Source organism: Chiloscyllium plagiosum, unplaced genomic scaffold, assembly GCF_037043375.1.
Source record: "Chiloscyllium plagiosum isolate Xiang-an unplaced genomic scaffold, Cpla_swu_hap1 HiC_scaffold_35, whole genome shotgun sequence".
NCBI classification, from domain to species: Eukaryota; Metazoa; Chordata; class Chondrichthyes; order Orectolobiformes; family Hemiscylliidae; genus Chiloscyllium; species Chiloscyllium plagiosum.
The window spans coordinates 58,568,535-58,624,084 of record NW_028270173.1 but is presented as its reverse complement, the minus strand read 5'-3'; the positions used below and the strand labels follow the sequence as shown (position 1 = coordinate 58,624,084).

The following is a 55,550-nucleotide window of genomic DNA, read 5'->3' as shown; positions in this document are numbered from 1 at the left end:
GTCTGGCCTCGTCCATAACAGTCTGGGGGTTCTGTGCGGGATTTTAAACAGCGAGTGGTAGGTGCTAGTGTCTTTATTTCGGGTGTTGGTTTAGTTAGGTAGACAAACCTTGGGATAGGAATGGCTCTATCAGTCGCCAAGAGTTTTCTGGATGTGGATGTGATGACTGGAAGTTTTGCAAAAAGTGAATAAGTCCAAGTTGCAAGAATTAGCAGAGAAACTGGAATTGGAATGGCCTACTTCTGTGAGGAAAGGAGAGATAATTACAGCAGTAGCTTAGCATTTAAACTTGTTAGAGAAACCATCAGCATCTATACAGATGGCAAGAATGCAATTGCAAACGAAGCAGCTGGACTTAGAGGTGAGAGGTAAGGAAAGGGCAGCAGAAATGAAACAGTTTGAGTTACCATTAGAAGCAGAAAAGAGGGGAAAAGAGAGAGCAGCAAAAGAGAAGGAAAAAGAGAGAGTAAAGGAAGAAAAAGAGAGCTTTTGAACTTCAAAAACTGACACTTAAAAAAGGTAGACTTAGTGAGGAAGAGTGTGAGGGTGAGCAAGCCCCTGGTAGTCAGAAGTCTCGTGAGAAACTGGTGAAGTATGTTCAAGCATTGCCTAAATTTGATGAAAAGGATGTGGAAGCCTTTTTCATCTCATTTGAAAAGGTGACTAAACAAATGCAGTGGCAATGGTGGGTTTTGTTGATCCAAATGAACATTCCAGATAGGGCTAGTGAGGTATTCGGGGAGTAGAGAGGAGGTGAAAAAAGCTATTTTAAGTGCATATGAGCTTGTACCAGAAGCAAACAGACCACGTTTCAGGGATCTAAGGAGGAACCCTGGTCAAACCTACATTGAGTTTGAAAGGATCAAACAAAGTAATTTTGATAGATGGATAAGAGCTTTGAAAATCGAGCAAACCTATGATGCCCTGAGAAAGGTAACTATTTCAGAGGAATTCAAAAATTCACTGTCTGAAGTAGTGCATGTGGAAGAGCAGAGAGTTAAAACATCATGGTTAACAACTGAATTGGCTGATGATTTTGAGCTGGTCCATAAAACACGGTTTGGCTTCCAGAATCAATTTCAGTCCATGAGGGATAGAAACTGGGGCAAAGAGAAATCCTCATGTGTAAAGGGAAAGGTAGATCTCAGTGAAGATCATGAGGATAACTTACCATAGGGTAAAAGGGGGACAAAGAAATTAAAAAGTTCCAGTGTTTTCATTGTAATAAAGTGGGCCACACAAAATCACAGTGTTGATAGGCTAGGAGAAAGCCAGTTGTAGAAAAACCAGACAAACCTGGAAGTTTTGTTAGACTAGTAACAAAAAACACAAGGGAAGTTAGACAACCGCGTCAGAGTGTACAAGATAATCAGAGGTTGGTTAAGGAGGAAGTGCCAGATCTGCTGAAAAAAATATACATGCAAGGGTAAGGTTTATTCACATAGGCCAGGAGTAATAGGTAAGGAAGTTACAGTATTAAGGGACACAGGATCCTCTCAGTCTGTAATGCTGAAGGATGAGGAGATATGCACTCCTGAGAGACTATTGCCAGAGAAGGTACCAGTAACAGGAATTCATGCTGAGATAACAAGTGCTCAGTTATGTAAAGTAAGGCTAGAGAGTCCAGAGAAGAGTGGAGAATTTGTGGTAGGAATACTGGACAGACTCTGAGCTCCAGGAATACAATTTGTCCTTGCAAATGATATAGCTGATTCACCAGTAGGCGTGCTGCCTACTGTAGTTGAAAAGCCAGTGGAGACGCAGGCAACTGAAGAAATGAAGGACCTTTATCCAGGAATTTTCCCTGATTGTGTGATCATAAGATCACAGAGGCACAAGCTGAAGCAGGAGATATCAAAAGACACATATAAGGAAGCTGACGTAGCGTTATCCAAAACTTTATTTGATCAGATAATGGAGCAGAGAAGGAGTAAATAGCTAAATATACAAGCATCTTTAGCTCTACTAAGCTGATTGAATTACAGCAGAAAGGTGAGGAGTTAAAACAGTGAAATCAAAAGCCATTTACAAAGGAAGAAAGTGAATGCATTCCTGCATGGTATTACTTAATAAATGATGTCTTAATGAGGAATTAGAGATCATCACACATTCAAGCAGATGAGAAATGGGCAGAAATTAATCAAATTGTTTTGCCAGTAGGGTATAGAAAGGACATGCTGTGAGTGGCACATGAACTACTTTGAGGTCATTTCGGGGTGAGGAAAACACAGTCAAAAATACAAAGACATTTTTACTGGCCTGGACTACACAAAGATGTAGTTGAATTTTGCCAGATGTGTCATACATATCAGCTAATTGGAAACCCACAGACAGTAATAAAACCTACACCTTTAATACCCATTCCTGCATTTGAGGAACCTTTCACAAGTGTCTTGATTGATTACCTCAAACAAAAAGTGTGAACAAGTATTTCTTAACAATTAATGGATGTATCAACTAGATTCCCAGAGGCAATCCCATTACGCAACATCACAGCTAAAAGGTTTTGGAAGAATTACTTAAATTCTTTACTAGATATGGACTGCTAATAGAGATCTAGTCAGATCAAGGATCAAACTTCACATCCAAACTATTCAAGGAGGTCATGGATGACCTGGGAATAAAGCAATTCAAATCTACTTTATAACATCCGGAATCTCAGGGAGCGCTAGAGAGCTGACATGAAACACTAAAGACCATGTTAAGGGCTTACGCTCAAAATTATCCAGATGATTGGGATAAGGGAGTTCTGTTTGTACTTTTTGCAATCAGAGATGCACTGAATGAATCAAGCAAATTCAGTCCATTCAAATTAACTTTTGGGCATGAAGTAAGAGGACCGTTAAAATTGATTAAGGAGAAATTAACAAGCCAGGATTCAGAGACCACCAATTTGGACATGTGTCAAATTTTAGAGAACGATAAAGTTAAGCTGGAGAATTGGCTAGACAGCTATTAAAAGTACCACAGCATACAATGAAACAAGAAGCGGATAAGAAGTCACAAATTCGCAATTTTGCAATTGGGGATAAGGTATTGGTGTTACATACAGTAACAGGTGAGCCTTTAAAAGCAAGGTTTAGTGGACCATATCAAATTGAGAGAAAATTGTGTGAGGTGAACTGCCTGATAAGGACTCCAGACAGAATGTGTCATGTGAATATGCTCAAAAGGTGTTTTGATAGGGAAGGAAAGCAAGAGGAGAAGGTGTTCATGAGTACAGTAAAGAAGGAAGAACCAAGTTCAGAGGATTCTGAATTGGACATTCCTCAAATCAAATTGGACAATGAGGAAATTGTCAAAAATTGGGATAAATTATAAGTCACCTTCCACAAGAAAATCAAAATGACCTGAAAGAGTTATTACTATCACATGGGGAGATATGCGGAAATAAACTGGGAAGTACTAACTTAATTGTGCATGATGTAGATATAGGAGATGCCGTTCCGATTAAGCAACATCCTCACAGGCATAACCCTCTCAAGTTGGCCCAGGTTCAGAAGGCAATAGAGCGTATGCCCCAAGATGGCATAATTAAAGTGAGTTACAGTGACTGCAGTTCACCCATAGTCTTGGTGCCAACGCCAGATGGTACCCAATGGTTATGTGTGGACTATTGCAAAGTCAACGCTGTTACGAAGACTGATGCATAAAATTCCATAGTTGGAGGACTGTGTTGAAAAAGTGGGATAAGCAACTTACATTTCTAAGTTGGACTTGCTCAGAGGTTACTGGCAAGTACCTCTGTCAGAGAGAGCAAAGGCCATTTCGGCTTTCATAATGCCAAATGGACTATATCAGTTCAAAGCCATGCCATTTATTATAAAAAGCGCTCCAGCCACATTTCAGAGACTGGCTAATAAGGTCATTGCCAGGTCACTGTGTGTATATTGATGACCTGGTGATTTTTAGTCACTCATGGAAGGAATATTTACAGCATTTATCAGCCTTGTTCAATCGACTTCAGAAGACAGGCTCGGTGGTAAAACTAGCTAAAAGTGAATTTTCCAAAGCTCAAGTCACCCTCCTGTCCCTATTGGTCATGGACAAATGGCCCCACGACTTGCAAAAATGAAAGTAATTGATGCCAGTGATGTGGGTGTCAGTGTGGTGCTCCTGCAGGAGGATGAAGAGGGAATAGAAAGATCCATCAGGTATTTTTTCAGGAGGTTAAATGTTCATCAATGGAAATATTCAACGGTGGAGAAAGAGACTTTAAACTTGGTGTTGGCCTTACAACATTTCAGTGATTATATTATCAGCAATGCATCTGGGACAATTGTTCACACTGATCACAACCCATTGACATTTGTGGAAAAATTTCAGGACAGAAATGCCAGACTGTTTAGATGAAGCTTGTTGTTGCAGCCATTCTATTTGACAATTGTGCATGTGGCAGGTCGCAAAATCGTGATTGCCAATGTGTTATCAAGACTCGAATGAGATACGGGGGCATTTGGTGGCGGGTGTACTGCGGCCTGAATTTGCATGTGGTTGTGCATGTTTGCATGTTTATCCTTAGTATAGTGTATATCTGTGTTTAGACTACTAACTGGATTTTGAAAGGTTAAAAATGAAGCCATCTGTGGTATTGATGGTTTATTTTTTCAGTGGTTGTGTGTGTGTGTATGTGTGGGGGGGGGGGGGGGGGGAGAAGGTGTCACAAAGCTAGTCCCTTTTTTTACTAAAAGTGGTTACTTGGCTCAAGGAGACTCTGTCCTTGATTTTTTCAGAGGGGCAATAAACTGGGTCGGGCTCCGATCAATCTGGTTTGGTACAGAAATGAAAAGGATTTTGAGCAGCCTTTTGTTTATATGTAAACAGATGAGACTTCAGGCCAAAATGGTCATGTTTAAGAAGTGACCTGTATAATGAAAGGAGAGTGGTTAGCTCTTTAGCTGGGCTGAGCAGTTTTAGTTCAGTCTTGAACTAGGAAGTTCAACAGGGAACTGTGTGGAAATTCTCTCTTTTTTCTGCCATTCAACTTCAACCTGTAAGCATGTGTTCCATTTATACTGGTTTTTAAAGGGAGTTTGCTTATTGGGATTGATGTGTATACTTGGAACAGCATAAGTCAGTCTAGTTGGATAGGTTGAGTGCTGTAGAGGCTCTTTATTCTGTTCTTTGTGTTTCATTGTGTAATTTTGTGAATAAATTTTTGTCTTTTTTAAAATCTAGTAGTCAACCCAGCTGTCTTGCCTGGGTAATTTTCACTGTACACTGACCGAAACAAATTGCAAAGTTATGGTCTGGGGCTGCCTGCTTAAAATGTTTTGAGTGGTCTGGCCTTGTCCATAACACGGTGTATCAGGAGTAAAACCTGAGGAACAACCCACTCTTCCCAGGAAAGTTATGTTGGTTTTAATCAGGATTTTGAGCTTGTTTTCAAATTCCTTCATGGTGTCACTTCTCCCCATCAATGTAATCTCTCCTACCCCTCAGTATTGCTCGGGAATGTCAGCCTGATTGTCTGTGCTCAAATTTTGGAGTGGGACTTGAACCCACAACATTCTGACTCAGAGAACAAGGTTGTGGCTTTGAGTCCAATTTCAGGGATGGATTATTCCATAAATGTGGATTAAAATTGTCAGACCCAAATTGACAGGGCTTTTCATTATGAGGTCTGGTGTGCAGAGTCTGGGGACATGCCCACTGTATGAACCCTCTTGTAAAAAATGGCCACCTATACAGCAATTTTCAGTTTGTGCAAGTGCATCTTGAAAGAAATTAAATTTGTCTTCTGACCATGTTACTACTGAAAATAAAAACACACTCTAGTTGATACAAACAACGCAATGCATTGAAATTGCTTCAACTCATCCTTAATATCATTAAATATTACATTCTTTCACCTTATGTTAACACCTCACGTGTACAAAACGTCTTACATCAATGAACATTTTTACTCTGTAAAAAGTTGGAGTTATTCATCAATTGGCAGCCCACTGTGAAAATGATCATTTTCTAAATCAGTAATGCAGCAGAAATCCTATAATGGTTTTATATCACCAAGCACTCTGGAATTGAGAGCAGTATTTTTCTTTAACTGCATGTATTTTATACAGTTTCTTGACAATACCAATGAGTTGAATTGCAATACTTTACATAGAAGCATGACTTTTCACAATTCCTTATGTCCACCAAGAATCATAGAATGCCTACAGCGTGGAAACAGGCCCTTCATCCCAACAATCCACACTCCTCCAAAGTGTATCTTGCCCCGTACCCTATTAATCTACATTTACCCCTGACTAATGCACCTAACCTACATATTCCTGAACATTATAGACAATTTAGCAATGGCCAATTCACCTAACCTGTACATCTTTGCACATCGAGGTGTCAGAGGATCAGATCCAAAGAAACACTTTACCTCTTCAAAAGTGGTCAAATATTAGCCAGGGACTCCCAAACCACATGAATGAATTTTAAAAATCCAAGTACTCATGCACATACGAGAAAAGTACTCAGCAGACAAATGTATTCTCATTTATAAATATACATTTTGAGACTTCTAGATAATTCTACACTGGTTGACGTGCATACCTGTTGACAATTGTTAACAGGTCTTGACAAGATGAACAGTTTCACGAGGTCTGTGCACCATTTATGCAAATCTCAATTATCAAGTTTCTCAAAAGTGGCCCCCTTGCAAAATATGCCCTGACCTTCACCCCCAAGGTGACCTGGGATCATATCCACAAAAGAACCTCAGCAGTGTAAGTGGGTTCCCTCAACAACAATGCTCTCAGGACAGAACTGCTCTCACCTGGTCCAATCTCCACTCCAAGTTCCAAATGCTAGTGATGCCAAAGTTCCCTTTAAATGGATTTCAGTAATCTCGCACCCAGACATCGATCCCACCAAAATCCCAGGTTTCGGAGGGAGACTTGTGATTCTTGACCTTTTCTGGCACTTTCTTCATGGCAAAGATACTTTATGTACTTGCAAAATTCAAGACCTATTTCTTCCACCATTCCCTGTGGGACAAGTTCCACTTTCTGATCATTCTCTTGGTGAAAATGTTTCTCCTTAATTGTTCTTTGAATTTATTACAAACTTGTTTTAATCATGGCCCTTTGGGCTCTTTACCTGGACCATCTCTGACACCTCCCTCCCCTTCCTGGATCTCTCCATCTCCATCAGTGACGACCGACTTGGCACTGACATTTTCTACAAACCCACCGACTCCCACAGCTACCTGGATTACACCTCTTCCCACCCTACCTCTTGCAAAAATGCCATCCCGTATTCCCAATTCCTCCGCCTCCGCCGTGTCTGCTCCCAGGAGGAGCAGTTCCACCATAGAACACACCAGATGGCCTCCTTCTTTAGAGACCGCAATTTCCCTTCCCACTTGGTTAAAGATGCCCTCCAACGCATCTCGTCCAATCCCGCACCTCCGCCCTCAGACCCAACCCCTCCAACCGCAACAAGGACAGAACGCCCCTGGTGCTCACCTTCCACCCTACCAACCTTCGCATAAACCAAATCATCCGCCGATATTTCCGCCACCTCCAAACAGACCCCACCACCAGGGATATATTTCCCTCCCCACCCCTCTCCGCCTTCCGCAAAGACTGTTCCCTCCGTGACTACCTGGTCAGGTCCACGCCCCCCTATGACCCACCCTCCCATCCTGGCACTTTCCCCTGCCACGCAGGAACTGTAAAACCTCCGCCCACACCTCCTCCCTCACCTCCATCCAAGGCCCTAAAGGAGCCTTCCACATCCATCAAAGTTTTACCTGCAAATCCACTAATATCATTTATTGTATCCGTTGCTCCCGATGCAGTCTCCTCTACATTGGGGAGACTGGGCGCCTCCTAGCGGAGCGCTTTAGGGAACATCTCCGAGACACCCGCACCAATCAACCAAACCGCCCCGTGGCCCAACAATTCAACTCCCCCTCCCACTCTGCCGAGGATATGGAGATGCTGGGCCTCCTCCACTGCCGCTCCCTCACCACCAGACGCATGGAAGAAGAACGCCTCATCTTCCGCCTCGGAACACTTCAACCCCAGGGCATCAATGTGGACTTCAACAGCTTCCACATTTCCCCTTCCCCCACCTCATCCTAGTTTCTAACCTCCAGCAACACTGTCCCCTTAACTTGTCCGGACTTGTCCGACCTGCCCAGCTCCTTTTCCACCTATCCACTCCACCCTCTCCTCCCTGACCTATCACCTTCATCTCCTCCCCCACTGACCTATTGTACTCTATGCTACTCTATCCCCACCCCCACCCTCCTCTAGCTTATCTCTCCACGCTTCAGGCTCTCTGCCTTTATTCCTGATGAAGGGCTTTTGCCCGAAACGTCGATTTTGCCTGTCCTCGGATGCTGCCTGAATTGCTGTGCTCTTCCAGCACCACTGATCCAGAAAGACTTTGATTGTGTCAGTGCTCAGCCTTCTCTTTTCTGGGGAACAGTGTTGGACTATTCAGTCACTCTGACAGATACAATTAGTTCTCAATCTCATCCTGATTAATGTTTGCATCTTCTCCAATTCCTTAATGTCACTATTCAACCAGAACTGAACTGAGGGAGAGAAATTAATTGCTATGGAGCGGCGGACCTCCAATTTGTTTAAGTTGGACAAAGGACTGAATGAAGGAGAGGAGTTTCAGCATCAGGGAAGAAGATACGTTCGAATCTGGGAAACCTCAAACTTTTATATTTTTACTTCAAAGCTTTGACAAAACAGTCTAACACTAGCCACAGTGAATAAATGTAGAATGTACTCAGAGATTATCTATTTGACCATGGCGATGAGGTGAAGAAGCGGGAGAAAGGGAATGTAGAGCAATATTGGACACTGAATGTGGGGAATGGCTGAGGGAGGCCATTGGGTCGGGGTGGAGTGGGACGTGGTCGGGGCGGGGCGTGGTCGGGTTGGGGTGGGGTCTGGCGTGGTCGGGGTGGTGAGAGGCTGAAATCCTGGTTACTGCCACCAGGGGCGTACCTCCAATTCCAGCACCGCCCACGCGACAGCCACTCGGGATCGCGGGCTCTCAGATTTGAATTTCCGAACGCTGGGCGCCAACCGTCGACGCGCGGATAAGAACTACAATTCCCGTCAGGCATCGCGGGTCCTTCTCACTGACTCCATTCTGCCGCCCCTTCCCGTGCAGGCGCGTAGCCCATATGCAGCATGGGTAATGTAGTTCGGAGCGGGATTGTGAGCGGTTTGGATGAATTGAGCTGAGTCCCTGTGGGGGGTTTAAACAACCTCAGTGAAGGGGGAGTTTTCTGTACTTGGGGCTGTAATTCAGTCATGTTTGAGAAGATGGCCTGTCCCTCCCTCCGTCAAACTCAGGAAGGCACTGCCAGAGAAAATCTCTCCAACATTTTCTCAGCAATTGTGAGTTTTTGCTGCAATGTCCGAGATATTTGTGAAGATGTTGGGTTTTCACAATATTTTCGGTCAGACCTGATAACTGTTGATATCTGATCTTCTATTGGAGATATAACCGTCTCAAGATAAACCATTTTAACACTAATTACAGGAATATTTTTGTGAGGAAGGAGTTGAAATGTTGGATTATTTTGTGTAAAACCCACTCCAGTGGTCACTGTGATGTGGAAGTTGTGGACACAGCTTTTATAGAGACATAGTGTCCAATGGCTATTGTTGTCCCACCAGATAAATTACATCCCCATGTTAGTGGCTCAATAGAAACCAACAATATGTTGATGAGGCTTTATGGTTAATGTGTCATTTTGACTTCTCAGTAATTTCCATAGCAAGGTGGGGTTTGAAGCTGAATCCTGGTTGGTTTGGTCTCCAGATACAGAGCATGGCAGGAAGGAGTGCACCACAATCCTGGATTTTACATCTTGGATTTGCGGAGAGTATAGTCAACTAGGAGAAAGTGAGAACTGCAGGTGCTGTAGATCAGAGTTGGACTATAGATGCTGGGTCCATGCCCCCCCACCAACCACTCTCTTCTCCAGGCACTTTCCCCTGTGGTGCAAAGAGGTGCAAAACCTTCCAACTTGGCACCATCCTCTTGACCTGTCGATCTTCCTTCCCAGCTACCCGCTCCACCCACCTCTCCAACCTATCACCTTCACCCCCACCTTCATCCTATCACATTCCCAGCTACCTTGCCCCCAGCCCCACCCCCCTCCCATTTACCTCTCAGTTCCTTTGGGCCACAACCTCATTCCTGATGAAGAGCTTATGCTCGAAATGTTGATTCTCCTGCTCCTCAGATGTTGCCTGACCGGCTGTGCTTTTCCAGCACCACTCTTCAACTTTGTGGAGGGTATACAAACTCTTACACAGCTCATGGAGAACTATTGTATATTATTCAGATTCTGGTACTTTCAATATTGGTAATTAGTTTGTTTTCCTTTGTTTTTAGGTCAACTTTTCAGAATCAAGAAACATTTTCACATTTGGAGTTCATTGGATAGTGAGTCTATTGTTAACCAAATCTAAATATTTCCAAATATGAACATAACATTTGCTGATCTTTACTGATCTGAAATCCCAACTTATGGGATTGTCCATCAGAAACCTTGGCACAAAGATGTTTTCAATTATATAGATCACCTCAATGATTCCCTCTGCATCTCTTGTGGATCACCTCAAGCCACTCTGAGAACTCATCCTGGCCACTCCTATTCTCACTCAAAAGGTTAACCATGTGATCATCACAAATTCCCACTATTTCCTTTTCCTCTGATTCTCTCTCTTAAACATTTCTCCTTCTCTTTCAGAGTGATTATTTACTCTGAGCTGATTTCCTGAATGTACACACTTTGGTCAAGTCAGTAATTTCTTTCACCCTCTGCCACGTGCACGAGAATGTGTTCTGACTCTCGTCACACGAGCATGTCCCGGAATCCCTGATTATTCAAGCAGAGCATTGTGATCAAGTAATCAATCAGGACACTGAAAGGTGAACCAATCAGAGCAGTGAAAAGATGTCCAATGTCAAATTGATTTAGGGAATGAAATGTGGTCAATATTTATTACAAAATCAATCACTGATTCAGAGAACACTGAGGGGGAAAGGAAACTGTCAAATCCTTCTTATTTTGTTTGAATAGTTTAGGTCATGCCTGACAAATCTGTAAAAATTCTTTGAGGAAATAATAAGCAGGTTAGACCAAGGAGAGCCAATGGATGTTATCTGCCTGGACTTCAAGAAGGCATTTGACAAAGTACTGCACAGGAGGCTACAGAGTAAGATAAGGGCCCTTTGTCTCAGAGGCAAGGTGTTAGCATAGATAGAAGGTTGGCTGTCTGGCAGAAAATAGAGAGTGGGGATAAAGGGTCCTTCTCAGGATAGCAAGCTTGTGACAAGTGGTGTTCCATAAGGTTCAGTGTTGAGACCACAATTTTTCACTTTATACATTTACAATCTAGATGAAGGAACTGAGGTCATTCTGGCTAAGTTTGCAGACAATACAAAGATAGGTAGAGAGATAGATAGCATTGAGGAAGCAGGGAGGCTGCAGAAGGATTTGGTCAAGCTCGGAGAGTGGACAAACAAGTGGCAGGTGGAGTACAATGTGGAAAAGTGAGGTCATGCACTTTGGTAGGAAGAATAGAGGCATGGACTATTTTCTAAATGGGGAGAAATTTCAGAAGTCTGTAGTGCAAAGTAACTTGGGAGTTCTAGACCAGGATTCTCTCTAGATGAACTTGTAGGTTGCGTCATGAGTTAGGAAAGCAAATGCAATGTGGCATTGATTTTGAGAGGACTTGAATGCAAGAGCAGGGATGTACTTCTCGGTGGGGGGGAGCGGGGAATCTAATTGAAACATACACAATACTGAGTAGCCAGAGTAGATGTTGAGAAAATGTTTACATTGGTAGGAGAGACTAGGACCCGAGGGCAAAGCCTTAAACTAAAGGGAAGACCTTTTAGAATGGAGATAAGGAGAAATGTCTTCAACCAGAGAATGATGAACCTATGGAATTCATAGCCAGAGAAGGCTGTGGAGACCAGGTTACTGAGTATATTTAAGACTGAGATAGTTAGGTTCTTGAGTATTAATGGGAGAAAGTGGGAGAATGAGGTTGAGAAACTTAACAGCCATGATTGAATGGTAGAGCAGATTTGATGGCCTGAATGGCCTGATTTCTGCTCCTGTGTCTTATGGTTTTATATTCCAGAGCAGGAGAAAGTGAGGACTGCACATGCTGTATATCAGAGTTGAGAGTGAAGTGCTGGAAAAGCACAACAAGCCAGGCAGCATCTGAAGAGCATGAGAATTGATGTCTCAGGCATAAGCCCTTCACCAGGAATGAGGCTTGTGGGCCAGGGGGCTGAGAAATGAATAGGAGGGGGTGTGGCTTGGGGGAAGGTAGTTGGGAATGTGATAGGTAGATGAAGGTGGTGGTGGGGGGGGGAAGGATGATAGGTCAAAGAGGAGGGTGGAGCAGATAGGTGGAAAGGAAGAAGGACAGGTGCAGAGTTGGAGGCTTGGGGCTGGGATAAGGTGGGAGGGAGGGGAAATTCTCACCTTCATCTACCTATACATTCCCAGCTCCCTTCCCCCAAGCCCCATCCCCTTCCCATTTGTCTCCCAGCCCTCCCTAGCTCACAAGCCTCATTCCTGATGAAGGGCTTATGCCCGAAACATTGCTTCTCCTGCTCCTCAGATGCTGCCTGACGTGCTGTGCTTTTCCAGCACCACACTCTCAACTATAATCCAGAGCATTCATTTTAAGAGCCCTCAGAAGACATTATAAACCCATTGGACACTGTATAAAAGATTTCTTGCATATGAATCTGCACAGGAGCTTTGTAACTGGAAATCAGCTTGTGAATTAATTTGTTTGATATAATCTTAATTTGTCTGAAGTAGAAATTGCTGTTAAATTTGTTCAGATCTTTGAGCACTTCATTCCCAAATGTACCTCTTTTCTTTATTCAACAAGATAAAAGTTTTCCACCTGAGAGCCCATAAATAGATCAACGGAGTAAAGACCATGATCCTTGACCTCGAGGGGTACCACAACGATGACGAAAAGTTGTTCAGTAAGGCATTTTGTTTTATTTTGTAGTCAAATCCTGTTGCATTTGGGAACCTCTGTGAATCCAGCAGTTCAGGTGTTTTTCACCCTGATTTGGCTATAATAATACATGGACTGTAAAGTCATCACTACAGTCCCAACTGGATATATTACATGGCTGTTCATAAAGTGGTCGCAGTTGCAATTATTTTATTATGTGGAACTTGCAGAGTTTAACAATTGAACGTTTGTGGATTTCCTGTTCATTCCCACTTAATAAATGATGTATAGTAGTTACTTACAGATACTATAACTAACAATACAAATGCTCGCTGGAATTTCTGTTGTTTATAATGATCTTAGGAGCTGTATTCAGGACAGTTTATAACTCATCGTGCAGGCGTTGAATGGGCATGGATTTGCAAGAATTACATCTCTGAGTTGAAAAAATAGTGATTGATATTAATATAAACAGCCAGTACAATCTGGTTGAAAACTGTATCAGTTTATCAAGGCATGTTGAAGGTAAAAATCACACAACACCAATTACGGTCCAACAGGTTTATTTGACGAAGGAGCAGCGCTCTGAAAGCTTGTACCTTCAAATAAACTTATTGGACTATAATTGGATGTTGTGTGATTTTTAACTTAATCCATCCCAGTCCAACCGTCACAGCAAAGCAGTTCTTAGGACAAAAAGGTGTGAGCAGTGATTTGCAGCTTCCGTGATTCTGTGTCATTTAATTTAGAGCAAATACCTACTGTCACCTGATGTGGTAATTACCTCCAATGATTCAATTATCCTTTGTAGCATAAGAAACTAAATGTGAATAACATAGTATTGTAGGATCCAAGCACATTTATTAAAGCTCACATCCAAAAGGACGCGGATGCTTTGGACAGGGTACAGAAAGGTTTTCCAGGATGGGGGATTTTAGCGATGACGAAAGGTTGGCTAAACTTGGTTTGTCTTCACTGGAATGCAGGAGGTTGAGGGGCGACCTAATAGAAGTTTGTAAGATTGTGAATGTCATGGATAGAGCGGAAAGTATGTGGCTTTTTCCTAGGATGGAGCAGCCACTTACAAAGAGATACAGGTTTAAGATGCGAGGGGGAGAAGTTTAAAAGAGATGTGCGAGGGAGGTTTTTCATGCAAAGGATGCGAGTGCCAGAGGAGGTGGTGGAACCAGACAAAGTACAGCATTCAAGAAGCACCTGGATGAATGCATGAATAGGAAGGGGAAAGATGGATTCAGATCCTGTAAGTGAAGACAATTTAAGTATGGAAGGGCAAAATGTGGTGTTGCAGGCTTGGAGAACCGAAGGACCTGTTCCTGTGCTCTATTGTTCTTTGTTCTCACGAATATGTAAAAAAATACATTCACAGTACATCAGTTTCTGGACTAAAGTTAAATTGTTAAGTTATACTGAGTAGCATGATTCTGTTAATGTGTTAAGCTTCAAGTGATCACCAGAAAGAGGCTTCCGTGACTTTGAAATCCCAGAACTGATTTATTTGATCTGATTTATTTATTGTCACATGTATTTTGTTACAAAAGGTCATAAAATACAGTGAAACATGTTATGTGTGGTGTCGTGACTCTCCAGGCACCATCTTAAAACACAGGAAGAAGAAAACAAAAGCATGAAGGCAGAAAAATGAAATGCTTGAATGAAAGTCACCACTTATCGGTGCCATCTTGCCTCCACAGACACCCTCACCACTATGAGTCTTAAATGGACCTTGCCAATGCAAATGCCATTGATGCATACAGGTACTGCACTGGCCCAAACTCAACTCCATGGGCGCTATGAATCCACTTCGAGCTCAGCTACCGCTGATGCCGCCAGGTCTTGTATTCACCTCTGCCACAACTGCCATGAATTGTTGCTAGAACTTTGACAACACAGACGTCACTGGGAACCCAAACGTGCCTCTGATGCTGTCACCAGGGATCCGCACTGCTGGGCCTGCTCGTGTCTGCGCTACAGGGTTCATTCGTCACCGCCGATGTCATTCCTGCAACCTAGCTCTTCGTGAAGAGGTAATTTTTTTCTTTGAAAAAAGGAAATGGAAAAAAGAGACTAAAAAAGGAACAAAATGAAGTGGATGAACCCAAGGTTCAGAAGCCCTGCTGCACCATCATCGTAGCGGAATACTGGAGAAACGGAAAACAAGAGTCCTCATTTATGTGCCAGTAACATTTGTTGCTAATTTGCTGAACAATGGGAAATTTGGAGAAATAATCCATTTCAAGGATGTAATTTTCTCTGTGCACCATGGTTTGAATCTCTCAAATTGTGATCAGACTGTGCATACTGTAGATCTCCCACCATTGGTATCGAGGAGAAAGAAGATGTCAAGAAACCAAGATAACCTTGCATATTGGCATTGTCATGTGATTCTACCAATGCCTGTTATTTAGCTGAACCAAGGCCCCTGTCAAATTGGTTGAGAGAATAATCTGTGCACACATTCTAAATTTGTTTTCTGTACCTAATGACTGTGTTTTCTCAAGACTATGGAGTAAAAGTATAAAAGTTTGGTGTTTCCAGTTTAAAATACATCTCCCTCACTGGCCAAAGGTTCTGTCTTCTGTTCAATCCCTGACCCAGTCAAGGTTGGCAATCTAAGGTGCCCTTCCAGCCCAGTTCTGATCATTGGAAGAGAAAAGGCAGACCTACAGGCAATTGAAGGCCAAGGTCTAATAATGAATTCACAACATAAAGGACAGGTGTAGAAAGTACTAGAGGCCCAACAAACGGCTGACAACCCTGATGTGCAGGGTTTCTTTTACGCTGTCTCAGACCACTTGCAGCCCAAACATCAAAGACCCCATCCACTGGTGGCCAAGCATAGAGTTAGTCTTATCAAAGACAAAGATGTGGAGGTGCAAGTGTTGTACTGGGTTGGACAAAGTTAAAACTCACACAACACCAGGTTATAGCCCAATAGGTTTATTTGGAAGTACAGTCGTCCTCCGTATACTCGCGGGGGTTATGTTCCAGGACCTATCGTGGAAACCCGAAACCGCAGATAGAAGCGGTCCCTGGTTCCGGAATGTTCCCTATAACATGTTCAGGTCATGGTAAACCGCAGGTAAACAATTCTGCAGATCCGGGGTTTGCCCTGTACTAGCTTTCGGAGCGCTAATAGCTAATGGGGCAGGATCATAAGTCACAGAATTCATAGCAAAAGATCATAGTGCCATGCAACTGATACGATATATTGAACACACCTAGATTGCTGTTTAGTCTTTCATTTTTTAAGAATGGGTTGCAGGTATCAATTCATTAATACGTAAATCGCAGAACTGCTTTTCAGTCACATTCCCGAGATAACTTAAGGTTTTATAAAAAAAAAAGTGACATCTCAGCTCAGGCAGTGCATTAAAGGTGTGAGGTTAGAGTCTGTCTGTATCCCAATTTTGAGTCAGAATTGTTCTATTTCCAAAGTAGGAATTTATAAAATGTCACATGGATTACCTGCCTAAAGATTGTGCGTTTTTTGTACTGTTGTGTAATTTTTAACAAAGACAAAGAAACAATTTAAACGATGCTGGGGGGAGGACTTCAGAGATCTCCTCAATCAGGGCTCTGTTGTCGATCAGAGCATCCTTGATCATGTTTCACAGCTCAGCAACACCTCAGCCCTGCATGAAATAAAGAAGGCCATCCACTAACTTAAGAACAACAAGGCTGCTGGAGCAGATGGTATCACCGCTAAGACATTGAAGTGCAGGGCCAAATAGTTCCTGCTGCAGCTACACAACCTGGTCTACCTTATGTTGAAAGAGGAGAGCATCCTGAGAGACATCCAAGATGCCACAGTCGTGAGATTTTTCAAAAAAAGGGAACAAGTCCAACTGTGGTAACTACAGGGGAACCTCCCTGATGTCGATCATCAAGGTTCTTCTCAAATTTCTCTTCTCAAATTTCTCCTCCCTGCGGCTGAGGAACTCCTCCTGGAATCACAGTGTGGCTTCTAGCCATAAAGGGGCACAATGGAATGATTTTCACCACACGACAGTCACATAAGAAATTCAGAGACAAGAACCTACCCCTATATAATGCCTTCTTTAACCTTACATATGCCTTTGATACCGTCAACAGTGAAGCCTCTGCTTTGGCTGCACCATAAAGTTTGTGACAGTGTGCTAGCACATCCTTCAGCTGCCTGAAGGAAAGGGTGTTTGAGGACAACAACATCAGATCTGACACCAAACACATGGTATACAGAGCTGTGGTGCTTCCTTCTTTTTCTTGACCAAACCTCAATTTCTCTAGTCATCCAGCATTCCCTACTCTGCCAGCTTTGCCTTTCACCCGAACAAGAACATGCTGTCTCAGGACACTCGTTATCTCATTTTTTTGAAGGCTTCCCGTTTTCCAGCTGTCCCTTTACTTGCGAATATCTGCTTCCAATCAAGTTTTGAAAGTTCTTGCCTAATATTGTCAAAATTGGCCTTCCTCCAATTTAAAACTTTAACTTTTAGATCTGATCTATCCTTTTCCATCACTACTTTAAAACTAATAGAATTATGCCCCAAAGTGCTTCCCTACTGACACCTGTCACATGCCCTGTCTTACTTCCCAAGAGTAGGTCAAGTTTTGCATATTCTATAGTAGATACGTCCACATACTGAATCAGAAAATTTTCTTATACATAATTAACAAATTTTTCTCCATCTAAACACTTAACACTGTGGTAGTCCCAATCTATGTATGGAAAGTTCAATTCCCCTACCATAACCACACTTTTATCCTGCAGATAACTGAAATCCCCAGAGCAAATTTGTTTCTCAATTTCTTGCTGATTGTTGGTAGGGTGGGGGGTGGGGATCTGTAGTACAATCCCAATAAGGTGGTCATCCCTTTCTTATTTCTCAGTTCCACCAAAATAACTTCCCTGGTCAAATTCCCAGGAATATCCTCCCTATGTACAGCCTTAATGTTATTCCTTATCAAAAATGCCACTCACCCTCCTCTCTTGCCCCTCTCTCTATCCTTCCTATAGAATTTGAATCCTGGAACAATAAGCTGCCAGTCCTGTCCACCCCTGAGCCACAGGGAGAAAGTGAGGGCTGCAGATGTTGGAGATCCGAGTCAAAAAGTGTGATGTAGGAAAAGCTTGATGAAGAGCTTATGCTCGAAACATCAGCTCTCCTGCTCTTCGATGCTGCCTGACCACGAGCCACACCTCTGTAATTGCTATGATATCCTTGTCCCATGTTCCTAACCATGCCCTGAGTTCATCTGCCTTTCCTGTTAGGTCTCTTGCATTGAAATAATGCAGTTTAATTTATCAGCCCTACCTTGTTCTCTGCTTTGTTTCTGCCTGCCCTGACTGTTTGACTTGCTCCTTTTGGCTCAGTGGTTAGCACTGCTGCCTCACAGCGCCAGGGACCCAGGTTTGATTCCCGCCTTTGGTAACTGACTGTGTGGAGTTTGCACATTCTCCCTGTGTCTGCATGGGTTTCCACCAGTGCTCCGGTTTCCTTCCACAGTCCAAAGATGCGCAGGTTAGGTGAATTGGTCATGCTAAATTGCCCATAGTCAGGGGTAAAAATAGGGAAGAGGAATGGGTCTGGGTGGGTTACTCTTTGGAGGGTCGGTGTGGACTTGTTGGGCCAAAGGGCCTGTTTCCATACTGTAGAGAATCTAATCTAACCTAATCTAATCTTTCCCAATTGTGCCAGTCTCAGACTTTTTTTTTAAATAGACAAAAGTGAGATCCAGAGAACTTTTCTAAGAGGATAGCTCCAAAATATTCTATGGTTTTCAGCAAACAACAATAAACTTTACTTTGCAATACTAGAACAGTAATACAATGACAATGGATGTAGGTTTGCTCGCTGAGCTGGAGGTTCATTTCCAGACGTTTCATCTCCCTACTTGGTAACATCTTCGGTGGGCCTCTGGGTGAAGCACTGTTTATAATTCCTGCTTTCTATTTATATGTTTGGGTTTCTTTGGGTTGGTGATGCCATTTCCTGTGGTGACATCGTTTCCTGTGGTGATGTCATTTCCTGTTCTTTTTCTCAGGGGTAGATGGAGTCTAACTCAATGTGTTTGTTCCAGTTGGAATGCCATGCTTCTAGGAATTTTCGTGTGTGTCTCTGTTTGGCTTGTCCTAGAACGGATGTGTTGTCCCAGTCGAAGTGGTGTCCTTCCTAGTGAGAGAGGGTCATGTTGTTTTGTGGCTAGTTGATGTTCATGTATCGTGGTGGTTGGTTTTCTGCCTGTTTGTCCAATGTAGTGTTTGATACAGTCCTTGCACAGTATTTTGTAAATGACATTAGTTTTGCTTGTTGTCTGTATAGGGTCTTTCAAGTTCATTAGCTGCTGTTTTAGTGTGTTGGTGGGTTTGTGGGCTACCATGATGCCAAGTGGTCAGAGTAGTCTGGCAGTCATTTCCGAGATGTCTTTGATGTAGGGGAGAGTGGCTAGGGTTTCTGGATGGGTTTTGTCTACTTGTTTGAGTTTGTTGCTGAGAAATCTGTGGACTGTGTTCATTGCGTACCTGTTCTTTTTTAATACACTGTATTGGTGAATTTCCTCTGCTCCTCATAGTTCCTCTGTGCTGCTGTGTGTTGTGGCTCATTGGAGTAATGTTCTGATGCAGCTTCGTTTGTGGATGTTGGGATGATTGCTTCTGTAGTTCAATATTTGGTCCGTATGTGTTGTTTTCCTGTAGATGCTGGTTTGAAGTTCCCCATTGGCTGTTCACGCTACTGTGGCAGTTTGTTGTTGTTTTCCTCCTCTTTAGTGAATTTTATGCCAGTAAGGGTATTATTGATGGTCTTGAAGGTTTCCTCTAATTGTTTTAGTAATGACAAAGGTGTCATCCACGTAGCGGACCCAAAGTTTGGGTTGGATGGTTGGCAGAGCTGTTTGTTTGAGTCTCTGCATTACTGTCTCTGCTAAGAACCCTCATATCAGATAGCAGTTACAGTTACTTCCATGCCGCTATTAGACTGCTGAATGGACTCTCTAACTTCGAAAATGTTGATCTTCCTTTGCACACCTGTGCAGTTGTACTGCTAGTAAAACCAAACTTTTTGCGTACTTAGGTATATATGACTACAATAAATCAAGTGAAACAAACATCATGCACAGTTGCAACAAGACCTCACTGTTATTGAAACTCTAACCTCCTAGAAATGAATGCCAAGGTTCCATTTACCATCTTAATTACCTGCTGCACCTAATGTTTTTGAATTGAATGCACAAGAACACCCAGATCCCTCTGTGTTGTGCTTGTTTGGAATGTCTTTCCATTTAAATAGTCTACCTTTTGATTCTTCCTGCCAAAGTGATCTCAGTGTTCTACATTAAATTCCATCTGCCAGATTTTTGCTCACTGATTCAACCTGTCTGTATCCCCTTATGTCTTTGTAGCACATTCGCCCATTTACTATTGTATTGTAAGCAAATTTGGATGCATTACAGCCCTTCTCCAAATCATTAGTACAGACCTTAAATAACTGAGACTCTAAGGCTGATCCTTATGACATTGCACAAGTTATATGGGCAGATGTTCGCAGGTAAAGGGTGGCTGGAAAATGGGAAACCTTCAGAAATGAGATAACGAGTGTCCAGAGACAGTATATTCCTGTTAGGGTGAAAGGAAAGGCTGGTAGGTATAGGGAATGCTGAATGATTAAAGAAATTGAGGGTTTGGTCAAGAAAAAGAAGGAAGCATATGTCAAGTATAGACAGTTAGATCGAGTATAAAGACAATAGGAGTATATTTAAGAGGGAAATCAGGAGGGCAAAAAGGGAACATGAGATAGCTTTGGCAAATAGTGTTAAGGAGAATCAAACAGGTTTTTACAAATACATTAAGGACAAAAGAGTAATTAGAGAGTGAATAGGCCCCTCAAAGGCGGCTTTTGTGTGGAGCTGTAGGAGATAGGGCAGATACTAAATGAGTATTTTGCATCAATGTTTACTGTGGAAAAGGACAGAAGATATAGAATGTAGGGAAATAGATGGTGACACCTTGAAAAATGTCCATATTACAGAGGAGGAAGTGCTGGATGTCTTGAAACACATAAAAGTGGATAAATCCCCAGGACCTGATCAGGTGTCCCCTAGAACTCTGTGGGAAGCTAGAGAAGTGATTGCTGGGCCTCTTGCTGAGATATTTGTATCATCGATAGTCACAGGTGAGGTGCCGGAAGACTGGAGGTTGGCAAACGTGGTGCCACTGTTTAAGAAGGGTGGTAAAGACAAGTCAGGGAACTATAGACCAGTGAGCTGACATCAGTGGTGGGCAAGTTGTTGGAGGGACAGGATGTACATGTATTTGGAAAGGCAAGGACTGATTAGGGATAGTCAACATGGGTTTGTGTGTGGGAAATCATATCTCACAAACTTGATTGTTACTTTTTCAAAAAACTCAAAGAGGATTGATGACGGCAGAGTGGTGGACGTGGTCTATATGTACTTCAATAAGGCGTTCCCCGTGGGAGACTGGGTAGCAAGGTTAGCTCTCATGAAATACAGGGATATCTGGTCGGCATGGACGAGTTGGACCGAAGGATCTGCTTCTGTGCTGTACACCTCTATGACTCAATGACTCTATTTGCATCAGCTGAGCTTCTGACCCCATGTTCTCTCTATCACAAAGACGACCTATTTCCCCCTCTGTAACATCAAACATTCCCAACAACCACTATCTTCTCCTCTCCACCCTTCTTCCCCCTGTCGGTCCACTTGTTGATGAAATTCTCATTCATGTTGTTGTTACTTCTAGACTCAAGTACACCATTCCAATGCTCCCCCGTACAGCTTCCCATCGTCTATCAAGAACTTTCAGATAAATGGAGAGATATTTCTTATTTATGTGGAGAGTTCAAAACTGGAGTCCATCAGTATGAAATGGTAAATAATAAATCCAATTAGGAATTCAGAAGAAATGTCTTCACTAATAGAATGATAAAAATGTTGAACTTGCTTCCATTGGAAATGGTTGAGGAATAAAATTGAATACATTTGATGGGAAACTGGGTAGGTCTATGAGGGTGAATGGCATAGAAGGATCCGCTGAGAGGGTGAGAGATGATATGGAGGGAGAAAGCTCATGTGGAGCGGAAGCATCAAGTGAAATCAGTTAGGCCAATGATCTATTTCTGTGCTTTAAAATCTAAAATAAAAACAAAATGTGCTGGAAATGCTGAGCTGGTCACCTGTGGAGAGAAACAAATGAAGTATTGGGTCAAGATAACCCTTCAACAGAAATGAGTTGAGATGTTGGGCAGCTCTTTCTTTTATTGGAGAACACACCCCTCTGTTCTCCCCTGCACAGCCTTCCTACACTCATCAGCATGGTTCCTGAGCTTTCACCACTGAACACCCTCACCAGGAAGACTCCTCCCAGAGTTCAGATGTCCCCCTGTTTCCTCAGTGTTGATTATCCTAGAGTCAATCTCTGATTCACGGTCACTCCCAGGCACAGAGTAAATGCCAGGAGCGTGTGTACAGTTGCTGCACAAGGCATTGTATTACTCTCTGAGAACAGTATCAACTCCAAAGAACAGAATCTATCCTGTAGTACTTCACAAACACAAGTCTATTCCCTGAATCACAGACTTACTGTCCAGCTCCTAAATTAACTTCCTGAGTTGCAAGAGTCACTCCCCAAACACTGACCCAACTTAGTTTCCCACTCTCTTGGTTCGCCCTGCTTATATCTGCACTGTCCCACATGCCAGGAGCTCTCCATTCTCATCAGCACTGAATTCTTGTCTTTCACAACCCTTCCACTCACACCAAAACCGAACATCTCTCTCTCACAGCCTCTCAACTCTCACCAGCAGTGACACCCTCTCACAAGCACCAATCTTAGGTTCCTTGGTTGAAGTTTCCCTTATTTTAGTTTTTCAGCATTGGTCACCCAACAGACAATCTCTAAGTCACTGAGTCACCCCCCCCCCCCCAGTCACAATGGTTCTCTTCGTGCATAGGTCTAATCCCAAAGCACTTAGTCTCTCCTAATGTTACTTCCCAAGAGACATCACATTTTCCGAGATGCACAGTTATTCCCCAAACATAATCTCCCCCCCCCCCCCCCCACTGTCATCACTCATTTCCATGCCCACCCTCTGCAGTGTTCCCCCGTCTCATATCTTCCTGCCTGTGTCATTCCTCCGCCTTGAGTCACTCGCTGCTATGACCCTTTCTCCCATGCCGAGATGGAAATAAACAAATGAAGGCACTGGTGTACTGGAGCACAATTTTGAAGTACGCAAGTCGTCAGTCCAATACGGGTGTTTTGTGAAAGTTATAGTGTTTTTTTCCCTTTTGTACGCATTTCCCTCATGTATTCATCCCTCCTGTGCAGGTATTCGTCCCACCATTGCATGTCATTACTGCCGAGATGCTGTGGATCTTCCTCTTCTGATTTGCTGTCATACACATTCGAAGAAACAGATCCCATGCTATTGTCAGTTTGAAAGCCTCCAAGAATGAGGAATGCTATTCCCACACTAAACATCTGTCAAACATTTATATTGGAAACCGAATCAGCAGCTGCAACAAGTGCGATTTTATTTTCACTCAACCTTCATGAAACGCATGTTGCTCCAGAAATATGTGGATTGACTGTGAGAGACGTCAATCAGAGAGCTCACCCACTCTGCGCATTGTCTCCTCTTCCTCTTCCAGAGCTGGTTCACTTCCTATAGGGACTGAAAACCAAGTGAGGAGATGGTGAGTGAAGGAGCAGCTTTTATACAAATTGTATTCCATAATATCCACACCAATCTTCAGGCAGTCTGACTATCCTGTGGGCAGTCAGGGGTGGAAATGTCCCTTATGCTGTGTGAAAAGATCCAGCTGAGAGAGCTGTTAACTTGGTGCTTTGTGCTGAACTGTGTGACTGGAGCTGTGTGTTGGATATTGAGTGTGTTTATTGAAAACATTTCCCTCTGATTTCCAGGCTGAGTTTTGTTGATGGCTCATTCCGGAATATGAGAAGGTGATGTGTAATTATCTGGGAGGTGCAGAGTGTCTGAGGATTCTTGCTTATTTCCTATTGTTCAGTTGTCTATGTGTAAGTTGGAAACTGATTATTATCCTGTGGATTTTAATTTTGAAAGTTCCTCTGAGGAAATGAGGATTTTTGGAAAGATTGAAGGAGTGTTGTCTGTTCAAAGCAGGTGGTACATATAATCATAGAATCCATATAGTGTGAAAACAGATCCTTCAGCCCAACAAGTCCTCACCAACCCTCCAAAGAGTAACCACCCAGACCCATTCTCCTATATTTACCCCTGACTAATGCATCTAAACTACACATCCCTGACCACTATAGGCAATTTAACATCTCTAGTTCACTTAACCTGCACATCTTTGGATTGTGGGAGAAAACCACAGCATCCAGAGGAAACCCACATAGACATAGGAAGAATGTGCAAACTCCATACAGACAGTTACCCAATATTGGAATTGAACCCAGGTCCCTGGTATTGTAAGGCAGCAGTGCTAGCCACCATTGCCACCCAGACTAACTGAAGCTGTTCAGTGCCTTGAGTATGTTCTATTATTCAGCAAGATCACAATGCACCTAATTTCATATTCCTGCACTTTTCAAAAAGCCTGGGCTTGGATTTGATAGTTTTGCCTAGTGCTGTGGCTGACAGCTAAATTTGCAGACTGAGTGAGTGCAAGTGTATCTAATTTCCCAGGATAAACCAGAACCTTTTAATCAGCTATACTGAAGCAAACTTTTCCCCAGCTTCTTGCACGTTGTCCAGTGTGCTTTCCTCAAATAATTTTGAAAAACAAGGGGAGAAACTTTAAAGTCTCCACTGAATTAATATTCCTCCTGCTGGAAAAAGGACTTGTATCTGATCCGCCTACACCAGGGAATAGCAGACTGGCACTCACTGTGGAACAGTCTCTGAATGAACAGTAAGCTTCTTTAACAAAGGAGAAGAGGGAGGTGGTGGAACTCATGTTTCCTTTTCCTATTTTGCAGAAGGATTGCATTGTACACCAGAGAATACAAAGAGGCTAGACACTGCAGGTAGATCCTGATCATCATCCAAGAACAACTGCACAACTGTTGGAACACATTCCAGTCCCCTTCCAGCATTCTCAACCCAGAGAAATTGGGATTTGGTTGGGTCACTGCAGGTTTGACATATCATCAGATTTGAACTGGTCAGTGGTATGGAGCATTCCATCAAAACCAACCTTTTCAAGGGTTTGGCTGTGAGTGATCAGTCAGGCTGAGACTGGGAAAAGTGTGAGTGGCTCCAAGTGTAGTAAGAACTCCAAACATTCATCAAGTCTCATGAATCCCTGAATCATTCCTGAAGATGAGAGGCTGTTCATGTGAGGTAGTCTCTACAGGCTCATAAGACCTTATAATATACAAAGTGCAGTTAACAAAAGGCCAGTTCAATGGAAGATAAACCATTCAAGTGTGAGGTGTGCAACAAATCATTCTCATGCTCATCTCACTTTCTCGTACACCAACGCACCCACACAGGTGAGAAACCATTTACCTGTGATGTTTGTGACAAATCATTCTCGCAGTCAGTGACCCTCCGTGTTCACCAACGTATCCACACAGGGGAGAAGCCATTTAGATGTGAAGTGTGTGACAAAGCCTTCACACAGTTATCGAGCCTCCTGGTCCATCAGACCATCCACACGGGGGAGAAACCCTTCAAATGTGAAGTTTGTGATAAGGCCTTTCCGACATCTACAAGGCTCCTGGAACATCAGAGCATCCATACCGGGGAGAAACCCTTCAGGTGTCAGGTGTGCAACAAATCATTCTCACGCTCCTCTCACTTCCGGACACATCAACGTATTCACACTGGGGTGAAACCATTCAAGTGTGAGGTCTGCAAGAAATCATTCTCTCAGTCATCAACTCTACGTGAACACCAACGTCTTCACACTGGGGAGAAGCCATTCAAATGTGAGGTGTGTAATAAGGGATTTGCGCAATTGCCAGGCCTGGTGAGTCACCGCCGCGTTCACACAGGCGAGAAGAAAATATTCACATGTGAGGTGTGTAATAAGGAGTTTGAACAGTTATGGGGCATGTTGGATCACCGTCGTATTCACACAGTCAGTAATGCTCCTTAGAAACCGATACATCCACATTGAGGAAAAGCTGTGAGGTCTGTGTTGAAGGCTTCACAAGAAAGACCCCCTTTCTGATACACCATCTGTTTTATGCAGATGAGAAACCATTGAATTGGGAGATGTGTGACTGAGTCTTCACTCTTTGCAACACTCATGAATCACCAATGCATTCATACAGGCGAGAAGCTGTTTTAGTGTGAATTTGTTAACAAAAGCTTTGCACACTCTCATCAGGCCTGATGTATCTTTGGCATACTCACACTGAAGAGAAACTAGATAAAGTGCGTGACAAATCCTCAACAAGCTCATTGAAGCTTCCTGTCTGAGAAAATCGCCACAAAGAGAAATCATCCAAGTCTGAGATTTAAGATAAAGTTTTCCTGAAGTATTCAACTCTCATAAGATATGAGAGGATCCCTGTAGGAAAAAAGCATTCATGAGACAAGGCGTTCACAAAGTCTGTGTACATCCTGGTCCATGAATGCACTCACATGGGGAGAAACCCGTTTGGTGTGGGAGCCCCATCATAAAGCCTTCACACAGTTGTTAGACCTACTGGAACAGTGAACAGACACAGGAGTCTTTTCTGCCATGGTGTGTATCAGGATTGTTTCCCCTCCTTCTCCTGCAGAACAATAAAGAAGCATGCCAGCATCTCAGGCAAAGTAGTCTGAATAATTGAGGCCACGTGCTCAAACATTCTTTGGCTCTGCCATTGATGTACAACCACAGTGTGTACCATCTACAAGATGTATATAGAAGTTCACCAAGGTTACTTAGCATCTTTCAAACCCATAGTTCCTACCATTTGGGAACACTACTACCTGCAGTTTCCCCTGTGAGTTATGGGAAGGCATGAGCACAGTTGTAATGTCACTGGACTAGTGATCCAGTACCTCAGGCTTATGTTCTGGGACCTCCGTTTGAAACCCAACATGTAGATGGTGAAATTTGAATTCAATAAAAATCTGGAATTAAGAATAGAAGCGATTGTTGTAAAAATGCAACTGGTTTACTAATTTCATTGAGGGAAGTAAACTACCATCCTAGTCTTGCATTCAAATGATTGACATACAACTGCACAGTAGCTGATTCTTAACTGTCTTCTGTGCAATCAGATATAAGCAATAAATGCTGGCTGAGCTAGTGACACTTTCCATCAAACAATAAAAATAAACTCTCTAGAGCCACTCACCATCTTGACCTGGAAATATATCACTGGGTCAAAATCCTGCATTTCCCCCATGAATGGCATTGTGGGGATACATTCACCATCTGGACCGCATTGGTTCACGAAAGCAGCTCACCACCACTTTCTCAGTTCATGATAGGTAATAGATGCTTGTTCAGCCAGTGAATGAATTTTAAAAAACCCTTCTTATTATAGTTAGTTTCTGTTATGTTATGACTTCTTGTGAAGATACAAGGAAATTTTATGGTACATCCTTGCCTATTTGTATAGAATAGGGAATGTATACCATCATAATCCTCATTGTCTTCGTTTTGTTTAATTGGTGAGAGTTTCTCTTTAAGTCAAATGGTCGTTCTGCTATAACATATGTTTTGTTAACACAAATTTGCTATAACATGATTGACAAATTGGAAAGGAGAAAGTGAGGACTGCAGGTGCAGATTAGCACCACCTTCTTGACCTGCAATCTTCTTCCCAACCTCTCCACGCCCACCACCTCTCCAGCCTATCACCCTCACCTTAACCTCCTTCCACCTATCGTATTCCCGACGCCCCTCCCCCAAGTCCCTCCTCCCTACCTTTTATCTTAGCCTGCCTGGCATATCCTCCTCATTCCTGAAGAAGGGCTTATGCCCGAAATGTCGATTCTCCTGTTCCTTTGATGCTGCCTGACCTGCTGCGCTTTTCCAGGAACACATTTTTAAGCTCTGACAAATTGGAAACACTGTTTCTAAAGCATGAAGTTTTAAAGTACTATTGGTTAAAACACGATTCCAATAATTTAAATGGTGATGCAATTGCATGATTTTCTTTAAACATTGGTTTGCATGAGAGCTGTATTATAGCAGAACTAACTGTACCAATGACTAGGTTTTATAGACCATATATTAGGTCATGTTTTTCTCTCTCTCTGGGTGCTTGGAGTGTGTTATTTGATCTTGAAAGCAGAGTTGCTTGTAAACTTAAACTTATATAAAATTAATACAGAAGACCACCAAGTACTAATACAAAGAAATTACAAAGTAGGTAGCAGTTAAAAAATAGTGCATGTATAAAATATGTGCCTCATGGGCAGTCTATAAAGATGGAGTAATGAGATGTTCTTATACATTCAGTCTATCAGTCTAGTGGTATAAACGTCTTAAAAGGATTATACAGTTACAAACTTAAATACATATTGTTACAAAAGTTAACTAAGAATCCATTTAGCCAACTCTAATTGTTTCTATTCTGAAACATTGCGATTTAAAACCAAGCTAGTATAGAATAGAGCTGTACTTCCCTTGTAACAAATCCCTTCTAGATTGGTCTGCGAATTCCTCTATTCATAACACCAGGTTGTAGATAAGTATTATAATGACAAGAGTCTATATAAGCTTTACCATTAACTTTGAAGGTTGCAAATTCTCACAATGTGGCTCTGTAACATGGAAATAAGTTAAACAAAAAGCTGTTGGCATTTGAGCTGTATTTAATTCATTAGTGTGTTACTTATATTCTGTCCTATATTTAAAACCCTATGGTGCATCTCCCTGTCTATCGAAGCTCAGTAGATTTATATTAAAGAACCAAAGTTTAAGTAAGTTATTGTTGAGCACAACAGTGTGCGTACTTTGATAAAATCTAAACTAATCATGAACCATGAATTTCCCTGCATTATGGCTAAGAAAGCAATCAGATACTCAGTAGTTCAGCCACTGATTTTCCAGCACAAGCACCAGCAGGTGGGGGAGCCATTAGTAATGGAGGCACTTCAGTCATCCTGTGAAACTCTGGTCTGTGGAGGAGGAGAATCAGCCAGGAATCCCATTCCTCATCAATGAGACCAGCTGGGAAGTCAGGGGAAAGGTGGGATGTATCTCCACTTTGACAGTCTCCATTGTCTCACAACATTCACTGACTAGCTCTCCACATACTGAAAGGCCACACAAACAGAGCACTGGAGGCCAGTCAATGTCCATATTCTGTCTCCAGATCAGTACCTTGAGCATTGGAGGAATTGTGAGAGGACAACAGCTTGGATTTCTGGAGTGCCTTAATGTAGTAAAACATTTCAAAGTGTTTCATTGTGATGTGACCAGACAAATGTTAACACTGAGATAGACAAGGAGAGTTTAGGAGGGATGAACAAATAAAGGAGAAAGTGAGGACTGCAGATGCTGGAGAGTCAGAGTTGGAAAGTGTGGCACTGGAAAAACACAGCAGGTGAGGCAGCATCCAAAGAACTGGAGAGTCGACGTTTCTCCCATAAACCCTCCTTTAAGAATTCCTGCTCGACTCTCTTGCTTCTTGGATGCTGCCTGATCTGCAGTACTTTTCCAGTGCCACACTCTTCAACAATGAACAAATTTAGACAAAGAAGTGAGATTTAAGGGGAATCCTAAGGTGAAGAAATAAAGATGCAGAAAGGTTTACAGAATTCTAACACTGTTTAGATCCAAGAGGTATTTGCCACTAGTACTTGTAACACAGGAGTGCTATTTGGAAGAGATTTGTGAGACTTGTGTTAAAGATTTTATTGGTGTCTGACCCTCATAAGTCATCAGTGGATCCTTTCAAGTATGAGATATGAAACTGAGTCTTCACACAGCTTGGACCATTTTTCAGCCTTCTATCCACAACACATTCTTTTTTTTTCAAATAATCAATCATTTCACATTCTAACCATACAATGTGTGAAAAGACTTCCCCCATTTCTCTGTTGCTTCTTTTACCAATCACCTTAAGTCTGTGCCCTGTGGTTCTCCTATTTGGGAGGACTACTATCTTGAGTACGTTGAGTAAATGGGGGTGAGTTTCTACAGACCTGAGCTCCCTAAGTCCATCATTGATTGATGTCATAATGTTGTGATATATTCACTATACACTATTCCAAGATTTCATGTTCTGGGAAAGATCTTGAGTCATTTTCAAATGCTTTGTTATTTTGGTTGATTCAAAGTTAGGTATACGTTCAGCGTTTTTTTGCCTGTTTTATCAATCATCTGTACACATTTATAACTCACAATAAATTCATTTTTAACTTTAATCCAAACTGACTGATTTGTCAGCATGATGTGTTCTTATTCGCTGAAACACTCGGGAGCCAACAGTAAGAATCCTGTAAAAACCGAAACAGCTGCCAATGCTGCAAATAAGAATCCTGTGTATGGCATATTCATCAATGTCACTGTTGATTATGTTACTTTCTCCACCAATGGGTTTATACTTTCCATTTGTTATGTTGGATGTAATTTCCCTAAGGAAGAAAAGAGTGACTTGTATTTATGTATTGATTTTCCCAATCTTAAAAGCACAGTAGAGCTAATAAAGTCCACTTTGAATTGTAGTCTGGTGAATCTCTGATTTCTTAGGTCTTATGTTCCCACAAACAGCAAATTGTGAGCTTTAATGCTTGGGACTGAGACTTGAGAACTTTTTGACTTGGAAGTGAGAGTACTAACTAAGTCACAGTTGGCATGTAAGAAGATGGTTGTAATTGTTGGAGGTCAGCTACATCAACTCCAGGACATTTCTGTGGAAATTCCTTGAGGTAGTGTCCTAGGCCCAAGCGTATTCGTCAATGACCTTTCCTCCATCATAAAGTCAATTTTGGAGATTTGTACTGACGATGCTTCCACAATGTTCAGCACCACTTTGCAACTCCTCAATGTAATGATAATAATATATGTCTAAGTGTAGCAAAACCTGGACAATAACCAGGATTTGACTGAAAAGTGCCAAGTAATATTTGTCCCACACAAATGCCTGGCAATGACTGTCTGTCATAAGAGACAATCTAACCATCGCCTTTTGATATTCAATATTGTCGTTATTATTGAATTTCCACTTGCAACATCTTGGGGTTACTGTTGACCCAAAACTGAAGTGGACTAGCCATTTAAGTACTGTGGTTACTAGAGCAGGTCAGAAGCTTGGAGACAGATTGGTGAGAGTGAGGCCAACTAAGGTTTCTTCCTCTTGTTAGTTCCCTTGCTGTTTGCCACAAATCCAATCTAGCAATAACATCTTTTAGGATTTGGCCAACTCGGTCAGTCATGGAGCTATACAGTACTCTTGAGAACGGTTCAGAACACTCAGAATAAGTATATTCCTGCTATAAAGAAAAAGGAAGGATCTACAATCTGTGGTTAACTCAAGAAGTTAGGGAAAACCTGAAACTTAAGGAAAAGACATATAACTGTCAAAAGATGACTGGCAGATCAGAAGAGTGGTTAAACTATAAGTAAGAGCAGAGAACAAAAAATAATCAGGAGGAAGAACTTAGAGTTTGAGAGGAAGTAAGTTCAAATGTAAAAATGGATAGTGAACATTTCTACAGGTATTTTTAAAAGAAACAACTAAGTAAAATGAGTGTTAGAGAGTGTGAGAATAAGGAGTTAATAGCGGATAGTAAGGAAATGGTGAATGAAATGAACATATATTTTGCTTCTCCACTATAGAGAATACAATAAACATTCCAGTAATAGCTGTGAATCAGAAAATGGAAGGGAGAGAGAAACTTAGCAAAATTACAATCCTGAGATAAGCACAACTAAGCAAATTGATGGAGCAGTGTTCAGACCAGTCTCTGGCTTGAGATCAACTTCACTCTAGAGTCTTAAAAGAAGTTGCTGGAGAAGCAGTAGATGCATTGTTGTTAATTTTTCAAAATTCCTTAATTCAAGAAGGATTCCATCAGACTGGAAAGTAGTAAATACAACCTCAAGAAGGGAGGGAGACAGGAAACAGAAAACTATAACCAGTTAGCTTGACATAGAATCATAGACTCTTTGTCATGGGAATGTGTTACAGCTGTGCACTCAGAAAAGCTCAAGATATTTGGGAGGGTTCAGCAGGGTGTTGTCTATGGGAAATTATGTTTAACTAATTTGTTGGAGTTCCTTGAAGAGATAACATGTACTGTGGATAAACAAGTATCTATTGCTGTTTGGCACTTGGAATTCCAAAAGGCATTTTATAAGGTGCAATAGCAAATGTTATTGCAGAAAATAAAGTCTATAATGTAGGCAGTAACTTATCTGCTTGAATAAAATATAGCTGGCTGGCAGAAAACAGGGATTGTGCGTAAATGGCTCTTTGGTTGATAGAATTCCATGTGGGTCTGTGCTGAGCCCTCAACCATTTAGATGGTGAGGAATAAACCATTATTGATTTAGATGATGGGAGCAAAGGTGTGGGAGCTAAATTCACAGATGACACCAAGATAGATCATACTGATAAAGGGCTTTTGCCCGAAATGTTGATTTTCCTGCTCCTTGGATGCTGTCTGAACTGCTGTGCTTTTCCAGCACCACTCTAATCCAGAACCAAGATAGATCAGAAAGTACATTGTGAAGAAGGCATAAGGCATCATTTGTAAATAAACATTTTGAGGGCCGTCACCATTTTACACACTACAGCAACATAGTTTAGTTTTCAAATTACTCCACACATTTCTGGAGTTTCCTGAAGCTTGGATATTAGATGAGGTTTTAAATTTGTCATTGGCCCATCTGATTAATGCCTCACCTGTTGCAGCTGCCGTCTCAGTTCCCTGATAAATGACTTGATCTATCACAGCAAATTTCTTGAGATTTCTACTGAAGGAATAGCATTTTCATCCTCAGAGGCTTTCAAACTGATAACATGAGTGTGGAATGTGATTCCTTGGATGTGTTTTAAAAAAGAAGACTCACAACATTCAAGGTCGTGGTACACCCAGTACAAGTTCCGAAACATAAGATGCATCTGTTGTGCAACTGTGAACACGACACCTACATGGAATAGAAAACATTGAGTGTGAGGTATAGAACTGAAGTTTTGCAATGTCATCAATACATCAGTATTGCCAACTCATTCACACAGGGCAGAAGCTATAAAGTGTGCAACAAGGGCTTTGCACAATCACCAGTCCTGGTGAAGTTCGGGCATATTTACAAAGGAGAGAAACTGTTCACTGTGAGGTATGCAAAGAATGATCTTCAATGTCATTGAACCTCCATACACAGTCACTGGGAGGATCTGTCCAAGTGTGAGATTTGAAGGAAAACCTCTATGAATTCTTGATACACCAGAGGATCATACACGAGATAAGTCCTTCATGTGTTAGCTGTGTGAAAATCATGTTACCTGCTCCTCTGACCTGCTAATACACTAGAGAATTTACACTGGGAGAAACTTTATAAATGAATGGTGTGTGACCAAACCTTCTTGAACTTGGGGGGAGGGGGGTCTCTGCGTTCAACAATGTATGCACACTGGAGCGAAACTGTTCAAGTGTGAGGTATGTAAAGGGATTTGCACTGTCATCAACTCTAGTCATGTTTTCAATGATTAATTGAGTTGATTGAATAATTAGAGACTGCTGTGAATCCCCAATGGGGGACTGTCTACACAGGACTCCTCCCACTTTCCATTGTGAATCTTGGTGGAGGGTCTTGCATGCAGCTATCTATGTAACCACAGATTTAGATGATTCATGGTCTCCCAGTCCAACTGTTTATTTTGCAGTGCTGTAGAGTACATGGATCATGTATATGATAGTGAGGTGTGCAAACAGTATTGCTTATGGGTGATTGACCCCTTTTTAGTAATTTGAAAAATCTTTTGTTGTGCTTTTGGTTATACTTCAGCTCCACAATCCTGATCATTGGTCATCCATTGCGGACGGAGGCGGGCAAATCAGAGGATTTCCTTGTGGGTCTGCCCCTGGGCCTGGTCAAGTTATCTATTAATAGGTACAGGCAGTGTCTTTGGAGGATTCATAGCTACTGACATTCTGCCCCTAAACACACTAACATTTATGCCCAGGTTTACTTGGAGAGGGAGCATGCAGTGTCCGCCAATACTTCCGATGCTCTTAGCAAGAGGTGGGCACTGGAGTGGGTGCAGTGCTTTATCTCTCCTTCCAACTCTGTTTTGATTTAACCCCCTCCTCCTCTTCCTAATATTTTGTTGTTTTGTTTTGCAGGCTTTGCATGTAAATTAGTTAATTGGAAACATGGGTGATTGACTGATGGTGGTAAACAGATGGAAAAAGTATTGTGGACGATTTAGTGATGAGAGAAAAAAGCATTCAGTTGTGTGTAAGAGCACTTTTGGATAAAAAAACAGGAAAAAAATATCAGGAAACTAGAGAAAAGGATTCCTTAGTGCGAGATTGCAGGACAAGGGGCAGGATATTACAATTAGAGCGAGGTTGTTCAGGATGAAATCTGGAACACTGGTCCCACAAAAATAGGTTGAAGCTGGAGGTCAATCAAAAATTTCAAAACTGAGATTGATAGGTTTATTGTTGGGCAAAGGGATTAAGGATTACAGTTGGATAGAATTAAGATACTGATCAGCCATGATTTAATTCAATGGTGTAATAGGCTCTAGCGATTACTCTATTCCTACGTTCCTTAAACAATTGGTCAGCAATGTTATCTTCAACATCCAGGTGAGTTTCTGATGTGGGCTGAGGTTCTTTCTCAATCAATGGGATTCCCTACTGAAGAAAATATCAACTGACAAAAATTCCAGGCCCCCAAATGTATTGCCAATTAAGTGCTTTTTGTAATTGTCACTTTTGTAATGTAAGAGACATGGCAGCCAATTGGTGCACAGCAAGCTCCCATAAGAAATATGATTATGACCTGATAATCTGTTTTGTAACAATTGTTGTGGGATCCATATTAACTAGGATATTAAGAATAACTCCCCTGCTCTACTACTTTCATTGGAGAAGGTAGATGGGGCTTTGGATTAACTCATCTGAAAAATGGAATATTTGACAGTGCAGAATTTCCTTAGCATTGAACTCAGTCTCAGTTCTCAAGTTGTTGGAGAGACTCGAACTTCTAACTCAGAGACATGAATGTTTAGTCAATCAGGACTGACTACTTATTATCTTTGTAATCAATTCAAAGGAGTCAAGTCTGAAGGCTTGTGTCCAGAATTCCTCCCCACATAAACTGGCAGCCTGGAAGTTTGATTTGATTTAAAGTGGTAACTAGTTGGAGCTGCAGGTATCCCTTTGTGTCTGGGTTCCTGAACGTGTGAAACGTAAAGTTCCTGATGTCAGCTGGAATGGACATCTTAAGGGATTGTCTTCAATCAGCATTGCTGATGGACCATTCTGCTTTCATTCACTCAGGAAAGCTCTATTGTTTAGACACAGTTCTAAAAATGTGTCAGAAACTCCAGGAAAAACCCACTGTTTATGGAGCTTGTTTTCAAATCCCATCATGGCTTTGCCTCTCTCTATTACTGTAATCTCTTCCACCTCTCAATACTGCACTGAGTATCAAGCTGGAGTAGGACTTAAACCCACAACCTTCTGACTTAGAGAAAAGGTTGTGGGCTCCAGCACAATTCTAGGTGGATGACTGCATGATTATTAATTAAAGTTGTCACCATGATCACACAAAGAATTACTTAAGACTCTGGGCACAATTATCCCACCTCACCCCTGACCAGTTTGTTGAAAAACAGCATGATGCAAAATGATAAAGTTTACCAAAATGGTTCCCCAGATAAGAAACTTAAGCTTTGAGAATAGATCAAAGAAGTTGGGACTGTTTTCCTTGATGGAGAGAAGGTTAGGAAGAGATTTGATAGAAGTTTTCAAGATCATTAGGGGGGGGGGTCTGTACTGATAGGGAAAAGCTGTTCCCACTCATAAAAAAAATCAAGAACAAGTTGGCATTCACTTCAAGTAACTTGCAAAAGAATTAAGTACAATGTGGAGAAAAAAAATTCACACAGCAAACATTTGAGATCTGAAATATACTGCCTGGAAGTGTGGTAGAGGCATGTTCATTTGAGGCATTGATGAGGCCATTACATCATTATTTGTATAGGTTTACAGGAAGAAAAGCAGCGTAAGGGTACTAAATCATAATGATTATTCAGAGTGAATGCAGGCACAATGGGCTGACTGTGAATTTTAGGAATATCTACCTTCCAGGTTCTGGTCTTACTATGGATTTATAACAGTGCAAAACAATCATGTAGTTAATCAAACTTCTTTACTGAGTATACATACACATATTTGCATATGGAGCTATTACAAGTAACTCACAAGACTGACATTTGGTTTTCTTGTGTGGTAAGGGTCCATCCTTTGTCAAAATGCTGAATGAGATCTTTTTACAATCTCAGTGATTAACCAGGCCACATTCCTCGATGATCACGCTGACCCTCTCAAGGTTCAATGTTTAAATGTATGAATTATGTCACTCAGAGCGATGCTCACGTCCCCTTAGGATATTGGATATAGGTGACAAATATATTTACCCAATCCGCTCTCATTTTGCAGAGAGTTGATAACATCTTTTTTCCTTCTCAGCTTGTACTTTCTGTCATATTAAATCAGTGTTCTCAGGTTCAGTTAGAAAAAACAACTTCTGCACTTATTATCCAAGGCCTTCTTAAGGTAAAAGTCTCAGTAAGCATTTTATTAGGTCCAGTCAGAAAACTAACAAGATCTTGCAGACATTTAATGCAGTAATACACATCTTTTTGACCCTAGTCCACGAAGTAGTGGTCACTTTGTAGATTTTTCCACTCACTGCTGTCTTCATCTCTTCAACCAGCATTTTGTCCATTTCTACACACAGAATTTTTAAGAGCCATTTAAAGTTGCTTATTCATATAGAAAAACCATGACAAAACATACATTTTAGTACATAAATTACTAAAGTTAAGATCTAGTTCAAGATGTAAGGGAGTGAGCAATTTTATTTGCAGGCACAGTGATGAAGAGTGCATCCCCTGCAATTGCAATGGCAATGACAAGGGCAACAAATACAGTCTGAAAATATATCTTTAATCTTAGAAAATTATCTAGTGGATGCTTAAACACTGCATTGATGAAGAAATCATGTTGCTTGTCATCCGCATGTGTGGCTACTGAGGATAGCTGGTCGTGTCGTTTCGTGGCTAATTGGTGTTCATGATACGGAGAATTCACCACAAAGGTATACAGGAAAGCCACACACACACACAGACCAAGTCCTGAACTGTGAAAGCAACCACTCCAACAAACACAAAAGAAGTTGCATCAAGACACTGTTCAAAAGGGCCACAACACACTGCAGCACACCAGAACTGCAAAAAAGAGGAAGAAGAACACCTCTACAATGTATACGCCAAAAACAGAACCCCCCCCAATTTCATCAACAGGTGCCTAAGGGAAAGACAATGGAATGAGGACATGCCACAACCCAAAGGACTAGCCTCGTTACCATACATCAAGAACTGACAGCGAGACTACTACGACCACTAGGACTCATATCAGCACACAAACCAACAGCCACTCTCAGACAACAACTCACCAGGACAAAGGACCCGATACCCAGCATGAGCAAAACCAACGTAGTGTACAAAATCCCATGTAAGGACTGCACAAAACATTACATAGGACAAACAGGAAGACAGCTAACGATCCGTATCCATGAACACCAACTAGCCACGAAATGACACGACTAGCTATCCTTAGTAGCCACACACGCGGATGACAAGCAACATGATTTCGACTGGGACAACACTACTATTATAGGACAAGCCAAACAGAGAACAGCCAGGGAATTCCTAGAGGCATGGCACTCATCCACAGATTCTATCAACAAACACATTGACCTGAACCCAATATACCGGCCACTGCAGTGGACAGCTGGAACTGACAACCGGAAGCGGCAGAGACAAACCACTATAAATGCCGGAGGAAACATCACAGAAGCACTTCACAGGAGGCTCCCAAGCACTGAGGATGTCACCTAGACAGGGGACGAAATGTCTGCAACACAAATTCCCAGCTCGGTGAACAGAACCACAACAACGAGCACCCGAGCTACAAATCTTCTCACAAACTTTGAACTCCTTTGTACACTATTTAGAGTAATTGCAAACAATAGTCAGGAGAAGACCAGTAGAAAGTCTTCCCTGATTCCCAGTTTTGTCGGCTCTTTGAAGAAACTTTCAGTCAAATCTGGCCTTGATATCAAGGGTAGTCACACTCACGTCACTTCACTAGTTGCAGATAGGTGGCTGCATTTGCTGTGATGGATCAAGTCATTCACTCTCCAATGCATGATCAGGGTGAAAATTCCTCTCTTGTGGGTTCCAAGTTGCCAGTATGCTGATTTTGTTCAATGCATTGAATGTTTGCACTTTGACTCTCCAATTCTCAACAATGTGACAGCTTTATCAAACTGTTTTTCCAATACTTCATTTTGATCTTATCACTCACTCCTATGACACCTTCTGGCCTCTATAATTTATCCATTGGAAGAATAGTCTGGGTTCAGTATGACCTTAGATAACAACATGTCCCAGTAAGTGAGATTCTGTGCTAAGTTTGTCTTAAACACACCTCTTTCCCTGCTGCCTCAGCCTTTCCATTTGACTGGCGTGCAGATGATGTGCTGAATTTGCCAATCATTCAGGAAGTGTCTGAATTCTTCACTCGTGAATTGAGGTCATTACCGTGACATTCATAATGTCAGGAATTTCATGACCACTGAAGTATTCCTTCAGAAAGTCGTTGATGTCAGCTGCTTTAACACTGCACAGTTTGAATGGTAGTTGACTGTGATGAGAAAATCAGTTCCAGTGGGAGTTAAGAGCTCTACTCCAAGCTTCATCCCTGGGCTATTTGGGATGTAAGAACAGCTCTGTATCTTATTTAGTTTGATGTTCGTTACGATCTCTGCACTGGCTGATGTGGTCCTTCATCTCATTGCTCATGTTTGGAGAGTAGAATACTTCTGTAACCTTCCTTAGACTAGACTCAATTCCTCGATAATTTGTGTAGGATGTGTTTCAGCATCTCTTTTCTCATCTCTTTAGGCATCATGACCCTGCTCCCTTTGAACAGGATGCCATCTCGGGCAATCACCTCATCTCTGTCCAATACTCTTACAGTAACAAGGGTTTCTTGATAGTTTCAAGCCATCATTTCATCACAACTTTCTGTAACATTTGAAGAGTTGCATTTTGTTGGAAAAGTCTGCTTGATTTGAACAAATTCATTCAAAAGTTTCTGTTTGGAATTGGAAAACCTGTGTCCGATGTGAAGCAGATAGAAAACTACCCATTTACCTGGATATGACTGTTCTGGCCAAAAACACTCCCTCAGTGCAGAAATCCATGCTCACAGCAGTGAAGAAAATCAGTGAAGATATGTCTCCTGTTTACAGCACTAGTTACCATCGATAAATGACCAATGTGGACAGACAGATGGATTGGAAATAGGGCGGGTAAGTGGGCAGTGTTCATGATTTAATTGGGTGCAGTGGTAGATGGGGAGGGTGGAAGGTGTGATGTGGGTGAAGTTAGGTGTGTTGGGGCATTGATTGGTTAATATTTTAGGTGTAGGCTAGTCAAGTCAGGTCAGGTAATGTGATCAGGTTCAACTGCGTTGGGAAGGTGGATGCAAGGATGGCAGTCAAGCGGTCAGAAGTGAGAGTGGGAGGTGAGTGACCGGTTGCAGATGTATGGTGTTAGGAGTTAGATTTGTTTTTTTGCTTGCCCACCATTTCCTAGGTAAGTAATCAGAACTGACTGAAGTCTCAGACTCTAAATCAGGGTTGCAGATGTTTTCAGAGCCAAGGAAAGGCCTGTCAGAAACTTAAGCTTCCTGAGCATTAGCAAATGTCGTGGTGTCATTGCCTCAACAATCTAGAAACTGGGAAAGCTGAGTCAATATCATACTGTTTCTTTTAGTTGAATAGCGTCATAGTCATAGAGTCACACAGCAGAGAACCAGACCCTTTGGTCCAACTCATCCATGTCAACCAGATTTCCCAGACTAAACTATTCCCATTTGCCTGTGTTTGGCCCATACCCTTTGGTATTCACGTACCTGATCAAATGTCTTTTAACTGTTGTAACCATACTTGCACCTATCACTTCCTCTGGCAATTCATTCCACATACAAACCATCCTTTGTGTGAAAATGTTGCCCCTCAGGTTCCTTTTAAATCTTTCTCCTCTCATTTTAAAATGATGCCCTCTAGTTTTGAGTTTCCACTACCCAACGGAAACTATCTTTGCTATTCACCATATCTGTACCCCTCATGATTTTATAAACTTCTATAAGGTCACCCCTCAACCCCATATGCTCCAGTGAAAAAAATCCTAGCCGATCGAGCCCCTACTTATAACTCAAACCTGTCAGTCCCAGTAACACCTTTGTGAATCTTTTCTGCATCCTCTCTAATTTAATAATATCCATCCTATAGCAGGGTGACCAGAACTGTATACGTACTCCAAATGTTGCCTAACCAATGTCCTGTAAAAACGCAACAGTCCCAAAATCCCAACTCCTATACTTAATGGTCTGAGCAATGGTGTGCCAAATGTTGCCTTTACCACCCTGACTACCTGTGATGCAAATTTCAAGGAACGATATACCTGAACCTCTTGGTCTCTCTGTTCAACAACATTCCCCAGGGCCTTACCATTAACTGTATAAGTTCTGCCCTTGTTTGTCTTACCAAGATACAACACCTTCATTTATCTAAGTTAAATTCCATCTGCCACTCCTCGATCTATTGGCCCAATTGATCAATATCCCTTTGTACTCTTAGAATACTTCCTTCACTGTCTACTATACCACTACTTTTGATGTAATTTATCAACTTACTAACCACTCTTCAATATTCTGATCCAAATCATCCATATGATTAACAAATAACAGTGGACGCAGCACTGAACCCTGAAGAACACTGCTGGTCACAGGCCTCCAGTCCGAAAAACAACCCTCTGTCAGCATCCTCTGTCAAGCCAATTTTGTATCCAGTTGGCAAGCTTTCCCTGAATCCCATGTGATCTAACTTTACTAACCAGCCTGCCATGCGCAACCATGTCAAAGGCTTTGCTGACGTCCATGTAGACAACATCTACCACTCTGCCCTCATCTAGCTTCTTGGTCAAATCCACAAAAACCTCAATCAGGGTTTGTGATACACTATTTCCCATACACAAAGCCATGCTGACCATCTCTAAGAAGATTTTACACTCTGTACAATCAACTTTTTTCACAGAGGGTACAGCTCTCAGCAAAATGTCAGTGATGTTCATATTCTTCCCTTGCTTGCACTTCACTTCCAAATGATATTTCTAAAAGCAAAATCACATCCTTTGCATGAGCAGGTCGAAGTAGTTTGAGAAAGGAGGTTTGAATTTGATTGTGGTCAAACTCTACAAACAGGCACTGGCTTAAAAGGTTATGAGCAAAAACAACATCCCATCTATCTTCCTTAAACTGTGCAGTGTTGTTCAGTTTATTAATGCTCTGGACACAAACACAACGGGTTGTCCTCACTGCCTGGGGGTTACTCCAAGTCCTGTTTCACTGACATCACACTGCAGGGTGACTCCATTGTTGACATCATAGTCCCTCAGCACTGATGATGTCGTCACTAGATGTTTGATGGGAGTGAAAGCTGCTTCTTGTTCTGTGTCCCAGTCCCACTGAACATCCTGCAGAATGAGACTGTGTACAGGTAAACAATTATGAGGACAGACTGTGAAGAACTTTCTCAGGCAGTCCTCATATGAGTTCACTGATGTACTAGGAGATTCAACAACTGTGTGAGAGCTTTGTTATAGACCTCACACCATTATTCTCACCTTTTTGACAAGGTTGATGGACCAGAAAATGCAGTGACTGTTGAAAAGGTTTGTTACAAACATCACACCTGAAAAATTTCTCCCTCTGCAAATTCTGTGGTGGTTGATCACAAACCTCACATTTGAATGGTTACTTTCCTGTGTGGATCATCTGATAGAGCAGGTGTCCCATGAGCTCAAGACTAACTTGTTGCATATATCATGCATGAATGGTTTCTCCTGTGTGAGTGCGTTGGTGTCTGTGGAGACTGTCTGATCGTGAGAATGATTTGTCACATATCTTGCAGATGAATGGTTTCTCCCCTGTGTGAATACGTTGGTGTTTGCGGAGGATCCCTGACTCAGAAAATGATTTGTTACACACCTTGCACATAAAAGGTTTCTCCCCTGTGTGGGTGCGTTGGTGTACACGGAGGTTTGACGATGAAGAAAATGATTTGTCACATACTTCACAAGTGAATGGCTTTGTCCCTGTGTGAATCCTCTGATGTAGCAGCAGGTTGCATGACCTTGAAAATGATTTGTCACACACATCACACGTGAATGGTTTTTCCCCTGTGTGAACACGTTGGTGTCTGCGCAGGTATGATGAATCCGAGAATGATTTGTCACATACATTGCACCTGAATGGTTTCTCTGCTATGTGAATATTTCGATGTTTGTGGAGGGTTGATAACACCGAGAATGCTTTGTTACATATGTCACATGTGAATGGTTTCTCCCCTGTGTGACTTCTCTGATGAAGCAGGAGTCTTGATGAGTCTGCAAATGATTTGTCACACACCTCACATTTGAATAGTTTTTCCCCTGTGTGAATCCGTTGGTGTGTGCGGAGGTTCCCTAACTGTGAGAATGACTTGTTGCACACCTCACATCTGAATGGTTTCTCCCCTGTGTGAATGCGTTTGTGTGTGCGGAGGTTCTCTGACTGCGAGAAAGATTTGTCACACACCTCACATGCAAATGGTTTCTCCCCTGTGTGAATTCGCTGGTGTACACGGAGCTCCGATGATGATGAGAATGATTTGTTGCACACCTCGCACGAAAATGGCTTCTCCCCTGTGTGAATGCGTTGGTGTACACGCAGATGCGATGAATTTGAGAATGCTTTGTTGCACACCTCACATGTGAATGGTTTCTCGCCTGTGTGAATGCGCTGGTGTACTTGGAGGCGCGATGACACTGAGAATGATTTGTTACACACCTTGCACGCGAATGGTTTCTCCCCTGTGTGAATCCTCTGGTGGAGCAGAAGTCTTGATGAGTCAGAGAATGATTTGTGACACACCTCACACTTATATAATTTCTCCCCTGTGTGGATGCGTTGGTGTCTCCAGAGATTCTCTGACCATGAGAATGATTTGTCACATACCTTACATCTGAATGGTCTCTCCTGAGTGTGAATGCGTTGGTGTTTATAAAGGGTTGATGATGTCAAAAATGATTTTTTACACACTTTGCACATGAATGGCTTTTCCCCAGTATGAATGCGTAGATGTCTGCGCAGGGTTGATGAATCTGAGAATGATTTGCTGCACACTTTACATATAAATGGTTTCTTCCCTGTGTGGATGTGTTGGTGGTTCACAAGCATTGATGACTTGGTAAAACCTTGGTCACAGACCTCACATTTAAACAGTCTCTCTTCCATATAGCTGTCTGTGTATTAGCAGTGTTTCTAACAGATGCACCTTATCGTATGAGCCTGTAGAATTCTCCTCAAACATCTCTCACTTGAACAGCTTGAACCTGCAAGGACAAATCACTGGTTCATGAGGCTCAATGAATGATTTAAGCTCTCATCACTCTTGGAACCCACTCACAATTCTTCCCAGCCTCACTCTGACCAATCACCCACAGCTAAACATTTGGGCAGGTTAGGCTCCACACCACTGACCATTTTCAGATCAGATAATATGCTGAAGCTCCCCTCACCCAACTGATTTCCATATCATGATTTCAGTCTCCAGTGTTGAGCAATGCTGCGAAAGGACCTGGATATCTTCCCACAGTTAAGCAGTTGTTCTTTGGGTCAGTGTCAGAATCTATCTGGGTTGTCTGTCCTCTTTTGTGTTGTACGGGGCAATCCTTCTGTAAAACAGGAAAAGGAAACATGATTTCCTCCTTCTCCTTCTTTGCTGAAAAGGCTAACTCTTTCGATATACTTTCAGATGATATGGGCATCACTGCCCAGGCCAACACTTATCACCCACTGTAGGAGCAAATTACTGCAGATGCTGGAATGTGCACTGAAAACAAACTGTGCTGAAAATCATTACAGATCAGGTAGCATCTGTGGAGAGAAAACAAGCTAACATTTCAAGTCTAGATGACTCTGTTCTGATGAAGAGTCATCTAGACATGAAACATGAGCTCTCTCTCTCTCTCTTCCCCACCCTCCCACAGATGTTGCCTGACTCACTATGATTTCCAGCAATTTTTGTTTTCAGTAATTATCACCTACCTCTAACTGCTCTGGAGAAGGTTGTCATGAACTGCTTTCTTGGGGTGGGGTAAGGGAGGAGTATTGGTAAGTTAGACCCACAATGCTGTTAGGAAAGGAGTTCCAGGAATTTTCCCTACTAATAGTCAGGGCACAATGATATAGTTCCAAGTCAGATAGTCTGATGTTGGAATGGAGCTCCCAGGTATTTTGTGCTGACATCTGTTGCCCTTGTCCTTCTCGTTGTTAGAAGCCAGATTTGAAAGGTGCTGTTGAAGCAGCCATGGTGATCTACTGAAGTATACTTTGTGGATGGTATACACTGCTACCAGTGTGTGTCCTGAAGAACGGAGTGAATGTTGGCGGTGGTGGATGAGTGACAGTCAAGTAGGCTGTCTTGTCCTGGATGGTGTCAAGCTTCATGAGTACTGTTGAGACTACACTCATCCAAGCAAGTGGAGAATATTCTATCACATGCCTAACTTGTGCTTTATAGATGGCGGACAGGCTTTGGGGTAATTAGAGGTGTGTTATTCACCTACAGTTATAGCCACAGTATTTATATGGCTGGTTCAATTCTGCTACTGGACAACTGTTATACCCAGAACATTGATTGTTGAAATTTCACTATGTCATGGGGAGATGATTAGGTTCACTTTTGCCTGCCATTCCTCTCAGAGTGCAGTTCACCCCTGGTGTCCCTCCATCTGACAGTGCGACCCAGCCTCAGTGTCCCCCATCAGACTGCCAAGTCCTTCCTCAGTGACACCTGATTGTACAGCTCTCCTTCAGTAACACCATTTTGACAGTGTGGCTCTCCCTCGGTTACCCCATTCAGACAGTGCAACTCTCTCTCAGTTTCACAAGCTTCAAGAAACTCATATAGCTCCAGAAATATTTTGATTAGTTTTAAGAGATGTCAGTCAAAGTACCCACGCATTCTGTTCATTTTATCGTTTTTGTTTTCCACAATTAATTCTGCATGAATGCAAGTCTGTCTTGCTTTTCTGGGGATGTCATAGAGACAGGGTATTTGGAGGTCTTGGAAGGATTGAAAAGATGGGAAATATTCAAACATATCAACACAGAGAACTGACCGTGTAACATTCACAGACTAATAAACAGAATAAACTTAGAACTCAACAATAAGAAATCACTAAGAATCCTCAGACACTTTGCACCACACAGATAATTACACCTCACCTTCTCCTATTCAGGAATGAGCCATCAACAAAACTCAGCCTGAACATTTAAAGGTGAACTGCTTCCAATAAACACACTCAATATCCAACACACAGCTCCAGTCAAACAGTTCAGCACAAAGCACCGAGTAAACAGCTCTCTCAGCTGGATCTTCTCACACAGCATAAGGGACATTTCCACCCCTGACTGCCCTCAGGATAGTCAGACTGCCTGAAGATTGGTGTGGATATTACGGGGTACAATTTGTACAAAAGCTGCTCCTTCACTCACCATCTCCTCACTTGGTTTTCAGTCCCTATAGGAAGTGAACCAGCTCTGGAAGAGGAAAAGGAGACAATGGGCAGAGTGGGTGGGCTCTCTGATTGAAGTCTCTCACAGCCAATCCTCCTTCGTCAGTTAGCTACGTGAAGAAGGAGCAGCGCTCTGAAGGCTAGTGCTTCCAAATAAACTTATTGGACTATAAGCTGGTGTCGTGTGATTTTTGACTTTGTCCATCACAGTCCAACACCGACACCTCCACATCACAATCAATCCACATATTTCTGAAGGTGCTGGGTATTTGGTTCGGGGGGGCTGGGGCGAGCGCCAAGTCTTGGGAGGAGCGATTCAGCAAAGTGAGGCAGAAACTGGGCAGATGGAAGCTATGGCTGCTCTCCATTGCGGGAAAAAACCTGGTCATCAGGTGTGAGGCACTGTCATTGCGATTATACCCAGAACCTATTCCCAGAACCTGTGCCGCTGCAGTCACCCGGGCCATCTTCAGAACTTTCCAACAAGCACCAAGACATGGCTTGGCTGGTGGTGAGAAGGGCTCTGCCTGTGAGATCCTTTATGCACGCCCAGACTCTCAGCCGCACTGCACGCTGCCATCGAAGCAGCTGTGGGGGGGATGAGACTGTCACACACCTCCTTCTGGAATGTGCCTATGCAGAGGAAGTCTGGAGAGGAATGCAGTGGTGTTTGTCGAGGTTCGTCCCGAGCAGCGCCGTGACGCGGGACTCCGTGCTCTACGGCCTGTTCCCCGGGACGCACACCGAGACGAACATCAACTGTGCCTGGAGGATCATCAACTCAGTGAAGGACGCTCTCTGGGTGGTCCGAAACCTGCTGATCTTCTAGCTGAAGGAGTTGACCCCGACTGAGTGTTGCAGACTGGCACATTCCAAGGTCCAGGACTACGTGTTGAGGGATGCGCTGAGGCTTGGGGCAGCTGCCGCCAAGGCGCAGTGGGGAAAGACCACTGTGTAAAGTCTGCCTGCCTAACAAAGAACAGGGGGCTCATGCAGTCATTTGGGCTCTGCTGACGCCTCAGCTAAATATATGGGCATATGATAGAAAAATGTACAGACCTATATAAAAATGATAAATTCTGATCTCTGTATGTACATGTTTACATAAGCTGAAACTTTATTGCTGGAACAGCACAGCAGGTCAGGCAGCATCTAGGGAACAGAAGATTCGACGTTTCGGCCTGACCTGCTGTGCTGTTCCAGCAATAAAGTTTCAGCTTTGATCTCCAGCGTCTGCAGACCTCACTTTCTCCACATGTTTACATAAGTATGGCATGACCAATTGTACAGACCATCAAATTATTTTATGAATAAAGTATATTTTTGAAATAAAAAAAAGCTTTTATACAAATTGTATCCCATAATATCCACACCAATCTTCAGGCAGTCTGACTATCCTGTGGGCAATCTGGGGTGGAAATGTCCCTTATGCTGTGTGAGAAGATCCAGCTGAGAGAGCTGTTTACTCGGTGCTTTGTGCTGAACTGTTTGACTGGAGCTGTGTGTTGAACGTTGAGTGTGTTTATTGGCAGCATTTCCCTCTGATTTCCAGGCTGAGTTTTGTTGATGGCTCATTCCTGAATATGTGAAGTGTAATGATCTGGGTGGTGCAGAGTGCCTGAGGATTCGCACTGATTTCCTATTGTCACATTATGTCTGTGTTGGGAGCTGGGTATTATCTTGTGGTCTCTGTACAGTTTCTCAAATCGAAGGTTGCCCTGTCAGAGAGACAGTACAGAAGGAGAGCTGCTTCTTTAGAGGGTCAGTACATAGCTTTAGGGCTGTACCATTTAGTGACTTGAATATGTTCCACCATTCAGTGAGATCATGGTGCATCTGTAATTGAACTCCATATTCCTCCCTTTTCCAGATCCATACAAAATTTTATGAAACAAAAATCTTATATTTACTATTAACAATTGATTTCTTAAGTGGAAGTGAGTTCCAATCTTCCCCCACCATTGGTGACTCAATATTTCCTTGTTTCACTTCTGAAAAGATCTAGGTCAAATTTTTTACAGCATGTGCCTGGTCCTGAATGATCCACCCAGTGAAAATAGTTTATCTACATTCATCTTGTTTCTTCCTCTTAACATATTGAACACTTTACGTTCTTAAATCTGGGGATTATAACCCAAGTTTGTTTCATCCCTCTTCATAATTTAACCAGTGGAGATGCCGGTGTTGGACTGGGGTTTTCAAAGTTAAAAATCACACAACACCAGGTTACAGTCCAACAGGTTTATTTGAAAGTACTAGCTTTCAGAGTGCTGCTCCTTCGTCAGTTAGCTCTTGGGGTAGGATTATAAGACACAGAATTTAGAGCACAAGATCATAGTGTCATGGTTTAGTACTTCCAAATAAACCTATTGGACTATAATCTGGTGTTGTGTGATTTTTTTTAACCTAATTCAACCATGTACAATCCAGCGATTATTCTAGTAAATCTACACTGCACTCCCTCTAAGACTAACATCTTCTTCCTTTTGTGCGTTACCCAGAACTGCTCTCAATATTCTTAGTGTAGTCAAGGCATAGCTTCGCATAATTGAAATATGAAGACTACCCCTTTGTATTCTTGTCCTCAGTTTGAAAAGGCCAGCATTCAATGAGTCTTCTTGATTATTTTTTCACCCTGTTCATGACATTTTAATGATCTTTGTGCCTGAGTCTTGAAGTTGCTTTGAACATCCACTGTGTCTTGTTTTTCACCATTTATACAGTACCTTGTTGTATTATTTGTCAGTGCAAAGTGCTGACATAGAAATTTATTTGCCACAGTGTTGTCCAATTCCTTAAACCATCAATTTCTCTTTGTAATTTTATGTCTCTATGCATGTTGCTTCCACCACTGTCCATTTTGTATCACCAACAAATTTGAAGATCTGGTTTCCTATCCTAAAGTCTAAAATGTGAATAAATATGGGGAATAGTTGAACTCCTACTCTACTCATTTGTCTCCTTTTTCTGCTGAAACTTCACTTTCTTTCAGCAGAAAACAAAATGAGGAGGTGCTGAGTGAAGGAACAAAGTTTGAATGCACAATATCCATTGAATTGTGTTTTAATGCCTTCTTTAACTATTATACCTGTTGGCCTTGGCTTTTCCCAAAAGTCAAGGCTTAGCTTTGATAGTTTTGCCCAGTACTGAGGCTGAAATCTGAATTTGGAAATGTGCAGACTGCGTGAACACCGTGTATAAACCAGAACCCTTCAATCTGTTACACTGAAGAAATATTTTCCTCAGTTTTTTTATACTTCCTGAGCAAAATAAGTTTGGAAAAGAAGGAGGAGAAATCAATATCTCCACTAACCAATACGTCTCCTCAGTTTGTATTATCTTAAGTACATACTGTAAAGGTAAAACAGGACTACTCCAGCACAACACGGGTTCATAGTAAATTGATATCCCATTTTACACTCCACTTAACTATCTTTTCCATTGCCTACACAGTGCCTTGGAAAATGCTGTTTGGACAGAGGAAACAAAGTAGCCATATTGTCTAATCCTGGTCAATATCCCATGTCCATGCTCACAACAGAGGATATGTGACAGTCAAGTGAGGAAATAGAAAAAACTTGCATACTCCCACTTGGGGAGTAGCAGACTAACACATACTGTGGAACAGTCTCGAACTGAAGAATCAACCACTTCAGCAAATAACGAGTGGCAGTTGGAGGAAATCATGTTTACTTTTCCTGTTTTACAGAAGGATTACATTGTACTACACCAGAGAATACAGAGAGGATAGACACTGCAGATAGATCCTGACTGTCACCCATGGAACAACTGCACAACTGTTGGAAGACATCCAGTCCCTTCACAGCATTGCTCAACATGGAGAAGTTTGGGCAGTTAAAATTATCATCTGGAAATTGGTTGGGTCTGGGGAACTTGACATATCATCAGATCTGAAACTGGTCAGTGGTGTGCAGCCTTCCATCAGAACCAACCTTTCTGAAGGTTTGGCTGTGGGTGATTGGTCAGGGTGAGGCTGGGAAGAAGTGTGAGTGGCTCCAAGTGTGGTGAGAGCTTCAATCATTCAGCTAGCTTCATGAACCACTGACTCATTCCTACAATGGAGGGACTGTTCAAGTGTGAGGTGTGTGAGGAAAACTCTACAGGGTCATAAGATCTCTTGAACCATAAGGCGTACCTTCTGTAAGATCTGCAACACACATGCAGCATTATGGAAAAGAAACCCTTCAAGTGTGAGGCTTGTCATAAAGCTTTTGTGATATCTTCCACCCTCCTGAGACACCAGAGAAAGCACACAGGGGAGAAACCGTTTATGTGTGAGGTTTGTGACACAGCCTTCACCCAGGCTTCCAATCTCCTGACACATCATAGGATTCATACAGGGGGGGAACCATTCACATGTGAGGTATGTTGCAAATCATTCTCACAGTCATCAAGTCTTCATAGACACCAGCGCATTCACACAGGCGAGAAACCATTTATGTGTGACTTGTGTGACAAATCATTCTCACAGTCATCAACTCTCTATGCACACAAGTGCACTCACACTGGGGGGAAACCATTCAAATGTAATACGTGTGACAAAGCCTTCACAAAATTTTCAAAACTCTTGGTCCATCAGCCTGTCCATACAGAGTACAAACCATTCAAGTGCGATGTATGTGACAAGTCATTCTCGTGGACATCAGCCCTCCGCGTACACCAACGCATTCATACTGGGGAGAAACCATTCAAGTGCGAGATGTACAATAAATCATTCTCAGAGTCAGCCACCCTTCGCATACATCAATGTACTCACACAGGGGAGAAGCCATTCACATGCAACGTGTGCGAGAAATCATTCTCTGGGTCATCAAATCTCCGCAGACACAAATGCATTCACACAGGGGAGAAACCATTCAAGTGCAGTGTCTGTGAAAAATCATTCTCACGGTCATCGATCCTTCTTCTTCATCTAAGGATCCACACAGATAAATAACCCTTTTGGAGTGAAGTTTGTGATGAAGATTTTGTGATGTCTTCGACCTGTTGACACTGTTGAGAAACCACTCAGATGTGATTGTGTAACAAGCCTTTCAAACAGCGTATCTCCCGGTCCATCAACACATTCACATTGGAGAAACCCAATCAGTGTGATTTCTGTAATAAAGCCTTCACAAAGTTGCTGCACCTACCATAACATCAGTGAACTAGAACTACGTAGCCAAGTTCTTCCACAGTGTGTTATCAGGAGGCATATACTTCTACACAAGCGAGCTGTGAAGGATGTGGCATCTTTTACTCACATCAAACAAGTGACGAGAACACCAAAGCTGAGGTGTGATGGTGATGCCTGTGATGCCACTGAAACTACATGTGAAGTGACTTCCAAACAGGAAGAACAACCAGTTGTGTTTGTATCCAGAGTTTAACACAAATTAAATTATGCTATTCTCAGATCAAGAGAGTGATTCTGACTATTGTCTTTGATGGTGAACTTTTTGACCAGCACCTGAGTGGGAGAAAGAAAAGAAAGAGAAAGTAGTGTGATGAAGGTTCATAATATATTATTACTTGGAAATTTGGGTTTGAAGGAAGCAGAAAAATGAATTATAATTTTCATTTCTGATAAGATCTGCCTTTATAGGAAGTCAGAAAGTCATCTTGAACAATCGCTAAAGTGAAAGCATTTCCAAGTATTCAAACAATTTTTAAAAAATGACAAGCAAGATCCCCGGACGTTAATTGTGCCAGTGTTTGCTGACTTGATGTCTACAACCTGGAGATAGAAGATAGTCACAGAAGAAAGTCCATTCAGATAGGAGCCAGTTTAGTCAGCAAGGTCAGGTTTTTAACACCATGGGTGAGGCTAGTTTAGCCGTCACTAAACAGTCAGGGCAGAAGGAAGGAGTCCTATGTTGCTTAAAATAAAAAGCCAGAAGCAGAAAGCTGTTGAAAACATGAGTTTAAGGAACACATGTTAGGTAGTAAGTGAGCTGTGTTAGTAGCTTGGTGAAGGATCTCAGGAAGAGACCTTAACTAAAGAAAATAGCATTGAATGAATGCAGAAATTTGCCAAAAAGAATTTCTTACAGCCGTGTCAGCTGAATAAGGAGCTTTATTATGGGGACAGAGATGACTATTTACTGAGATCTGTTGGTGTTGAATTTTTTTTATATATTCGTGTTAAGATCATTTCAAGTAATTGATAGTCTAATATAATTTGTGTTTTTCCTTTGTGTGCATTAAACTTTTTTTTGTTAAAAGTACATTAGCAGCCTCTTGTAAGTATGTTCAGTGATTGATCACCATGGTGAGCAAAAAGGAGACAAAGCGTTTGGTCTCTCAAGCCAGGTTTCTGATGGAATCTGACCATCAGCTGCTGGCTCTCCTACCAATTGGCCAATCATTCTAAACAGGCCATTTAATTAGAACACCAAACAACACCCAAAGAAAGAATCAAAATGTATGGAAACTCCTGTTTATACGAGATATGTGTCTCTGGGATAGTTTCTTCAGCCACAAGAAGTAGGAATAATTGGGAAATTCAGCATTATGCATGCAATCATCTGAATGTTATCTCTAGTCGAATGAGAAGACTGAGAAAGCAGTGAAAATTGCCATGTGGATCATTTAAAAAAACAACTCAAACCCAGCCAAGATGTGTTCAAGGCAGTCTTGGAATGGAGAAAAAGGCCAACTAGTTGCTTGGAAAGTTGTCCAGTCATATCACACCCAACAGCTAAAGTACTACTGAAATAGACCAGGAATGTGTCACAAGTTCAAAGTAAAACAACAGAAAGCCAAATGTCAATTTGATAAAGCTCCCAACTAATTGTCAGAGCGAAGAGTTGGAGAGCTGGTCAGAGTACAAGCATTCAATGCATTGAACAAAAGTCAACTCACTTGGGACCATTTGAAGAATCTTAATTTTACATAGTGCAAGTGAACAATTAGATGTATCATCACGACCACAGACATGAAATCAGTGATGTTGTTCCTTCACAGCAGGCATCTATTCAGGCAGATCTGATTTTACCAACTGAGTATCATGAGGGACATAGAGAGGGTAAATAGACAAGGTTTTTTTCCCTGGAGTGTGGGAGTCCAGAACTAGAGGGCATGGGTTTAAGGTAAGAGGCAAAAGATTTAAAAGGGACCTAAGGGGCACAGGGTGGTGCATGTATAGAGTGGGCTGCCAGATGAAGTTGTGGAGACTGGGACAATTACAACATTGAAAAGGCATCTGGATGGGCCTATGAATAGGAAGGGTTTAGACGGATATGGCCAAGTGCTGGCAAATGGGACTAGATTAATTTAGGATATCTGGTTGGCATGGACAAATTGGACCAAAGGGTCTGTTTCCATGCTATATATCCCAATGACTCTATGAGTAAGGGACAGAGCCAAACAATTCCCCAACAAATGCAGTAGATCATTGGCCACAGCAAAAGCAACATTCCACAAAAAGACAGAGTTACTTCAGGAACCAGATGAACTGCCAAAGAAACTTGTGTGCATACCATAAGACGTTCTAAATGCTTTAAAAATTGTGTAATATCTGATAGACAAAATTGGAATAGACCAGAAAAATCAAAGTTTTTTTATTTAATGTATGATAATTTCCATTATGGGCCACATATGTGGAGTAGCTTACAAAGAATAGTGGAAGCTATCTTTTTTCCTTTATATAAAGAGGGATGTTGAATATATTCTTTTATTCACTGTGACTTCCTATACTTATGTGACCACTGATGTCATTATATATAAATAAGGGTGTGAGGTCAGGGGCCATTTTAGATACCACATTGGATATTGTTTAAAATCCAAGTTGCTGCAAACACGTCTGGAGCAACATGGGTTTCCTGAAGCTTGAGATACTGACCGGTGAAATGGAGGTGACTTTAAGCAGCAGATCAGCAGCAGATTTAAATTTGTCATTGTCATAACTGACTTAAAATCTCACTAACCCTATCACTGTCTCAGTTCCCCTAGTTAATGTTTGACAGAGATTTCTAGTGTGAGAATGGCATTCTTCATCCATATTTTAATAATGTCATGTCTTACTTAGTTAATTCATACTATGAACAGGGCATTGTTTGCTAATCTCTTTCAAGTAGTTCAGGAATGCAATTTTCAGCAGAGTTAGATGCCATTATAAACAAAATTGTTGATTTTCCCCCAGAAGCCATTTTGTTACGTTACTTCATGTTACTTGCATTAAAAAGCCATTTTATAGTTTGTAAAGGCATGCATTAAATGGTTGCTCCTGACAACAGCCTAAGTCCAGATTTTAGATGCTCATCTCCTCGCTTAGGTCATTCCATCACCACACCATAGGATGTGACAGCATAGGTTAGATTAGTCCAATCAAGTGGACGCTAGAGACTGCCATATTTCCTCCTCTTCCAGGGAGCAAGCAGGGGCAGGCAATGGCGCCTCCTATTCTTCATCTGATTAGAGAAGAAGCATCTTCTCTGGTGGAACCGATGCTGTCAGTAGAAGTTAATATTTTAGCAAGAATACACTTAATAATAGCAATGCCAACAAAAAGACCAACTAAAACAATAGCAGCATACATAGCCATATTGATCAGCCAGTTGTACCATGAGCTGAAACCCCAATCTCACCATCCTGCGCCTTCAGTCATTTGGCTGACGAAGGTGCGGATATTACCCACATGCCTGGTAATATTCTTGATGAGGTCAGTGACCCCCATGATGTATTTGCTTTTGACTATGGTGCAAACTCCACATTCCTTTGCAAGTGTGTAACTGAGGGCGAATCAGTTTTGTTGGGAAAATAGGTGCAATTCTGAAAGCATGTCCTTAATTCCTGCCAAGGCAGCAGTTGTCTCATTACCTAAGAGATTGAGACAGCAGATGAGATAATTTTGGTTTTGATGGCTAATGATGCCTGCAGACCCTCCTAAGGAAAAGGTACTAAAGAATGCATACCCTATAGAGTGAGTCTTAGTGCTGCCCAAAGCCTTAGCATTCCTCCAACATGTGCAGAACTCAGGTGAGACTGAACATTTGACAGGGAAATCCTAATCTCATTCCCAAGTAATCGGACAGGGAACAGTAGTTGGAAAAAGTGTTCCTACAGTTAGAGCACGGGGAGTACCTATAGTACAGGGAGCACAGGGAGTATCTATAGTAACCAGGTTTACTATAGATAATGGAGGGAGCTTCCCAATAAGAAGTGGGCCTGTCTTTGTGACTTGCCGGAACATATGGATGTCCATGGGCAGTTGTCCTGAGTGTTTGGGGTGAAAGCTGTTCAATAGAAAGAGATGGGTCTTTCGGAAAGATTACAGTTATTGTCCCAGATTGGTTCCTTCCATCCCATCATTGGGAAGATGTGGGTGCCATTAGAGGTCTCATAATGAAGGTGGGTGCTATGACCCATTCCACAAAGGGCCTGAATACTAACGATAACAGAGTCACACTCTTCCCCGAGGCATACACATGAGATGCGAGGTCCTACAGGGGAGCAGTGGTGACTGGCACATTTAATCATTGCGCAGGGAATAATCTTGTCGCATTAACCTAAGTACACCTCTATCCTTTACCATTGTGACAATTCAAATAGGCTACTCTGGACTTATTGGAAGAAAGTTCATAAGCAGCTAGTAGGTGGGGATGGTTAATAATCAAAAGAATGATATGTCCAGTCAACGCTTTAGTAGCGTTCTATACTCCTTCGTTAGGATTTGGGAGGAGAAAAGAGGCCAAAGAGTCTTTTGCTGAAGTAAGGGCATAACAGACCACTTCATC

At 42.1% G+C, this 55,550-nt stretch overlaps 3 protein-coding genes across 7 annotated transcripts; 2 read left to right on the top strand and 1 right to left on the bottom strand.

Annotated features, from left to right (window-relative positions):
* The first annotated feature begins 9,226 nt into the window (after positions 1–9,226).
* LOC122541636 (uncharacterized) lies at positions 9,227–52,014 on the top strand. Of its 5 annotated transcripts, none has more exons than XR_015752926.1 (4): positions 9,276–9,362; positions 10,369–10,419; positions 12,900–12,999; positions 14,687–17,627. XR_015752926.1 is itself a non-coding variant. In XM_087978780.1 (4 exons), the coding sequence occupies exon 4, from the start codon at positions 50,003–50,005 to the stop codon at positions 50,768–50,770; it is 768 nt and encodes a 255-aa protein (XP_087834906.1). In that variant the 5' UTR covers positions 9,276–9,362; positions 10,369–10,419; positions 12,900–12,999; positions 49,523–50,002; the 3' UTR covers positions 50,771–52,014. The 5 variants fall into 5 exon arrangements, 3 of the variants coding, with proteins under 3 accessions (XP_087834907.1, XP_087834906.1, XP_087834908.1); XR_015752925.1 differs by having other exon boundaries at positions 14,583–17,627; XM_087978780.1 differs by lacking the exon at positions 14,687–17,627 and adding an exon at positions 49,523–52,014.
* On the top strand, positions 23,183–30,622 carry LOC148140970 (uncharacterized). The gene is made up of 2 exons (XM_087978785.1): positions 23,183–23,690; positions 24,961–30,622. Exon 2 carries the CDS (start codon positions 25,389–25,391, stop codon positions 26,082–26,084), a length of 696 nt encoding a protein of 231 aa, XP_087834911.1. The 5' UTR covers positions 23,183–23,690; positions 24,961–25,388; the 3' UTR covers positions 26,085–30,622.
* LOC122541589 (uncharacterized) lies at positions 39,476–43,963 on the bottom strand. Its single transcript, XM_043678440.2, has one exon. It carries the CDS (start codon positions 43,526–43,528, stop codon positions 42,077–42,079), a length of 1,452 nt encoding a protein of 483 aa, XP_043534375.2. The 5' UTR covers positions 43,529–43,963; the 3' UTR covers positions 39,476–42,076.
* Positions 52,015–55,550: the final 3,536 nt, after the last annotated feature.

Bases quoted from the DNA above. Each gene is read 5' to 3' on its own strand.
- LOC148140970 (XM_087978785.1), top strand. From the start codon at position 25,389: ATGGAAGATAAACCATTCAAGTGTGAGGTGTGCAACAAATCATTCTCA.
- LOC122541589 (XM_043678440.2), bottom strand. From the start codon at position 43,528: ATGGAAGAGAGACTGTTTAAATGTGAGGTCTGTGACCAAGGTTTTACC.
- LOC122541636 (XM_087978781.1), top strand. From the start codon at position 50,003: ATGGAAAAGAAACCCTTCAAGTGTGAGGCTTGTCATAAAGCTTTTGTG.